Source organism: Rhopalosiphum padi, chromosome 2 (assembly GCF_020882245.1).
Source record: "Rhopalosiphum padi isolate XX-2018 chromosome 2, ASM2088224v1, whole genome shotgun sequence".
NCBI lineage: Eukaryota > Metazoa > Arthropoda > Insecta > Hemiptera > Aphididae > Rhopalosiphum > Rhopalosiphum padi.
In genome coordinates this window covers 81656920-81729008 of record NC_083598.1, presented here as the reverse complement: position 1 = coordinate 81729008, position 72089 = coordinate 81656920, and the positions used below count along the sequence as shown (strand labels likewise).

The 72089-nt window shown below is 33.3% G+C and overlaps 3 protein-coding genes and 1 non-coding gene across 4 annotated transcripts; 2 read left to right on the top strand and 2 right to left on the bottom strand.

The window, feature by feature from the left end:
* Positions 1-17650: 17650 nt before the first annotated feature.
* On the bottom strand, positions 17651-17769 carry LOC132923537 (5S ribosomal RNA). The gene has a single exon (XR_009661193.1). It is a non-coding gene; the product is annotated as a 5S ribosomal RNA (ribosomal RNA).
* A 16158-nt stretch (positions 17770-33927) lies between these two features.
* Positions 33928-40988, top strand: LOC132920163 (uncharacterized). Its single transcript, XM_060982327.1, has 3 exons — positions 33928-34575; positions 35422-35560; positions 40285-40988. Exons 1-3 carry the CDS (start codon positions 34311-34313, stop codon positions 40454-40456), a joined length of 576 nt encoding a protein of 191 aa, XP_060838310.1. The 5' UTR covers positions 33928-34310; the 3' UTR covers positions 40457-40988.
* A 1345-nt stretch (positions 40989-42333) lies between these two features.
* Positions 42334-49774, bottom strand: LOC132920162 (uncharacterized). Its single transcript, XM_060982325.1, has 3 exons — positions 49002-49774; positions 47761-48315; positions 42334-43834 (listed from the first exon to the last, which is right to left on the bottom strand). Exons 1-3 carry the CDS (start codon positions 49118-49120, stop codon positions 42943-42945), a joined length of 1566 nt encoding a protein of 521 aa, XP_060838308.1. The 5' UTR covers positions 49121-49774; the 3' UTR covers positions 42334-42942.
* A 5176-nt stretch (positions 49775-54950) lies between these two features.
* Positions 54951-60631, top strand: LOC132922299 (uncharacterized). Its single transcript, XM_060985746.1, has 3 exons — positions 54951-55209; positions 58844-59078; positions 60056-60631. The coding sequence occupies exons 1-3, from the start codon at positions 54999-55001 to the stop codon at positions 60198-60200; spliced, it is 591 nt and encodes a 196-aa protein (XP_060841729.1). The 5' UTR covers positions 54951-54998; the 3' UTR covers positions 60201-60631.
* Positions 60632-72089: the final 11458 nt, after the last annotated feature.

Sequence of the window (72089 nt, the reverse complement as noted above, 5' to 3'; positions counted from 1 at the left end):
GATTAAAGAATTCTTCGGTAGGTAACACGTATTTTTTAGGTTGTGAAAGTTTAATATAAATCCCAATATCATTATACAACTATTGATATAATATTTAATGTTTTATTTGCAGTTGTATTGGAAACTCTTTTCGGTGACCGTGAATTATGACGTTGTTGTCTGATGCCTCCCCTTTCAGACATGCAAAATAATTAGCAAAACAAAAAATCATAGAAATCATTATGTACTGTTGTTACCTGTTGTAGTATAAAATAATCATAACAATATTTTATCAAACACCACAAATGCATACGAAGTCCAAACGTCGACGACGTTGAAGTGCAGCCTGTGACTGATGATGGAGTGCTGAAGCGCCCCTGTAAAAAATAAATTCACCGGTCGTTGAGTTCGCCAAGGATTGTCACTGTTTAATTGGAAAACCACGCGTGGTCGACATATAATACCAAGGTTAGGTTAGTTACTTATTAATATTGTATTATCATGTGAGACACTCGAATTGTACGATACAATAATACGTATTATATGCATACGGCGAAGGATTTGTCGGATATGCGACGGGTTTGTTGCATTAGCCCAATAATACGAGTGTGATATTAATATTACATTTACCATCATATTATTATTATGAGGCGCATGTACACAATATCATTAAAATATATATAATGTGCGTACGACTGACGTGCGTGATAATAGAAGTCCTTGAACCTGTCTGCCGATAGGCGGACAAGTGATTCAGAAACGACAAAACTTCGCGACAGGTAGGTAGCCTAGAGAAGCCCTCCGTTTATTACAACGCATTGGTAACCCCTCCGGTGTTCAGGCCACGACCGACGACGACTATAGGTGCCCAATACATGTATATATACACACACATCATCGTATAGGACGTGTACGCGAGGAAACCAATTTAAACCAGGTGTTCAGTTTGTATACTTTTTTTTTTATCTCCTTCGCCGTGACCGGCCGAATAAAGCGCGTACTGCTACACGCACAAACACAGACAATAGTCCTCGAGTCTGAACGTCCATATAGTAATAATATAACACAATAATATACAATAATAATAAAAAAACGGCAACATCAACAGTCGTGTGACACGGTGTGACGACGACGACGACGACGAGACGACGATCATTAAACTGCATATTAATTAACCCGGTCTGGGGGGGCATTATATTACTAGGTATTATTATTATTTATTATTTCCAACGTATTCAGGTTCAATGCGTTTCCTATTTGTATTGATATGTGTGTGTGTGTGTGTGTGTGCGCGCGTATTAAGTATTTTACGGCTTACCTACCTATCTAGCGCCTATACCACCTACACATATTGTATTGGAGATCATTATTGTTTGCAGCTCTATCTCTCCCACCCCTCTCTCACGCTCACTTGCTCATACTTACAAACTCACGCCAGCAGTCGTATATCATAGTATAATAACGTAACGCGTTATACATTATGATTTCCTGCCTTTTGATTTAAATCCCAGGTGCCCAGCGTGTGTGTTCCGGTTATGACTGCGTTTTCCATCGTGGGATAATACCGCCTCCTCTTCACCCCCATTATCGATTGAAAACCAAATTGTTTTTCGTATTGTTTTTATTTCGGTTGGTATAGTATATTATAGTCAGCCCGCCGCACCGGGGGAGGCGTCAACGCGAGCGATCGGAAGGTATTCGGTTGACCGACGAAATTGACACGACACGTCGCAGAGGTAAAGGTACCTATTATTATTGTTGTTTGAATGGTACTTAACTATATATTATAGCATTGAACCTATTAATTATATTATTATTTATTATCATAACGAGCACAATACACGTACATAATAATATTAAACACAGGTACACTATATCGGTACGGAAATACGGTACTTTTATTTGATTTAATACTTTTTAGTATTTTTTTTTTGGTTCTCATATACACTGCACGCGACGTACGTGATTTCGATGTGTTGTTTGTGGCCCACTTCTCTTTAAAAATGATATGCGCGGTTTTCATCTGCAGACAATATTACTAATTAATAATTATTATTATTACATAATAAGGGCATTTATTGCAATCAGTGAATTTCTGTCTTAATGTAACACACGCGTAACATATGAATTTAGATGTATATTTTCATCGTGCTGATTGATCTAGAGAAGAAAAAATAATTCTTAAAAAAACTATTTGAATTTGTCGTTCTGTTTGCTTAAATCGACTATTCCTCGTGTTTGATTTTATCTGTATTCATATTTAAAAAATAGATATGAATTACAAAATTGTAGTAATACAAGTTATGAAGAAATTCGACTTTATGACAAATTGAAATTTCTTTTCAGAGTTCTTATCAACCTTCACTAAATCAATCGATACGTGGAAAATATAAAACACTTAAGTTCTCGTGTTACACGTGTGTTAAACATAGACTGAAAATCACCGCTTCCAATTCCCTAAATATATATTTTAATTTCGATAAAATATAGTATTGATTTTATGTTCCATAACCGCAAACGTTCAATTCAATTTCTACTGGTAATTACAGTCTTCTACATTCATATACAACATACATATTGATTGTGACCTATTTAATCGTACATCGATTGTATTATTTATAAGTGGATTACTGTAACTTATAACCATTACTAATTTTATTAGAGTTTCAAATCATGTGTTTTTAACAACAATAGCAATTGCTATCATTTTTAAATTTACTTAAAGTACGTATCAAAAATTAATTTACAAATAACGCATAATATTTTTGGGATTCGTAGATTTTGCAATTGCCCGTGTATATTTTTATGTTAGTATATTACAAAACTTTTAATCCTATAATTGAGTAATTAATAAATTATTAAACGCGAATGATTTAACAGTGCATAGTCGTTATATGCGTATAATACACAAAAAAGACCAAACCAATTATTAGTTGAAAAGTAATTTACATATCGCTGAAAACTAAATTTCGCATTACGTTTCTCATCGTTTTGACGGAGAAGTCGAAGGTCCCGACCGCAACATGTATTGCATATACATGCCGTTTACGCAGAAATTTCAATTAAGTACTGAAAATAATAGAATATTATAGGAGAAGAAAACTCATTATTCGTGGCATTAAGCCAACTTCGTAAATATAATGTAATATATTCCACACTCGAAAAGTAAGTGACTCCAGCAGCACGAACGTACAATTAAGTGCGTCTCGTTAAAACTCGTACAAGGAACGCACGTCGAATTCGTTTAACTCTTCGAAATTGCATTACGCTCGCGTTAGTCGAGCTGTTGCGGTACGCGCTCAATACTATACGTTTAATGATAATATGCACTTGATCTTATGGTGTTCGGTAGCAAATTTGTATTTTAACACAGTCATCATAATCTATATATTATGTGTTAGAACGAAAATTATCTATTCATAATATTATTATGTCGTACCCGTGCGGTATATCGTGAGAAGCTATTGGTCGTCGAATCCCGCGTTTAGAGTGTGTACAGAGTAAACATAAATCTCGTGCACCTCGAATGTCGATGAAAATGTATTAGACGAAATCTCATCGTCCATTAACGATCGAGACTTTTTATACAATAATATACAATGTGCGTAATAATTTATTATATTAGGAGACTATACAATATTATATAATAATATTATAGCCGTACACGTGTATATAGTAAGTACGCGTTTGATTTATGATCTTTTTTTAATGAGGTATACACGAAATATTAATTGTTCGTGTTGACAAACGCAGGTTTCAGTTTACCGAAAACGAAAATATGTGAAGAGGCAGTCATTACAAACAAATCCGGACGAACGTAAACAATTAAAATTAATCGTTTCTAGGAGTATTCCGGATCGGTCCAACGTATAGTATTGTATAGTTATTGCTGTTGTAGACATGAAAGATACGAAGTTTGTACAATAATAATAATTAGTGTGACATCGCATGATACCAATAGCCAAACGACGGCAAGTTAATGGAAATAATTATATAAACTAAATTAAGTGAACACAAGACGTTAAGTTTAACGTTAAAAAACGGAAAAAAAAATATTGAATCGATTCAGTTTAAATTTATCTTTTTAAATACGAGTACATCACATAAAGTGTAATAATATGTGACTATCTAGTATTTATATTATATATAGTTTGTTATTTTATTATAATGTATCAAACCATTCAATCATTATAAAACAAACCAACTATTTAATAAATATTGTTAATTTTAACTTGATTAGTTATTTTTTGATCAACCCAAAAGCCAGTAATTTCTACAGATAATTAAACTAGTACTTATGCTATAGTTAGAAAATTAGCTGATTAATTAAGGAAAAAAGTTAAACCATAAATTTTTAACTTAACTGAAACTTAAACTTTTTAAAAAGTGAACGCCCATTTTCCCAATAGTGATTTTCCCACCGAACAAGTATAATATACGACAGACTCGATATCATAATATGTGGATAAAAATTATTATTTTCCTACTTAACCCCACTTAAAAGAATACGATAAAAAAACATTACTGCCTGGATAGCGTACCCATTCAAGTTGCAGGTGTTTCCGTGTAGACCCGCGATGAAGACCGACGTCAGAGTGGTTTACAATCGCTGGTTTCCCGAGTACGGCGAGTAGAAATAACGTTAAAACCGCCACCAATATTTAAGAACGTAAAAGCACACATTATAAAACTAACATTATACTATATCGGTTCGTTAACGCTGACCACACACTAACAAGGCAAACATTATGTATATATGTACATACTGTTGCTTATCCGCAGATGTTGGGCCGATAAAACTGCAACACGCACGTGTGCAGGTGTGGTGTGCGTGTCGACGTGAGTCTTCGCAAAAAGACACTCAACCAAAGGGTGAGGTCAGATTACATCGCGCTAAATAAATAATATTATATAAAAAGTTCATAAATGGTTTTTATTTCAAACCATTAATTTATTATTTTACGTTCACTCCAAATAAATAATTACATGACACCGTCATATTATTATGGTAATAATACACTCGTTATTTGATGATTCACAACCCCGATTAAAAACCAGGGTCTTTTACAACGTCGGAACAATAAAACTTATATTCTGATCACGCCCAAGTTAGAATGGTTTACAAACGAATTAAATTGGATGAAAGAGGCAGATCGCCGCAAACGAATTACCCATTCAAATTCTAGGTGTATACCGGTAACAGCACTGGTTTTTAATCTCAGCTTTAAATGACTTCTCTGTGTTAAAACAATAAAATACAAATATATCACTATTATTGACATGCCCGAACTTAAAAAGTTATAAATCATTGATACCAACGTAAATCTAACTTAGAAATATTATATAAGATACATTTGTGTAATCCCACCTTAAATTGGGTACCTTAAACTACCGAAGCCGAACCAGGTTCCCATAAACACCCAGTCATGATCAAACAAGTAAAATTATTTCAAATTTTTAATCATTTAATATTTCTAGATTACCAAAAAAAAAAAAAGTATTTTAACTGTTTTATGGTATACTACTTATCATATTATTATCATTTAAGCCGTATTGTACTCGTAAGTACGTTGTACTTCAAAAGTGAACTTACTAAATTTGTAATTCAACCGATGAACACAGAAGACATTTGATGCGCAACGACCAAGTTTATATACAATATAAAATTTTAACCGCACTCGTGTATAGTTGTGCCAATAATTGATTCGAATCGTATATTGCCATATTGGTCTATAATGCACGTAATAATAAAACTAAAATATTATATTGTTCAAAATATACCACATGTAGTATAATAGGAGGATATGATATGTTTAAGGTTCTTGACAATTTATCCAATAGGTATAACCAGTATAAATTACAAACTGCAACGGTCGTATTTCAACGGTTATCGATTATTATTATAATATATATTATTGTATTAATTATAACAACGACGAAGACACTTATAAACGTTACTCGTCATTAAAATATATCATATTGTGACAATACGCGCGTTCGGACCCGGCGCAATAGGTTATGACAGTTTCGAGTGGCGCTCCGGTGGGGTGTGTCTGTATACGTATATACGAACGTCGAAAACAGAAGACTTCGGCGGAGACGGAGCACGAGAAACAGCGGCGGTTTCAACGGTACATATTATAACGTGGCGTTAACCCTTTTAATTTTCACGTTTTTTTTTCTCAACCCCTAGCCCCCGACACGCCGTCCGTCCTATGCATATTCCCGTCTCGCCTCTCCAGAGTTATTATTAATCAACGACTGCGACACCGACCCTTTCGACAACGCCGCGCTTGTATATACACCGACGTACTTCGAGCGATGGTAAGTGTGTGCGGCGAAGACGACGACAACTTTTGAAAAATCTGCGTGGAAATAATCGACGGTTCGTCCGCCCGCCCGCCGCCGCCGCCGCCGCCACGGCCAGCATCACGTCGTCGCGGGAGCACGGATTCGCATTTTAACAACGGCGGAGATAAAAATAATAATAATTGGCGCGGGTACGCCTATACGTCTCGTATCCGCCCGCCGATAGATTTAGTATATACTTTATAATGAATTCGTCGTCGACGTCGAAACCCGGTTCGGCACGTTTGCCGGCGAAACGCGAACGCGACTTTAATTATTATTAAACGACTGCCATACGGACGGGACGGGGCCTACGGAGGACTTGACTCGGTTTCCGCGGGCAATCGTGCCTGTGATTACGCGTGGGAAAACTACGTTTTTAAATACTCAGAAAAACAACTCGAAAGCGCAGCGATTATAATAATTATTATCACGGACAGAGTTCTCCCCGAACACGCTGTAGCTGCAGAAAATATAATGTGAGAACGGTTTGCTGTCTCGCGCGATTTATTAATTTACTATTGTTCGCGATGTAGATGTACACATAATAATATCTCAGTGGAGTTTTATACCGATATGGATTGCTTCCTCTCCCATAACTCCGTGTACATATTCGTTTCTGTTAATTATTTTTACCGTCGTATTTGCCTATCGCGATAGCTATGATTAGCATAGTTATAGCTCTTGTTCATCTCGACCAGATGATGCACACCTGCTATGTATTCTGATCTGGTCCGCGAGGAAGTAGTGATTTGTTGTAGTTTCCTCGAGAAAATTCCGTGTAAAAATCACCGACCGTATACCTGCAAATCTAACAAACTTCGCTGTTCCCGCCGAGCTACTGCGCTGCAGTGTATTTACATCGTGTGCGATCCCATTTCGCGGTTCGCTAAAACGTCGTATTATTTTGACAAGAAGTAGACGTGTTGTGGACGATTTCGACTGCAATGTGCCCGAACTAAACGGGACGTCCGGTAGCGTGTCTCATTATATAATGTCATATCAAAATAATATATTATTATTTATTGTTGTTGTTTTGGCCCGTTTGAAAACACGTGACCCGTTATTATTGTACGGGCTACCATGTGCCCACACGCCCCTAACGCGTAAAATATAATAACTCCGTTTCGGTTTCGTCGGAACGGCGATGAGTCGTCGTCGTAGGTATTTACAAAAAAGGGCATTCGAGATTTCCAGGAACGTGGCTACAACAACGCACGTTGCATATATGCCGTACGTAATATGAATCATAATATGATATATTATATTAGTGCAACGACGGCGTACATTACACGAAGTACGCACGTCGATCTTCTGCTGCGTAGTGCGACGACGCTTTCTCGGTATTATTGCGTCCTGCGGAGACGAAACACCGCACCGTATGATTATAACGATAATAGAAAATTATGATAATGATCGTCTGATTCATCGTCATGGGCAGAGTGTATACCCAACTGCGCGTCCGCGAGACACCAAAAAAAGAATATTATTCAGATATCCCCTCGGAGGCTTTCTTTTGTTAAAAAACACAATGCTTTTTTATAAATTAAAAAAATTCGTTTATCGAAAAATTGCCTCGAAAGAAGGAAATATATTTCAAAGAAGTGACGATTATTACATAGACAAATTAAAAATGATATTACACAATATTTTCTTGTAAAAATCAACAACAAATTTAAGATCCGTGAATGCGATTTAATCATGGAATTTCGATCGCGTAATCGAACATCGCGCCCGCGACCGCGGTGAAAGCGCCACTTTGACGAAATTCAACATTAAAGGGTATACCTGCATACTTTACTTGCAAGTTGTTGACATTGAAACGTAGTCTCTACCGGTACGAAAACACAAACTTTTTGTCTCCAAAGGCTTTTAGAGTTTTACGCACTATACGCGAGTCATATTATGTGGTAATGTTTTTCGTTTTACTTTAAAAGATTCTACAAACAAGAGACGTGTACAATATGAATTCACGAATCTCAACTCAAACCAAGATTTTAAAACCGGAACCGTGTCGGTATCATTCAGCTCATAAAAGTTCCCCAGGATATACCGGAATCGAGGTACACCAATATTTTCAAGTCTGCAGGTTAGGTTATTAGGTTCATATTTTTCTTTTAGTTGAAAAGGCTTTCCATTAAATATTCACCTCGGCGTCGGTAAAAATGTTATTGTTAGTAGATCATTTCGTCGTTTTAATACACAAATCAGTGTGATGATTTTTTTTTTTTCAGAGTCGATACAAATTCTAGTCGTATAAGTTAAACAATAACGATAGAAGAAATGAGTTTACGCTATTTGCTTTCGATCACTTATCTTTTGCTCGAAAACCAATTTTGTTTACGAGGCGCTCGCCATGTACTGTATTACGGTATTGGTTATTTCGTCGTACCTATATTATTGTTATTATTATTTTCATCGCCACCACTGTCAGTCGGCCCGAATTTTTACGGCTCGTCGTGTCGTAAAGTTTACATTAAAAGTCCAAAGACACGGTTAATCGATCAGAGGTTATACGATTATTGCCGCGCGACGCATACACACGTGCATAGCTCTGGGGGAACTCCGTGGTTTACGACCTTTATAATATACATGTGCCTAACCTCGTGGAATTCGTCAGACGATTTCGAGTTTGCCGTGTATGTACACAGTGATGTAATATATATAGCACGTAACTCTATATATTATATTGCCGTCAAGCAGTTCGTCTCCGCCACGAAAGCTTTTCGTCATCGAAAACACTAAACGCCGCAATAATAAATACGAGCGCCGGGCGGTTTCCGGTCCGCGCTATGCGACCGTCGTCGTAAAACGGCAGGAGTACGAAATTGCTTCCGGATCCACGCGATTTTCGGAAATGCCCCACGGGGAGTCCGATGGCATGCGTAAATAAAATGCTCTTAGCCGATGCGAATATATATATGTATACGATACTCATACGACGAGTTCGGATATTGCAGCGCAATACATGCCTAAACATATAATATTATATGGACGAGGTTTGTCATTGCAGTTTGCGGTGTCGTTTGTTCGTTCGTTTTTTTTTATTATTATTTTAAGAATCGATATTTTCAGACGCGTGATGCTTTATGGCCAATAGTATTGTGGCCGGAAAAGAAATAAATTCAAAAGTTAACAATAACCAAACTTTTATTATAGGTGTAGTTGGTGCAATAGTACCGCTCCATCACCCTTGTGGTTTTAAAATCTATAGATTTTATTTATTGTCTACTACGAAAATTTCAAAAATATTAGGCATCAAAAGAAAAAAAAATGTAATCATATTATTTATAGAGACGATTTTAAATTTAAATGGTATTTTGCGGGTTCACGTATTTTTTTTTAGTTTTACGCCCCGATGAGGAGCCATCCGTTTTCACAATACTCTGGGTGCACGAATCTCATATATTGTATATAGTATATGTATAATTGTATGGGTCACGACGTCCAATATAAAATATTATTACATAACAATATGGCCACTCGTGAAGATAACACTCGGCCGACAAAATAATAATACAATATAATATTATACGAGTATAATGAAAAAAAAAACCATTAGATTGCGTCGCAGTGACAACGAGGAAAAAAACGAAAAAGGGGACCGGGGTAGAAAACCGATCGAATCGATACCGGACGGGTAACGATATATGATAATGATCTAGGTCGTCGTCGACTACCGCGCACAGATATAAATAATATTGTTGTTAATCGAGACAGTCTCGTGGAAAATGCATGCAGTTGTTCAAAATATATTATATTAGGTGTATAATAATAATATAATACTGGCCGGATGGGTTTATCTTTTATTTTATCTCCTCAGTTACCGCGTAACGCAGTATACACCAACGGTCGCCAGAAAGTCCACATAATCATGGTGTTGTAGTATATATTGTATGCTGCTAATTTATAATGGCACATTTTTTCATCCCTTATTTTTCCGTTCAATATACATAGGTAGTTGTATACAATATTAAATAGATCTACGTCGAAATATTGTTAAACGCCCACTTGCAGATATACCTGATATATATATATGTACCGGGTGATCCATCTATTATAAGACTCTTATTGTTTAATAAAAAAAATTACTAACGTTTTTGAAAGAAAAATCACAGTAATAATGATGAAAAATATTATGTTTCTCAAATATGTTGGTAATTAACAACTTAAAATTATGTAAACAAATATTTTCAAAAAAAGGTTTCCCGAAATAATGAGTGTCTTTCGTTAAACGGATCACTCCGTATACGCGTATAAATTATATCATCTATCATTTATCGTTTGTATATATTTATATAGGTATACCAATCGTAGCTGACTATCTAAACGGCCCATCGTCGTTGCTGGGTAAAACGAATCTCGTGTACTGTGCACGCAGTGCAGTACAAAAACCGCCCCCGAAACCGGTCGGTAAACACCGTATATTATTATATAATACGGGACTAAAAATTATTATATTACCAGTCCGTTTAATAGGTATATGATGTGTATGCTTGTGTGTGTGTATGTGTGTAGCACAACTATTACACGACAACACACTTAACCTGTGTAACGGAGACGCAACGCAGACGGCAGTTTACGGTGACGCTATATACATAGGTACTGTATAATAATATTATTATAATAATGATATTGTGCACGTCTGTCACCATCTTCGTAATTCATTAGTAAAAGTGCACTTATTTTTTCGTCGAAGTTTTCATAAAATCGGTGTAAAAAAAATATATTACCATGTTATTATATAAAGCCAAACGTTAGTTATGACTTTAAAATTTGAACGTTTTCAAGGAAAATAATATATTAAGTATTTATAAGATGCTGAGTGAACACCAAGCATAATCTTTATATTTTTCTTAAATAAAGCAGTTATTATCAAGATTTGATTTTGGATTTTCATGCATATTAATTTTTAAAACTATTGACAAAATGTTCGTTAGAATTTTAAATTTGGTACAATCATTTTTTTTTTATTAATTATCCAGTAAATAATTTACAGTAAAAAAAGGGGGTTTTGATTTGGAAAATGTTCAATTGTATCGCCACTCTATACTCTATTAGTAAGTACAGAAAATCTCATAGATTAACCTGAAATGTGTGTATGTATATTATATTTACCAGTGTTAGGGTTATGGTTCAAATCTCTAAGTCACCTATTAAGGAAAACATATAATAGATTATAACATTCTAAAAATATTGCGTATATTATAGTAAAATGCCTTCTTAATGTGGGAAGCCGAATATTAAAAAAAAAAATTAATAATAATAATAAATACATAAAATTATGTGCTGAATATTTAAGATTATTGAATACTCAAAAATAAGAAATAAAATTATTACAATTATTGTAGCAAAAAGCTAAAGTGTATACTGTATTGTTTGACTTTATCTACTTCAACTATATATTATGTGCATCTAACCATGACGTAGCTATAATATTATATATATATATAAATATTATGCTAAAAAAAAATACGATGACGATTATTAAAACATTAATATATTATTCGGTAGAGTGCAATATTGGACTTAATATAATATCAAAATACAAAATAATAACAACTGTGACACGCCAACCGATCGTTAGCAGAGGTGTCGCGGGTAACACTTAATATATTATATTTTTCCCCACATTTTCCGATACGATCGAACCAACCGAACCGACGACGGAGGTTAATTCGTTTTTTTATTTTGTCCATCATTATTTCTCATACATGATACTTAATAATATATTATACGTAGGCATACGTGCGTGATGATCTACATATACGAGGAACGTCTACCGACTGCACGTGATGTCATTATTATTACACAGTAATAGTGTTTAATAATATTATAATATATGTGTACGCGTTTTGACACTGTTTCTCTGGAGGATTCAAGAACCGTGTCACGCGTTATTGGCGCGCGACCTGGACGGTGACCAATTTACCGCGGTCCGTTGTCAAATTGTGGTGTACCTACCAGTAATATACTGTAAAATATAATATACCAATTATTATTACTATATTATAATAATCGCACTTGGTAAAATTACGTGTAATTACAATCTCGTGTCGCTCCCTTATCGTAAAAATATACACGTTATAGGGTCCGTGGCCAGTTGGGGAGGGTAGTGTGCGATTAAACGACCGAGACGGCGCGTTTTCGAATCCATTGCATCCTATTCCAGTTATATTTATTTTCCAAACTATTATGACAGAATTTTATGTTTATTAAAAGATCTTATATTTTATGAAAATATTTATGTAAAAGTTATGCCAATAAAAATATAATATACGTATTATAAATTATAATGTAAGAGATATCTATCATGTGTATGTGTATCAAATTTAGTAGGATAATATTCGATCGTATTATAGTGGTTGGCAACCGGCGGCCCGCGAGCAGCATCCAGCCAACGACCCTATATTGTATGCCCGCTTTAAATGTTAGAATGACAAATTATTTTTTTATTCATTTCATTATTTTAAAGTCTTAGACATTATTTTTTTCCATAGTAAATAATTTAAAAATATAAAATTTTTATTTTTGTCCGGCCCGCGAACTCTTTTTAATTCGTGAATATGGCCCAAGAGTCCCAAATGGTTTCCGGCCATACAGACCACTATTATAAACCATAACACAATAAGACAAAAAAATTGTATATAAATAGATATGATAAAAGATGTTTGATTTTAGTAATTTTAGTGTTCTATCATAATAAAAGTATAGTATGTGGAATACAATAGAAATTGTATTAAATATAGTATGCTTACACTATTTTACAAATAAAAGTTAGGTACTCTACAAAAGTTTATATTAATTATATTATGTCACAGCCATATAGGTACTAGTTAGAAAGTTAGAATAAAGATTGTACATCAACTGCAGATTTGTCGCCAACTATATAATAGTATTGATTGTATACAAAAATACAATAAGTATCAATAAGAGATTAAAATGAGAAAATATATTAAATGTTTTTAAATAATAAGTAATTTCGATAATCTTAATTATTCGGTTATCCCAGCTATAATACAAAACGACGGGAGACTGTATATATAAGAACTTAGAAAGAAGCCCAGTGTAATAATGTAATAATATATATATTATATCTATAATTATAATATTATGTTTTCTGAAATCAAAAATATATGCAAACTATATAGCTGCTGCAGAATAAACCTTTGTTTATTATACCTAAACATTATGATATATTGCTATAGTTTTAATATGATTTTAAAAAAAAAACTATTTAAAACTAAAAAATATTTAAAAAAAATATACGAGTAAATTCTATGTAAATGTAACCCTTTCGACATTTTATCAACATTTCTCCTATATAGTATATAGTGATAGTATAATATAATATACAATCATTCATCTTGAATATTGGTCCTACCACGTTTTCAATTTTTGACATGATGAATATTATCTGTATAACTTGTAGACCACAAAGTTTGAAATCGAACGAAACAAAATAATATACTAACGTTTTTTTGATTTCCGTTGGTTTAAAATTTTAAACTAGCAATAATATAATATGTAACTATACAAAGTTACACAATTATTAAAAATACAAGTGGTCCTCATAAAAGTGCATACTATGTATGGACACGTCTAGCCACCGACTATAATATTGTATAGATGTGTGTACAATATATACCTAATATTGTGTGCGAGCTACAGCAGTACCTAAAAAAAACGTGCCTCGTCGTAAGAGCAGGCGTATACTTATTTATTTCGTTCTTCACGTTTGGCCCGACAGGCAACACACAAATACTGATTAGCGTGATTTTCGTGTAGGTACAAAATATAATATGTATTAAAGTGCCTATACCCATCTACGTGATTAAAAAATAATAACAATAAAAACGGTTAGAGCGGTTAGAACCTCTTAATCGAGTCGTAAAAACACATTTTTCAAACGAGGTCAGAATAAATATATACTTACATTATATACCAGGTAATTATTTTATCGAGGCATACCCATTATTTTAAAAATTATTAACGTTTTTTTTTTGCTTTTTTGAATGACAAAGTACAATTTTAATTTCATATTTCGTTAAAATTCGTAAATCGATAAATAATAGTTAAAAATATAATTATTTTTTTTTCAAATATCCCTCAATTTGTAAATATTTAAAAACGACTTTTCAAAAATCTGTCTGATCCGGAAATCATTGTCGTTGAAACGGAGAAAGTACGATTAGCATAACATTTCGAGACGTGTAATAATTTTTTAATCGTAACAGTAATATAACAGGTCTACACGTGTGTGTGTGTGTACAGTATAATATAACGTACGGATCGGCCGTGGCGTGTAAGACGCGTTCCGTTCAAATCAGACGAGGAAAAATAATTGGTTATTAAAATCAAATGCGTTATAATAATTATATTATTATTATTATTAACGGAATAACGACGTTTGCCCGCGGTAGCTGAGTGATATGCCTATGATGATAGTATATTAATAGTTAATTTACATTGTAATACGTCGACTGCAACAGCTAGGTACAGCAGGCTACTGACGTTTCGTAATTATAACGCCCGAAAGCGGCGAACAGGAGCAGAACAGAACAAATCGTTTTCGAAATATTATTATATCTCACTACAATCAGTGTAATCTATTATAATATAGGTAAGTACCTAAGCGTATAGGTGATTCTTTAGTCTATACGGGCGTAACATGTTTCCACCAAAAGTCAACCTTTCCCTTTTCCACCAAAAGCGTATTTTTCTCTTTTCCACCAAATGAAATCCACCTAACTTAACAACGTTTTCACCAAAAAAATTGTTATACTACTCTTATATTAAAACCTTTAATACAGTAATAAGTTTATTTAATATACTAATACTGGGTTTAAAAAAATTATATATTATATAGTATATGGTATATATACTTTAGCTGTTATGTATGTGTGTACTCATATATTATGTAATTGGATGCTATATTTTGTTTGTAATTGTAGAATATAATTTTCGTGAGTTTTTCGGATTGATGTTAAATGTATAAATACACATATTAACGATGTACCTATATTTGAAAAATGCTGATTAACCAAGATTATATATAACGGCACAATATTTGATGAACAAGTGAAAAAGTTGCACAATTTAAATTGTACATTACAACTGTGTGTTAAAATAAAATGTGTTATAGCTTTTAATATAAGCGTACCTAGTATACAATTGTTTTAGTGAAAACGTGATATATTATCTTATTTGGCGGAAACGGATATTGATGGAAAAAAGAAAGACACACTATTGGTAGAAACGGGCATCGCCTGTCTATACAATAATTGTTAAAATAATAGATTTATGCAACGTCAAAAATATATACTAAATTCCTAGGAGGAACTTACCTACATAAACTACTTATACCTTGGAATATTACGCTTATAATATACCAAATTAAAGAAATATAACATTTAAACATTTAAATGTACATTTAGACCAATGGTTTTCGTGCTGTATAATGTCATGTAACGTTTATAAGGTATACATAAGTCTATAAGCGATCATTGTTTTTTTTTTTAACAGCAACAGTTCGCTAACTAAAATATGTTGTCGATTTTAAAGTTTTTTAATAAAATTATTTTATTTTTATATTTCATTTTCATATTATGTTGTTACTTAATACTTATCTATAGTAATTATTGCTAATTAGGAATTTATACTTATCTACATATTATTATGATTTTTCTTGGGTTGAGGACTTCTAGTTATTTTCTCTAGTTTTAGTTTTTCTAGAAAGGTCGCAGAACTCGCAGAACAACGTGAGTGATGCATTTGTTTTATATAACACTGAATTAGGAAGTTATATTTAAAAAAAACGTTTGTATGTTATTTTATCATTATTGCATATACAAATTAGACAAATTAAGAGCATAATATTATAGAGTACACATCATAATTTAGAACGTTTTGGTATTTGATATAATTGTACAACATAATATAACGAGCTGTTTAAGTATAATTTGTTGGTGTAATGAACATTTTTACTGTTTGTATTAATGACTCACAAAAGTACGTCTAATAATAAGTGATCTATAGCTAAATGTTGCTCTAAATTTAACAATGTGAGATTTCCTATCTTGGTTTTTAATTCATTATTTAGTAGAATTGTTTTTTAATATTTATTTAAATTTACATCTGATATAAAAACATTAAAAACTATAATCATGTATTGCTGGCTGCTAATATTTTTAATTACAATATGTTTAATGTTGAAATACCTACATAACAATAATATTATTTATTCGGTCGCACAGTTCATTGTTACAGTGTTATTATTACAAAGAATACCTACGTCGAATAACTTATTATTCAGTTCCGAGTGTATATTGTTATAACGTAAATTTCTCGTAAAATATATTAACGTATATTATTATCATAAATTATCTAATAAATAATAAAGCAAAATAATATTACCGATCGCCGTGACTGCTGCGGCCGGCCCAGCGATGCTGTCGAATTCAGCCGAATCACTTGATTCACTTGCAAACGATGAGCCCCAAAAAGTAGACAGTGATGTCGTCGATTCGATATCAAAACAAAATGGATCGGTTCCCAATATTGGACTGATATCGGGTGCAGGTGATGCGTTGGAGACCCAACCATCGTCATCGGTACCGACGCAGCTAGTATCTACGGACTCGGCCAAACCGGACGCCGAAAAGGGAGACTTCACTCGTGTACCGAAGAAACCCTGGAGTTCGATGCCAAACATTCACATAACGTTTGATGAAACCGAAGCGACCGACATTGAGTGCATTCCTATGGAAGTTTTAGACTCGACCAAACCGGACGCCGCGAAAGATGACTTCACTCGCCTACAGAAAAAACCCTGGAGTTCTATGCCGAACATTCACATAACGTTTGGTGAAACCGGAGCAACCGAAGTTGAGAACATTCTTGTGAACGTTTTAGCCGAGATTATTGAAAATGAAACGAAACCGGCCTCCGATGAGCACGTTTATTCAGATCCAATAACCAACACCAGTCATGCAACCACCACTGAACGTAGACGCCGTTCGTGGTGGAAACGTACTAAAAAATGCGTACGTCGAATGTTTTGTTGTGGTGCGTAATATACTAATATAGCCTATAGTTTAAAATATAATACTGTGTGATTATTTTAACTTGTACGCAGTTATAAGTTAAGTATATTATATATTTGAACCTAGAAAAGTTCCTTATAGCTTTTAGGGTTAGGTTAGGTAAAAATATTTATATATTGTATAATTAAAAAATTTAAAAAAAAACTTGACAAAGATCTTAATATTTTTTAAGTTAAAATTGGAAATAAACATTGAATTTATTTAAAAAAAACAAAAATTGCCAACGGCACGTAGTGTTCCCAAGCGGTCACCCATCCAAGTACTAACTACGCCCGACGTTGCTTAACTTCAGTGATCGGACGAGAACTGGTGTATTCAACGTGGTATGGTCGTTGGCGAAGAGATGGTAGAAAATAATAGTAATTAAATATCGTAATCAAATGTTTAAATTTTTTGGTGGTGGTATAAGACAAAAACTGAATTCAGTTAATTTTCAATATTTTTAAAAAATACTAAAAAGCAAACACGACACTATACATAGATTTCATATTATATTTTTAATAAAAATATTTTACAATTATCAATTAGCAATGAACAAAATACTTAAGTATTTAATAATACTATAATAATTATTATAAACTAACTAATAGTACTTGTCTAGATAGAATCTCTTGTACTGTTGTACTACCTGATAAAAACAATTTAAAACATATACTTACTATATGTATACTTAGGTACCTATATAAAATTGATATAAATTAACTGAGATTAAATTTCTAATAATTACAATAAGTAAATACCTATATTATTTATGATAAAGTATTCGTAATAATAGATATTTAGTTTATTTTTACGCTTAAATAATGCGAAACAGTTAACAAATATATTTTAAAAGCAGCCCAGGATCACATTATTATATCTGTATAATAATAATAAGTACCTATACTCTATAGATTAGGTTTGGTTAATTATCTGCAAAAAAAAATTTGAAAAATGTTAATTTATTCTATGAGAGGGGGATGGTGAGACGTGTTGATCTGTTAATTTTTTATTTTTGAGGGGATGGAGTATCGTACGAATTTCGAAACTACCTAGGCTTGCGAATTGCGTGCTAAATATCTGCATACATTTTTTTTAGATTTTCCATTGGGGAGAGGTGGCCAAACGTACCTACTTGATATGCGTATATTGAATATATGCATATGGATGGTCAGTTTATATACTCAATTTTTAATTCGGTTAATTAATATTAATATTCAGTAGCACTATGTTGCTAATACGAAATTTATTTTCAAGACATTATCGATACCCAGACCATATAATATTATATAAATGGCGCGGTGGACCTATAAATCAATACATAATACTTCTACAAAACAAAATGTATTGTTAAGAAACACGTATTCAAAAACGAGATATTGTAGTCATTGGTGTTTTTTATTTTTGGTTTACACGTTCGAAAACATTTTGACTAAGGGGAAAACTAAATATTATATTATACACGATATCGTTGTAACAATAATAATATCGGTGAAATAAGCATTCGCTTTCACTGATTAGAGTAGGTATACTTTATTACTATTCTGTATTCACAATATAATAATTATTATCCGAGTACTATAATAGGGCAACTGGGAAACACGGACCACACGTTTATAAAATTACACAGTTTAGACACATAATGATTTTAAATTATTTATACTTAAAATGATCCATTAACGGCTCTATTTTCATTTTGAGTCATTTATAGGAGGGTTTCCGGGAATTGTGTTTAAAAACTATTATAATCGACTAGCTGGTTCGAATTTGAACCAAGTTTTGCTGTACGAAAATGTTTGTAAAGAAGATAGTTGAAATTTCATCATCTGTAGCTTAATTTCAATATAAGTTTACAACATATTGTTAAGTTCCAACACAGGAGTGTCCTTCACAAGTAAAGTCTGTAGATCATCTACTTGTGATAACCTATCCTTCAAATGAGAGGACTATATTAAGCGTCTGTCCAGTCATAAAATAATACGAATATTATCATAATATTTAACTATTAATAACTTATTCAAACATTATAATATTAAAAATCTATTTGGCCAATGCGCAATAAATATTATTTTGTATAATAAAATATATAATAGGCGCCTATGCCATAAACTGAACCTGCGAGTCGTAATCGTGAAAAAACATAATATGTCTGTTCCTGTATTATGTGCGAGATGACAGACAAACAAATGTTGGTGTGGTGGCCCCTTAAGCAGATAACTTATTTGAGATTTTTCATACCGTAATAGTTTTTGAGCTATTTAACTTCGTGCACACATGACACGTACTTGAAAATTCCAAAACACAGAATTTAAATTATTTCATATTGACGGAAAAATTGGGGATTGAGTATGATTGGTAAATAAATATATATAATATATTGGTCATATATCCCTGCATCTATCAATACTTATTCTTTCTTACATTATTCGATATTACATACAATTTTGATATAAAATACAATCAGCCAAATTCTTGAAACTCAATTTCACCTCCTTCCCGTTTCACTTCTTCCGCTTGGTAAATAAATCAGCACCCGAACTCACACGTGTGTTTTTTATGACGTATATATCAACGCGTAATGGCTGTTTCATAAACCTGAATGTAATAATATGCACGTTAACAAGTTTATGATGTATAAACCTAAGAATTATATTATGTGCGTTAACGTTTCTTTGAAATTATAACAATCGACTGTCCCGTCATACGTGAAACAGTGTTCGAGACGATGATAATATTGTGTGTACTCGTATATGGGTAGTAGACGATGACATCGCGAGCAGAAACGCGTCTTTTTGTTTTCGCGTAAAAGCGCACAATCGTAGTAAGTACGCGCGAGTATGCATAATATATACATACATTATATTCCAAACACCTCAGAGAACGCTACACTCGACCCCCAACCATTCGAAATGTTATTATCGACCATTCCAAACACGCGTGTAATTTCGAAAACAATAACATAATATAAATCGTACATTCATATATTAGTGTTTGGAAACGACAATGACGACAACTTTTCAAGAGACGTAAAAGCAAAGTTTAAAAGGGTACGCCGCCGCCGACGACGACGACGACGTATTGTACACTATAGTAATATTATTATATTCTTCTCGCTTCGTATACGCGTATACACGTCGGATTTACCGTTTTTCTGCTCACACATCCGCACGGACTTCGTTAAAGAAATGTACTGCGAAAGCACGTCGACATCATAATATTAGAGTTTCGTCGAGTGCACTCGTACAATAAATGTACGACCGCAAGCACTCCTCCAGTTCGTCAGTCTTGCGTTTTTGTTTTTCTGATTTGCGTTCGGCAACAAAACAGTCGTATTATTTATTATCAGAGTATAATATGTGAAGATTCAGAGATGGGGGGGTTGGAAACTTCCAAAAACACGTGTGAAAATTCAGTTATAAATTCTAAAGTATATAAGACATCCATTCTCTTTGGTCGCAGAAAATGGACTTCATAGTACATAGTTATTTAACGTAATATCCATTAAACTTGTTGTGATTTGTGATTGTGTTAATCAATTAGGACAAGTTGACTCGTGTTTCCGATGTATAGTCATAAGTAAATAATTAAACGAAGGTTTTGTTTAGATTAAATTTGGCGAGTTTCTCCATCTTTAAATTGAAAATTTAAATTGCGTCTTTGGGGGTATAGTATATCATGGCTACGTCGTACGATATAGCGATTATGAAATCATAAAACGATCTCGCGAGCGAGTTGAGGTAGTTGAGGTATTACTACGACGAATAAAAAATGTATGATATGATAAACAAAATATGGAAAACATATTTGTTGGAGCATTGATTTGGTTTTCAAATCGGTTCACGATCGGTATTATAATATATACTTATTGTGGGTATATAAAAATATAAATTGTAATTTGCTTCTTCGGATACGAGTCGATGATTTTCGTTTATTATATTATACGATATTATTATTATTTGTGGTAGTAGGTATAGGCAATAGGCACCTAATGATGCGGTAATACAATATTTTGATATGAACCGAACGCATTTCTATACGACGGTCGTATACGGTCGTCGGTCGGTCATGCGTGTGGGTTTGCTCGCGGCCGTGTCTACCGATTTACCTATACATACGACGAACGAGGCGGCGATCAAACTGTCAGAGAACATCGAATATAATAATAATATATTATAGGTAGGCACACGAGATTAAAAACAGATTAAGAACGGTAACAAAAAAAAAAGGAGTGAGCCCGTCGCCAAAGACAGGTTTAGGTGCGCGTGTAAAACGAAGAAGCGACTACAACTGGCTACTGCGCCATTTTATTGTACCTATATATATATATATATATGACGCACAGATAGGTAGGTACGCTTTATTGTTAATATTATTATTGTACCTTTAATAATATACCTAATATGATATATTATACGCGCGCGCCCGTTCACGACCTATACATATGAGGTGGTAGTGGTGGTGGTGGTGGTGGTTCTTCACCCCACACGTACGCCCTTGTTACTCCACTGGTCCGTTCAGGTAAGAGGTACGATGTTGTTGTATTATCGTTATTATTACTATTATTTATATAGTTACAAACACCAGTAGCTGTTGCTGTTGGTGCTGGTCGAGTTGTTTTACGACCGCCGCCGACGCGTCGCGAGGCAAGAGAGAAAATTAAATTTAAAAAAAATACCTAAACCATTATCGTCATTATTTGGATCGCTCCGAAACGTATACCGACGGAATAATAATAATGTATAAAGGTGCGCCGTGTATTTTATTATATTCTACTGATTTAGTACTGTCATAACACGTCGCTGTCGATTTTTATCGCGCAGTCGTACAGACCATCGTCTAGTGATAGTCCCAACACGGTAGTTTTGATGCGTCGTGAAAGGGATGGCGTAGACCGGTACAATAGTAGTCTTCAACATTATTATTTGACTCTCGTTCCATTTTAGCGATTATTTATTATTTATGAGCCATAACATGTTTAAAAAAAAAAAGTTGATTTGTTAAATAATACTTGCTTATATATAATAGGTACTTTGTGTAATAACAGACAAATTTTATTATTAATTAATTAGTATTTTTAATATTTTTATTATTACGTTTATTATAATATTTTGTCTTGTGCGATTGAATAATTTATATTTAAAATTTTTATTGCATAATATAATATGTGTTTGAATCTCTCAATTTTTTTTTTTTTATTATTATTTATACATTCTGTTCAAAAATGTATGAACAATAAGCTAGATAATGTAACGATAAGAAAAAAAATAAACAAATTCATGGTTCAGAGAGCAAAGAAACCTCCTATTGAAAGAATTTCGAGCTAGCTAGGCACATTATATACTTATGTATTTTTAGTTTATATAATATTGTAAAATAATTAATTGCATATAGCCACCCGTAAGTTCACGTGATTCAAATTTGGGTCGTGACTCATAGGTTGAAGATATCAATATCATAAACAGACTATTAAGATCTTCTGCCCAAATGAGTTCAGGATTAAAAAGTACGTCAATAACAAAATGGTTGTCGTCCGACCGTCGTTGCATAAGCATCTATATAATATATTCCTTAATAATTATTTGCAATAATACATGGCACAATTGGCACATGTCTTCAAATGCCTCCCTTAGCCCACGATAAAATATAAGCGATGGTAATATATATATATATGGTGTATTTTATACCTAATGATATTACTGATTACAATAATAATAATATGATATATGTTAGGGTTATTGTCGGATCGTTCGACGAGAACAATGGCACTACGCTGTAACAAATAATAATAATATTATGTAACACATGATATAGAAAAAAAGAAAATTAGGTTCTTATGATTATATATTATAATATAATAGTTATATTATCACAAAATAATTTAACACGTACTTATGCTATATGTACCAGCAGCAGCTATACTATGGGATAACGGCTGTTGTGTGAATGTAAATATTATAATAAAGAGTCATTATAAATTATAATACGATAACGCGTGTATTACATCATTATAATTATTACCTTAAAATATTTTATTTTTTCGGACTTGCAGGTACACTAACTCCGCCGAGACCACCGATATTGAATCTCGTATGACATAATGTTTATTTAAATAATACAAAATAGTAATTATTGACTATATTATATTATTACATAGTCTATATAGTTATTGATTTCATTATACCTACCCAAAGTTATTTTCAAAAATTGAATGTAAATATGTTATATTATGATGTTGGACGAGTCGTCTTCAAAAAGTCAATATTTGTACCTAATATGAATAAATATAATTTTTTTTCTTATAAACTTAAAGACTACAAAACATGTAAAAAAATAGATTATTCCTAAATTCTATTTGGATTGTTATGTAACAAATAAAATTAAAATGTATAATTATACCTAATTGTCTGTTTTAGCTATAAATGTTAAAAGTGATTTTATAATTAAATTTCATTTATATGTATATAAATAAAAGAGTCTATCAATAGTTTTCTATTTTTAGTTTAAGTACATGAAAAATTTTAATTTTTTAAGCTATTTAGTATACAATTATGGAAATAACAATTAATATTTACTAATTAGCAAAAAAGGTGATTTATTATGTTATATAATTTTAAAACTCATTGTTGAATAGATAATAATTTGTTTTAGTTTATAATTCTAAAGATTCACATCTTATAAAAATATTGTTATGGAGTCAATTCAATTTTTCTTTAATTCATTTTACTATAAGCAATTTAATTTCTACTACTTTTATTTTAATATTGGATTGATGTTTAAACATACACACAAACTCAGACCCATATAGAACTGTAATCAAACTTTCGCCTATCGTATCTATATTATCAAACAAAGGTCATTTATATACACCACGATATTATGTTTAGATTTTGGCGCAATGGCGCCATTGAATTATTAACTACTGTTGCTGTTCTTGCTGCTATCGTAGAATTCGAGAGAACTAAAAACGCTTTTATTTGAGCATTTAGGCGTAAAGTTAAATTAGTTTTCTCTCATTCCTCCCCAACCTACTCGTTTAAACCCTAAAAGTGTTAATTAAAAAAAAAACGAATAAAAAAACATTCATCGAGCATCTCTAAATGAATTTTTACGGAGTTCTGAAAAGTTATTCCTTACCATAGGATACCTCACCTCACCGCGCCGTTAAGTTTTGTCACGGTTTTAAGTGTATATATTTAATTATATATTTAATGAATTCACGATTTATAAACGTGAGTCTCAGTTAATTACTTTTTTTGGAAAAACACATACATTTATCGTATTTATACGAATTTTAACCCGGCTTGATCAATAAACAATTATTGTTGACATTTTCAGAAATAGCTTAAAACTTTATTTTGTATTAATTGAATGTATAATAACCGTAATAATAGAAAAAACTATACTGAAACTTTTTTCCAAATCATTTTATTAACAACTACTAATTTTATTAGCTAAAATATCTGGTCTTGTATTAATGCAATTCAAATTATTTGAATACTACTTAATAATTATTATTTTAATAATTATCGATAAACATCTCTAAAGAATAAAATATAAAATAAATGTTAATTAATTATATATATATAAATATTAACCAATGATTATTACAAAAATAATTCATATGATATTTGTATGTTACGACTTGTGTTGTAAGAATGTTATTAGTATAAATATTAAATACTAAGTAGGTGTGAAATTATGAAATGTAACTTCATTTTTAAGGGTATTTAATATTATATAATCAAATATTTAAGTTGCACCTCAGTTATTCAAATGAAAACAATAATACAATATTTTTTTTCATCCCTGGATGTTAAAATTCTGTGATCCGGCCCTGTAGTTAAGTGTTTAAATAATATTATAAAATTATAAATTATAATAAAGACGACGTGACGTTCACATATGACTAGACAAAAAGACTTTCAAAAATATCTGGATTTAGACGGACGTGCTGGACTAACATTTTTATGGAACTGAGTGCCCAATTATGAAATTACTAACTATAAAGTAAACGAAATAATATGATATATTATGTTTTTACCTATCTACACGGCAAAGGACCTATAACTTATCTTTTTTAATTTGTTTTGATAATTATTTTTATTATTTATACATCTTGGTAATTATTATTTTTTATTATTTATTGTTTATATAAATACAAGGAAAATGACAAAAAAACCCCAAATTCAGATAAAGAAAATCAAAAATCCGAATAAAAACTGGCCGACTGTTATCCATCCAGGGATAACCACTAAAGATAAAACGTAACGTTTTGTTGTTTGGTTAAGCGGTGGTCAACATTTTTTCTATTGACTAAAATCGTTTTTAAAAAAATTAGCTAGACTCTAAAAAGTAAAGCAGTTTTTTTTAAATCGTTTCATTATGTGCTAATATTTGGTTAATAATAATATATAATCATAGTTGTTTTGAAATCGTTCAATTTCATTAATTGTTTTTGAAAGTTTAACCACAGATGATTAAATATGCAATGCCCAACTTTAGGAATTTTTAATGATTACCGAAAGGTGTATAGTTCGGAAGTTAATATTATGGGTAATGTATTATTAGTTATTAGTTATTATGTACCTGTATCATATTCCGGACGAAAAGATCATTAAAATTAAAATTACGGATCGTTACACTTTCACAATTTATTTGACTAAAATTGTATTGTTTATTTTTTTTTTTACATAACTTTCCTTTGAACTCGAACGAAGAATAAAACGCGCCTCATAACAATCATAACGATTAGTTAAATATATACATTTATTTTATTATGCATAAACGATGCGAGTCAGCGAAATTCAATAACGCAAAATAGAACGATTATAATAATTAGTAACTCCAAGAGTTAGTGTATATTGTACAATAATAAATAATATATATATGTTATATTTGTAAAATATTCAAAGTGAAGAACGTGCACTGCAATTTTATGTTTTCACCCATTGGTGCAGAGAAGTTTAGTATATTTATTATTTTATCCTCAACACTATTCCTTAACGTTATAATAACAATAGTCATCGCAATAACTGCAATTGCAGTGACTACATTTACATGACTACTAACTTTATAATAATATAACGAGTTATTATTATCTGTTACGGTAACGCACATTAAATTGCAATCGCAATATAAAATATGTTTATACATTTTGTCGTTAAACATAAACATAATGTTACAATCCACTTTATATTTCTTCAATTATAATTTATTTATTTTTTAATCGTCAGAAAATTATAACGCTTTAACCGGTTTTCGTTGTATTTTAACCGTCGATCGTATAAACGCTTTTTAATTTTTGAACCAAACGTGTTAGCATACGAATCAGTGTGGTTTGGAAATAAATATAATGCATAGTTAAAGAAATATCTCCGCATGTGGCCCATATTCAGATGCATATTGATTTAACGGCTTGTGATCGAACACAACGTAGATCGTATTTTGTGGGTGAAAAGTATAGATGTACCGACACGGTAAACACTATTCAAATGATATACAATATCCAAGTGTTTTTAAATTTTGTGCAGAGTATAACCAAATTATATTATAATATGCTTGATTTAAATAAATTAATATTATCATAGGTAGTATAACTGAGAAAATGGTAGTGCATCAACCTGTGGAATATACCTGGTATATGCTGTGTGATAAGTTATCATAGATATTACTAATAACTATAGTAAGACGATTGCGAGTGAACGTGATTTTCTTGCGCCTTTTATACCGTTATTGTTAAATTGTTAATCACGCCCAAGAAAATCCGTCGAGATCATGCGCTGTAACCGCGACTTTCCTCCGACCGGAAATCCTGCAGGCTCACGCCGAACGTCTCACGAATTATAATTGCCGGTTTAACACGATGCGCGCGAATCGATAAAATATATATTTATTTATTTATATGTACACATAATACTCATTCGAAACCGTTCGTAGCCACAAACGTTTGTACGAAATCGTACGCCGAACACGTACGACCGGTAAATGTTGTTTCTGCGGTCCACAAACGGAGTACATATATATTAATCCTCCGCCGTTGACGTGATGTATATATAGTTTTTGATCACGAACGTTGCCCTCGGCGTTTTGTTGTTTGGAGTTTTCAGGTAATCCCTGAACGAATAAGCGACGACTAGTTTTGTTCGGATATCCGATGTATTTTCCTTCGTCCGGATTCGGGTCGACCCGCGCGTCTTCCTGGTCGACACATAACTAAATAACATATTCATTACATCAAAGGTAAACACCGCGACCGCGACTTAAGTAACTGCGGGGAAAATAATACATGTTTTTTATTTTATAAGATTAAAAACCAATAATGTACGTATTATTAAATGCAATCTAACAACGTCAGTAGTAGAATAATATTAGCACATATATTCAAACACACACCCATAACAATAACGAAAAGCCACTAAAAGGTCAAGATCGACCTCCAGCATATACATGTTATGAAAACTAAAACAAATATTTCCCCCCCTAAAAATCCACGTCATATACTAAAGTCTTTTATATGTAATAATATATTACCACGATTGTTTTTCGTACAATATGTAGCATGCGTGGTTAACTGTGACGCTTCAGCGACTTCTTCTACTAATTCTTTACTATTGAGTTTTGCAATATGTGGTAGGTATATCTACATGGGTGTGATCAATGCATTTGACGACACCGGGGCAATTTAATTTCTTATAGTCATTACATTTCCAAATGGTCTTTTATTTTCGACGATTAATAAAATGTAATAAATGTTCACCTTTTTGGCTTTAACATACTATATTAAGGCCACGACATATAATATTAATTTTTGAAATAATATGTTTACACACACACACGTGGGATCCAAAACGACACAAGCCAACCGATTTACCAACACTATATATTATGATTAATATCATGAAACTGCAGTTTAAGTATTAGGGTATTATTATTATCGTGCTCAAATAAAGCTCCCGCTATTTATGTACCGCGATTAAATTGCAGCTCGTGACCCGACAGAATGACTTCGCTATTATTACGCGCGACACACCTACAGACGTACGTCGTCCTGCCACAAGACGCGCGACTGCTGTCCGACCCGCCGTTTATCGTCGAATTCGCGTCGGACGCTATCGACTACACGAATTCAGCCGTCCCCACACCAGTGAGAGATCTCGCAGTACCTGCTGGCCGAGCTCGACCACGCGAGTCGGGTAAGCGGCAGCGCGCTGTCCAACGGAATCTGGTCAGATAAACGTAATCACCGGATCGCCGTTCACCGACGACTGACCGACCGCTTGTCGCACGGTTTGTGTTCCGACATCGTGGTCGACATTACATTACATTACGGCTCGTACAGCTCATCATAATACCATCGTGCGCATCGAGTGGCGTTCCCGCCCCTCGTCACCTTCCCCGCGTACCCTTTTAGAAAAACTCCGTCATCGTCGACGTCATTCGTTTTCGAGAGCTGAATCAACACTGGATCGGAATTGGCGGAAAAAAACATATCGCGAGATCCCACGGGTTATACGGGTAGATATTATTATTTCGTGTGCGGAAAACAAATAGTATTTTATTGTGTTGACAGTCGTGTCACAGCGCATTGCGTACGAAAAAACAAAAAGAGCTTCGGTCCGCCACTCGAAAAGCATTAAAACGCACCCTCCCCAAATTCGGTTCCGCTCGCCGTGGTTGTCGCGTCGAATATCGTGCGGCCCGGCGACGTCGCATTAAATATCTCGGCGTGCGCGAGACGTCGAGTTTTGGCGGAAGAGCACTACAAACAGTACAAAGACAATATACTCGTATATATTTATTTTTGTATATATATACGTGGTTGTTCGAGTATACAACATTATATTAGGTATATAATACTACCAATATAATATAATATTATATACATAGCCGATGAAAATCAGAAAAAATGAACGCGAGATTTTCGATGACGTATGTACTTGGGGGGTTTAATGACGAGCTGTAAGTCAATAACCGAAGTTCGTTTTGACATTTAGCCCAACAAATGACGATTGTGGTATTAGCTTTCTATTGTAAGTATACGAGTTTTCGTTTACTTACTCATACTTTTTATAGATTTCAAATGTTTCAATACCCGTCGAGTTCGTCTTTTATTCAAACTCCGTCGGTTTTTATATTATACGTTTTCATAGCGATTTCATATGAATATTATTTCTTTTAAAATTCCCAAATTCATACAAGTTATAATGTTATACACATAACACTAGGCTAGCAGTTGTTTGTATTATGTAGTGCATTACTTGTACGTGTTGAACTACCCGAGTAGAATTAGTCGAATTATAACGGATATTGTTTCCACTAAAATCGTTTGCAAAAAAAAAATAACTACTTTAAAAAGTAAGTCATTTTTTTTTTTTTTTTTTTTTTAATAATTTCATTGAACGCTAATATTTAAGTAGTATTATGATTTAAAAAACGTCTAGTTTAAATTATTTATTATATAATGCAATACCCACTACCCAGTATTAGGAGCTTATAATGATTACGGAAAGATGTATATTTTGGGAGTTATTATAATATGTGTTATGTATTATTAGTTATTACGTAGGTACCTGTATTACATTCCGGCTGAAAAGATCATTAAAATTAAAATTACGGATCGTTACACTTTCACAATTTATTTTACTAAACAGTTATTGTTTTTTTTTTTTTTTACATAACTTTCGTTTGAATTCGGGCGAAGAATAAAATGCGAGTCATAACAATCGTAACGATTAATTAAATATATAAATTTATAGTATGCGTATTCTACGTGAATCGAACAAATTTATCAACGCGAAATATAACGATTGTTATTTGTAACTTCGCCAATATAGTATATATACAATATACATACTATTTATAAATATATTATATGTATGTAATGTATGTACAATATTACAGTGGTCGCCACTTATTGTAATCACGGTTAATGTTATCAATCGTTTATTGTTATCTAAAACTATAATTTACTACACTTTTCTGTACCAGTAAGCGAGAATATAAAATCTCAGTGCACCTTAAGTCAGGTTTTGATGTGAAACATCTAATGGCGCGACACGGTAGCGAGACTGACTGTGGCTTGTCGGCTCAATTCGCCGAAGCTCGGCAAAAAATTAATAATAATAATAATTAAAAAAAAAATAATAATTAAATAATAATAATAAATAATAATAATTTTCAACATTATTACAAAAAGAAAATTGTTGATGTTTCACATCTGCCAGGAGTCCCGCGACGGCTTAGTTTTTTTTTTTTTTTATAGAAATAGTATAGGTCTCTGTTAACAGATATCTAATTCTAATTGTGTCCATAATTTTAAAAGTTATGTTCAAGACTATTGATGTCATTAATTTTTTTCCTTCTTTTGTTTAATTGTGTTATAATAATATAATTTCTTCTTATTGTTATTTTTTCTTTATTTTTGGTAAATTAATTCGTTTTTGTAATTTATAATTTGTATTTTTTTCAGTGATGAAGTATGGACACAATTAATATAAATAATATAATATACAAGAGTTTGTATACTGTTTCGGTTGAACGTATGCATAGGTAACAATATCATATTAATATATTGCATAATATAATTTAGTATACAACACATATTTTGAGTAGGTGAATTTATTTTTTTGTAGTTGTTAATCAGATAATTTAGAAACATGGAACCTAGATCAACTTTATCAGTGATACTTGACGAAGTACGACAATACAATGAATATTATGCTGACTGGGAACGTCAGACCCGCCCATAAATGAAATATGCAATAACCCATAGCTGTTAGCAAATCGGTACATGAATGTTAACAATCAACAAACGTTTTTTTAAAAGTAATAAGAAAAACAATGAAAAGGCATAAAATCAATTTTAGGCGTCTAAACGGAGAGTAAAAGTAGAAATTAACTTGTGGAAACTTGTTTTTTAGAGTTGTCTTCTGATGAACAACGCCCCATGGACATATTATTATTTAATAGGTAAACACATTGTATATTATCGCTCTCGATAACGACATTCACGGTTCGAATTGAAAAACAAAGTACAAACACTTAATTTATATCGTATAAAAACCTGTGTCTGTCGTTTTTTCTGCAGCCATCGAAATAATAACAACAATATTAACGTTTGTTGACCGTGTCAGCAGTAATAAGTGATAGTGACGCGTGAATAGTGAATACGCATATTCATACTGGCGAGCGATTACGTGTGTGTATTAACGATTTATTGACTATGGTCCAAGGTTGGGACGACTAATAAACGTCGATTTGAGTGTTTTTCTTTTTATTTCAAGGTTACGTTTTGTCATCAAAATTAGAATAAATATGACATTTAAATGATTATCTTACCTAATTACAATTTCAATTATTTTTCCATACACTCGTATGTCTACAAAAATTAGCCACAGTCACACCGATTTCACGATTACAAATTATTTTACTACCGTCAGTCATTATAATAATTAGCGAACAACTAAAACTAGCGGTTCTAATGTTTACGAGATATATTGCGCTATTGATAATCATATGTTAAATAACTCGAGTAAACAAAAGAAACCAACTGTTACGTTATATAATTAAACATATTAGCCTGTATGTGTGTGTGTGTTCGGTCTTGGTTGAAGTGATGATGTATAGGATGTATACGCCTATCGGCGAGCGGTCGAGTGCAATCGAACGTCTCGAGAACCTGTTGACCGGAAAAATGTGTGTTCGGATGACGGTGAATCAATGCGAAAATCTGAAAATAAAAAGGGGTTAGTCAGTATATATAGTACCTATTTATAATAATTTAATTGAATGGTATGCCGAGTAGCGAATGTTAAATTAACGGACAATCGCACTCGACATTCGTCGTTGAACGAGGCGGATTTGAGCAACGGCCAACGAGAGCCATCGTGAACAATGCCACCGGAACGTTCCGAAGAAAAATCATGTCCGTAATCTGTATAATATCTATTATTGCCGTATACTTCATATGCTTATGCGTATTGTAATGAATATTCGATACAATTAAATGAGCACAGGAAAAATTAAAAGTCACTCGCGACCCTTTGCAGCACATTGTTGCTTTTTGTCGGGCCACAATTGAATTGGTTCTCGTATTTCGTACAAACACTTGAAAGTCTAAACTATAATATAATAATAATAATAATATACGTATACTTTAACGTTACATTATTCTTATTATACAGCACCGCGCATTGCCGTTTTCAAATACGAACCGCCGAAACAACGGAAGAATCAATTTCGCCATTTATTGAGTGCACATTTGTAGTGAGGTACGCATTAGTATAATACATGCGGTGCACCCTCAAATCAGTCGTTTTTGTTTTGTTTTTTTCCACAGAGCGCACCCTCCAAATTAGCTCCTAAAATACGTCGGTCGTCCGAAATATATAAAACAATATACAGTATTATAAAAATATTTTATTTCATCCATATAATATAAAGGCAAGGCCCTTAATAAAGAAAGCACAATACGCAAAACAGTTTTTGGAACAAACTTCAATATTAGCATATAAATACGAGAAAAAATTATATCAAGTACAAAAGATTACACATAAAGTGTATAAAAAATGCAGGTTATCATTGGTTAAGTGATTGGTGTGGTGACACGAGAAATATGAAATGTCGTAAACAACTGGAAAACGCGTTAAGGTTTGATTAATCTGCAATAACACACCTACAACAGCGTCCATTGAGATGCCCGACTATCTGCAGGATGCTTACGTTCGGCCAAAGAAGATGGGTCCAGCAAAGTAGCGATAGGAGTATAATCACGATAGGTGTACGAGGGATACTATGGAGAGGATTTTTTTCAGGTGAACGCGTAAAACTCGAGTTGTTAAAAACATATAACAGCAGTATTCACCAGTTGCGCCTAAAACGGCATTTCAGACATTTCAGTAACGCTCGCTTTTATCGTTAACCGGAATAACGACTTTACGTGTTACTATACAAATTTGAGCGCCATCGTTCCCAATGCATACACTTAATACACGAGGTATACCATTATACTACTATTATTATATACCATACGGCGACGGTTTCACTTTCTACAAAAACGTTTGCCCTCGAACGATCGTCGTTCAATACTATATCATAATAATAATAATAATAATAATATTATATGGCCAATAATTGTTATTATATCCGATTGCGGTGTTGCCAAGTCGTATACGCACTACAGCTATAACAGCTATTACGGTGGGAGCTCAACGCGGGCTATTCGTCGGATGCGGTAAGTGCTAACGCTGTGATTTCTGTCTTTGTATTTATTTTTATTTTTTTTTTTTTGTCTCAAACTCGACTTTCACTCGTTCCACCTATACGGCCGGTACTTCCTCGGTGTGGGGGCGGTCGCGGGAGGGGAGTCGCAAACTAGGCACGCGATAACAACGTAATAATAATAAAAATAATAATATTATGTAGGCCAAACGGCCGGCTGGATGGGCGCGAGGTGGTGGCCAAGCGGCAGTGGAGGGGATCCGAAGGACGCCGGTCGTGCCGCCGCCGCCGCCGACAACGTTCCCGAGCGCAATATCCGAGGCACGCCGGCTCGCCACAGTCTCGTCTGCGTCTAAATAACAATATCATATTATTATCGTTATTACACGGCAGTCCGATTTCGGTTTCTTTTCGCTTTCGATTTCACTCTCCGATTCCCAGAGGTCCGTCGTCGTCGTCGTCGTCGTCTTGTAATATTCTTATTATTATACAACTGCTCAGCTGTTGTTCTCCTGCGCGCCGACCGTACGCCGTTCTTGCACTCCGCCGTTCGCGCGATCCGTCACCAACGTTCGCCATGCGCTCGGGCCCAGCCACCCACCAGAAAACACCGACACTGATACCGTTGCCGTACGCAAATAACGCGCGTTTCGCACACCTCTAGACCGACGAACGCCCGCCATGGACTCGGGATTGGCCCGGTTCGCCGTGCTCATAGTGTTGTTCTTCCTGTTGACCGGCGACCTGGCCGGCATGGTCAAGCACATGTTCGAGGAATACAGCGGAAAACAGCACAATCTTCATCAGCATCAACAGCAGCACCGGAACCGACAACAGTCGCCGGAAAAGCCGGCGAGAGAAGGAAACGCGCGGCCCGCGAAAACGGCGACGACGGCCGGCCTCGGCGGCGCAGGTCCGGACGAAGATCCAGACATGGAAGCGTTCGGTGAGCAATCGGTCGAAATGAAAAATACGAATTATAAAACGATGATAATAACACCGACACGTCAGTAATTCAAGGTCGGCGCTTCGTTGTGTACGGCTCGGCGGCCTCGTTCGACTTTTATACACTTCATAATGTTAATACCAAATTATAGGCCTTGGAGGAAACCCACCCGAGGGTTACCGCGGTTCTAAGCTTCCTCTACTTCTTTTTCTGTACATAATATTATTGAACTGCATTATAATCTCTACGGTGCGACGAATCTTTTCCGCCGCTGCCCCCTGTTTATCCGTCGTCCGTACACTCCACTCACCCCCCACCACTACCAACCACCTCCGGTCGCACGTTTCGTGATTCCCGGTACATCTAAAAAATAGAATAATTTTCATTTTCAAATGATATCGTGTTTTAAATTTTACAACAGCAGGCTGCAAAAGAACTGCCGAGAATATTTTATTTTCTGATCAAATCTTCCCGCGCGATTACGCCATAGTTTTATCAACATTAAATAATACATAATATAATATTATGCCATTAAAATACTACTCTTACACATTTATTGATATTATATATTACACACTACAAACACACACACACACACACACAGTCGCGATATTATAATATTGAGTAGGTATTACGGCGTGCGTTTGTATCGTAGTAATAAAAAAAAATACCGGTTGGTTTTACTTTCATTCGCGTGCACCGGTTGTTACGACGTTTGTGTGTGTGTGAGTGTGTGTGCGCGCGCGTGCGCGTGCGTGCACATGTGTTTTGTAACGTGAAACTGCCCGCACTGTGATAATTGGACCTAATTATTAATGTTGTCTGTTTTATATGTTTTATTCACAGCCAAATCGTATTCGGCCCGAATGAAATTGGTCAACACCATCAAAGAATCGTGTTTGCCGAAACTCATTTGCGAGCTGACGGCGTCCACGAACCGAGACTCGCTCACCGAATCCGAGAGATACCTGTTGTCCCTCATTAGGTATTATTATAATATTTACCTCATATGTATTGTACCCGCTACGCGATACCACGATGAACTGTCGTGCTTAGTTATAATAATACGCATAGACATGAACGATGTAGTAGTGATCCTGATGAGATTTTCATTATTTTATAAACGGTTAAAAGACATTTGTTTGCCAGAGTTCATAACTGTATAGGTACGCGCGACCGACAATGACAATATTATGTTATCAAAATTGTTTGTTTGGCCACTTTCGATTTCACTATAACTCAAGTCAGCAATGGTATATGCGCTGCACTGCAACACAATAAAAACGGAGACGTCGACATCATGCATGTTTTTATATGTCTTCGGGCAAGACAACGAATTTTTTTTAGTTCGTCCAACTGCCAACCGCAGTCGGCGATATGCGTAACACGGGTGATATATTTTACATTGCGTCACATTTTTCAATTAAGTCCAACAACACATATATCATTGGACAAATTATCCAAGCTTTTAGTTTCTGAGCAGAGTGATGTATTATTGTATGTATTATTATTATGCATATTGATTGTTTAATGTGTGTGTTTGCGCAGTGAATGTATAAAATTTCCAGTGTGTAATTTTTTTTTTTTACGATATTTAGTAGATAAAATACTTCGATTTCGATATTTAACTTTCAGAGTGATTTTAAGTAGTAAAATATTTCTAGTTTGTACTTTAAAGAGATCAAAATTAAAAATTATTATTTTTTTTTTTAAATAATCGGAAAAAACAAACAACAAATTTAAGAAAAGCGGAAATTCTTACCAAATACCAGTTAATGAATTTTTTTTTTTGTGTAACTAAAAAAAGAATAACCTTAGATATTTGACATTTTCACTAAATGTTTATTATAGCGTATCCTATACATAATATAATTTTTTTTTTAGTTACTTATTGGCATTTGAAAGGTACAAACTATATAAGTTTTTTATAGTATTATAAAATTTATAAAATCTTAAATTCTTATATAACTGAGATTTGGTAAAATGTACTTCTTAAGTAGTTACTGAATATTACTGCAAATAAGTATACGATAACAATTATTTTTATTGGTATTTAAAGTTCTAATGTCGATAAAATTGCATAATATTTTAATGGTGAATAACGATGATGTTTATTATTTTGTTATAATTCAAAAACATCATTTGTTATGATTTAAACTGTTACGTATATCATTATTAATTTAACTATAATATGCAATGATATTTTCAACATATTATGAAAAATATTATCTATTTATAGTATAAACCTATTTACACCGTTTTACGATAAAGTGTTAAAATTAATAATAATAATATATTAATATGGTTTAAATATATTATATTATTTAATGATTAAATACTAATAATATAATAAATTCATAGTTTTCAGAAAAAAAATATAATAACCTAGTACTTATCGTAATATTTATAATACAATAAACAACTTTAATAGCTTTATAAAAGAAACACACCATGACACAAACTTAGTGATATTTGCTGACAGATCATCTCCGCTCAGAATGGTTTTTCATATTATACAATACTATATTATTTAATTCAAATTTAATAAACACTCATCTCGGTGACCCATTTAACACCCTTATGTACAGCAGAGTGTAACCACTTGCCTAGCTTTAGTTTTAATTGCAGTGTTTTGGTCATGTACTTGACACCAAAACTTTAAAGTTAAATAGGTTTTTAACAAATTGTCCAACAATTCCGTGTAGAAGTTGAAGTGTTTTCGTAAAGTTTTGAGTGCATTTTAGAACCCGAGCACTACATAATATATCATCCACGGATGGTTTGAATTTTTGTTCGCGCGATTTTCGTACGATGCGCGTACGTATATGATCTTTTCTCGTCGTGGACGAAACCAGTAAGAAAAAAACGCGGTCCGGATGAGACGTCTCTGGTGCACTCTGCGGAAAACGGATTTCGTCGAGGGAAAGCTTGTACCAGAAATAGTTAGGGAAAAACACTGTCAGACAATCGAAAAAAATCATAAATCGCTACGGGTACGGAGCTGAGAAACTGCACATGTATATACGTGTGCGTTATTTACGACTTGGGGAGGAATAAAATGGTGAAAAAAATTAAGTGATAAATCTCTCGTGGAAAAGCACACTACGTTCGGCGTATACGTATGATATATATAGATATCAAAATATAATAACAACTACAACAACAACAATAATTGTTCGTATTCGTATGAAAATGATTTGGTGCGTATTTTCTCGTATATGTAAATTTGAAGCACATAATGTGATAATGTGATATATTGTATACGGTGGCACCTCTTCCAACGACGTTAAAAAGTATTTATTTTTTTATTATGTTAATATTTTTGTGTACGGAGCGTGACGAGCGTACGCGTTTAAACGTATCGTAGACGCACATTAAAACACTTCGAAAATAAATGTATACGCGTCGACGATGATTTCGTGTCAGATGGCTGTCGATCGAATAATCATCACCGCGGAAGACGACATATAATATAGCACCGCGTTGTATATATACCTACACAAGACTGCAACATATAGTATTCGCTGGGCTACGGGGGTGGCATCTGTTGTCATAAAAGTACAATAATATATGACGTAACGCACAAATCAAAAATTTAATATTATTTTATTGATACGCCAACGCGGGAGACGTTTCTCGACTTTCCTGGCTGTATAAATGAATACACGTAGCGATTCACCAAACATGTTCACACCCATTTTTCTTTTAACAACTAATTTTATTCAAATTGTGATATTTGTAATTTTTAAAAATACACCTACCTGATAGTGTTGTTAGGTACCTACAATATTCTGCCGCTGCAGTAGTCGACCTCGCTGCTAGTCCGTTCGCGCGCTACTCAACGACCTGTGACGAAATCGCAAACCTATTCGCTTGATACGATCGTTCGCCTCAAAGCGCAATCGGCTTCGATGCATAAATCACAGACCCTCGGTCACCGAAGATACATATTGCACATTTATAGTATATAAATGGTCACGTGAAAAAGTGGTTTGTAATGACCGCGACAACAATAACAGTTATAATAGTACTTAGTATGATAAATTATAAAATCATCTATAATTATTCTTCTCGGATAATTTAAAAAATTTACTTTGGAGCCAATTTTTTACGCCGAAAAAATATCATCACTGTACGATAGACATATTCACGCGTAAATAATTTTTTTGTTTTGTTCTCCGGTGTCGAAATGATTTACACGCGGTTCCCCTCTCTTAATCTCCGAGACCTCCGGTTTGGACTAAAAAATAATTTTTTTTTTTCTAACAGGGGTTTTGGCGCCACAAAAAAACAAAATACTAATAATAACTCGTGTCACCGATCGCGCGCACCGATCTCCAGCGGGCCAATAATAATAATAATACGGGGAAAATCGTCGTTGCCGGCGGGAATCGCGTTCGCCCGCTTCCTCCTTTTGTGAATATTCAAAAGATGATTATTATTATTATTTTTCATCCGCGGCGTGGCAGACGACCCCTATAACATGGCGGACCGGGCTTGAAGAATCCTTTGGGGATTTGATGGCGAAGAAAGGAGCGCCGCGTACGTACACAGAAACAGTGCGAAAAAGAGATGGAGAGAGATTGGAATCGTAATTTTTCGCTCGGCAAAATTAAACGTCACGTTTTTATATATATATTACATATTATTATTATATTTTTCCCTCGCCGGAACAAATAAAATCAAGTTTTTAAATTCGCATTTCGTATTATTATTATCTTCTTTCACGAATGCCGACGATTTCAAGTGATTTGACTTTTTTATCGTTTTTTTTTTTTTAAATATATATATATTTTATTATATTTATTACGCAGCTATGCGCGATAAAGATTTTCATCATCGATAATATTAATATAAAAAATACAAAATTGCGATTCTAGTTTTGCCTGCGCTTGCTTGTTTTGTCGTTATTATTGCACACAGTGTACGGTTTGTGTAATAATTGAACAACGACGCGTTTGCCTCGAGATTCTAGTCGGACTAACTATATGCGTAGTCCATGATTTGAATGTAACATCATTAACTTGACCTATATACTTAAGATGCCAACAGCAAAATACCAGCTTTGACGGATAGGTATTTTGATGTTGTAGCCAATCACAACTGTAATAGTTAATAAGATAAGGTCGAATTGTACTGTTTTTGTCAAAATTTACTCAGATTAGAAAAAGATAGCGATCGATTGCGCTCTCCGATAAATACATAATGTACAAGTTATTTATTATCGAATAGTAGCCGATAGTCAAAAAAATAATTTATATTTTTAATATCCAAAGATTATTATTTTAACTATAATAATTACATACAGCTAATTTAAATATGTTAATACACAACTTTAATAATTTAAAAAAAATTAAAAACAAACTTAATATCTTATAGTTATATAATTTTAAAATAACAATGAAAAAAATGTTTACTTACATTAATCCTAGTTACGTCGTGTGATAACATCAATGATTAGGTCAAGAGCAATAATTAGAACATAACCTGTTTTTAACCGAGAAAAAATCGAATGTTACCTTTTTATTTGTACTTGAGTGTAACATAATGATGTTTAAGGCAGTTCGACAATCTGAGTCAATGTAATAAAATTGAAAATATTTATTGATCTCGTATTTAATCAACATAAAAATATTTTATTATGTGTCAATTTTTATTCAGCCTATAAACCGCAATGACTTATTATTTTATTATTATGTTTTGTTATAGAGAAACGACCATTTCCACAACGGCCGAAGTCACGTCCAAGTATCATTTCGCCGCACACATGGGCCAACTCATCAACGGCATCGACAACACGGGATGTCACAACTTCTATCCCGGATGTCCGTTTCCCGGGCTGCAGGTGATGCAAATGATGAAGAAAGTGAAGATCTTGTAAAATAAAATGTGACGCCGACGCAGCGACCATATAGTCTAGTCCTTAAACCGATGCGTATTATTAATATCATGTTATAACATCATATAACTTAAACCGTTACACGTTGTAATAAGACGTAGGAAGCTGGTGATATTCGCGCACACCCGTCTATTACTTTTAACTTATTTTAACGTTCGCGTCGCCTGCTGGACGAAAAAAACAAACGAGTTATCGCCCTCGCAATTTCGGCTTGCGTCACACGCACATAAGTCACGTGCAGGCCATCGTCATAGTCGTCCGGAGTACAATATCGGTCACCGCCGACTGAGAAAATAACAATATGGTTTTTTTCTTAGCATAATAATATTATTGTACATCAATTACAATCAATTGTTATATAATATTATTAAAACATTACAATAATTATTATTATGTGTATCATATAAGGTTTTTTATAAGTTACCTCAATCAAGCCTATAAGTATGATAATAATATTGTAAACTGCAGGCAGTATATCAGTTACCTATAATATATGTATATTTATATTTATGTATATTTATGAATTTAACTTAACCCTTTCAGACCCAGTGATGCCATATGGAATCATAATATTTAGTATTTTTTCTTATTTTTATGATGAGCCCAATGATTCCATATGGAATCAATTCTTATAAGAAATTTTGTGTTCTATCCATTGGTATCACTGTTTTAACGATAAAGTGATCATTGATAATATTATTATCAGTTGTTGTCAAATTTTTTCAACCGTTACGACGGGAACTACTTTTAGATTTATTTCCTCAATTTTCGGTAAGTAATTTATATTTTATTATGCTTGCAATTACATTTTCTTATGTAAAATACGCAGATTATTCTAAAAATGTCTTTAGTTTAATTGTGTTATTGTTATTTTGGCTGTTACGAGAATGTTATTTGATGATTCCAATTGGCATCATTGGTTCTATACGAGTATATATTTTATTGTGCAAATATTACTTTCATTTTTTTCAGTAAATTTATACTATGGCTCTAAATGATGCTGAAATAGAAAAAACGTCATTGCAAACAGTTGAATATAATAAAGCATGATTCTTTACTAATATTCAAGATGAATATTGCATTAGGTCTACTGAAGGCTGGAAAAGACAAAATAAACACAAGAAAATCTTCTTTGACACCACCGAGTAAGAACAGATACAAGAGATCAAATGCACCAGTTCCAGATGTGAGATTTGATGGTTATCAACATTGGCCTGAACTATCTGATGACAAAAAAAGATGTAAATTTTGTGTTCAACCATACTCCAGAACAAAATGTTCAAAATGCAATGTGGCTTTATGCTTTAATTCTAGTCGGAATTGTTTCAAAAGTTACCATGAGAAATAAGTTTCTATTACTATTGATTGATATTGTTATTTTTATTATTATTTATAATTTATATACAACAAGTTACTATTTTAATTGATATTGTTATTTTTATTATTATTTATATACAACAAGTTACTATTTTAATGTGATAAATTGTTAAAAATGTGATGTTTTAATATTTTGTAAGAAATAAAGTTATTTTTTGAAAAGTTTAAAATGAGTACCCCTATGTTCCCAATGATGCCACATGGCATCAGGTCTGGAAAACTTTGAGCTTTTCATGAAAATCAAAAAAAAAAAATTTTTTTTTCTTATTTGAGCTCTATATAGTAATATTAGAAAAACAAACCATACAATTTTAAGTATTTCTAGTAGTGGGCCTGAAAGGGTTAATATTATATTTAAATAAATACAAAAATTACAAAAAAAAAAAAAATGTTCATGAATATACCTACAAAGGTATTAATATTGTAATTATTGTATACGTATCAATAATTAATATAAGTTAAGGATTTTATGTACACCAATGTCGTCATGATAATGTAAATAATAATAATAATAAAAAAATGTACAAAGAAAAATTAGCAACACATTGTCGAATATCATACGCTCTAAGTGGTAACATACATAACTGGAAGGGTTTGTAACGTAATTACAAAACGATCAACAGTTTACATATAATACAAATATACCTACTTAAATAAATTATTATTATGGACGATACGTGTGTGGGTGGGTAAAACAGATAGCCGTTTCCGGTAAAAGAAGATAGGTAAGTTAATTTACTGTCGCAATAAAATATTATTTAAATTACGAATTAAACCCATGCAATGTAAATTATTCAAGTGAGTGCCTATACGTATTTTACGAAAAAGACGGAAGTCACGTCTTTTATTATGTAGGCATGTCATAAACGAACCTGAAATTAACTGACGTGTTTTACGTATTGTTGTGTTTTATCAAGTGTATAATTTTCCTAAAAATGTGTACAGTGTTTAAATACATATATATTTTTTTTTTATAAATATTAAATAGTGGTTAAACTCTGGTTGGCAAAGAGGGGATGCGTTTAAATCGTTTAATTACTTCAACGGTGTACCATGTATTATACCGCTATTGACCTATCGTTATCACCGCATCACTCCGAAGTCTTGGGAAACTGAAACTTAGGCCGTCTTTCGTAGGGCAATCGGTTACCGAGCACGCTGAAGTCGTCGGCCGGCCGCCGCTGTGGAAGTCGGATGGTTGACGGTCGACCGCCGTTTGCGGTGCCGTCGTCGACGAACTTGATCGCACCCTCAGCGTAATACACGCCCTTGTAGTTTCCGTACTTGTCCACGTCGGCCCGGAGACCGCCCGTGCCGGTTCTGTCAGGGAAAATCATTTTTATTCGTTTTGCCTGCCGATTTCCGCTTCCCGCGCCGTCGTGGTCAGACGGGAACGCGAACTGCGAGATCGAATTCGTAGCGCCGTGATCGATCGACGACGGAAACTTCATCGGCGTCGGCCTTGGTCTGTCCAGTGGTAAGTCGTTAACCGCAGGCACCTCGTAGTACTGTTCTGGCGACCCGCTCAGTATTCTCGGGTTCTGTTGAACATCAACTCGAGACTTGTAGCCATTGCCAAAGTGCTGTTGCGGCCTCGGGTATTGCGGAGCGTAGTTCGGTTCCGGTCCTAAGAACGGAGGCCGTTGTGAGTACGGAGGCCTTTGCGAGTACAGAGGCTGTACTGGGTATGGAGGACGTTGTGGGTACGGAGGCTGTTCTGGGTACGGGGGCCGTTGCGGGTACGGAGGCTGTTGATGAGTGGCGTACTGGGGAGCGTACTGTGGTAGTTGTTGGTTGAAGAACCGGAAGAAACCGCCGTTGTGGTTGTTCAGGTAGTTGATCAGCTGGTCGGGGTCCCTAGGACAAGTCGGATACGCGGTCGTGCAATACCTGGGATCGCCTCGGGCGTTGTACCCCAACAACGCGGCTCGGCCGAACATGAGCAACGGCGAGTCATCCACAAAATTCAACACAGTCAGCAATCTGAAAGTGACGTGACAAAAGAAATTATAATTTTATTACATTATTGACACTATTTATTGTAGTGTACTTTTAACAGTACCACATAGGTATAATTCGTTTCATAGTAAATCAATAATAGTATAATAACTGTAGAACATGTAATAGCTTACTATTATATAGAGTTCATAAAGCAACAATTTTTTTAATATAAAATACTGATTTATTTTGGTATACTCTAAACTTAAAATTAAATGGTAAGTACATTTTTGCCAAATTAGTGTAAAATTGGTTTAATGATATTTATTTTGTAAATTAGTTGTTAGCAATATACTTAAATAGATCACATTCAATCGGATTTTTTTGTGATAATCCATAAAACCATATTAGTAAAAACTTTGGTACAATTTAAAATTAGTTCATATTTTGAAAACCATCAGTTTATCTAATATAATTTCAAAATCATATATTATACTCTATATTTAAGTAACAAACGATTATTACCGTGAACATAACTATTACCCTTAAATATATAAAAACTTAATCTATTTAAAATGCTAGTCAATTTTTACTTATCATTTTAATTAATTTGTTTATAGGATTAAGATAAAAATACTAAAATAAAACCTATCTGAAAATATGCAAAATATATTCAATCGTGCATAAAATTTTTATTCGTACCAAATTATAGAATGTTCTTTTAGACACAATTTGAAAACCCCACATTTAAATTACATTGAGTATCCATTAGATATATTTGTTAAATACTTTGCAGAAAAAAATTAAATGTTAGACAATTAAATTGCAATAAAAGTTATGACTTTTCATTATTCAAATAACTACTAAAAAATGACTTAGTCAATAAACAGTTATTGGTTTAAAGACATTAATTGTAGTTATTTTATCGGAAAATAATGCTATGTAAATTTAATAAATTTTACACATATTATATATATATATATTATGCGGTGCAGTGGAGTAAATTGAATAATTCTCATTAGTAAAAAAGAAAAAGGAATATGAACCATAGGAATATGCCACCAATAGATTCTGCAACAACATCATATTAAACGGGCTTAACTAGTATAATGCCGTTAATAATGTAGAAAACGAATAAAACCGAACCTCGTAACGTGATGTGTACGGTATCGGCGATTTTGATTACCAGTAGGACGACGTGTGATGAATCGATACACATAGGTAAGTGTTTGGAAAGTAAATAACTGCGAGAGTTGACCACCTGTGTGTGTATGTGTGGGGTGCGAAGTATTTTTAATAGTCATATTATACGTACGTTGGTCGTTGGGTAAAAGTCCGCGAGAAAGAGACAAAAACTATTGATGATTGAGGGGGGGGGTCATCGATTCGCCATTTAACGCATATTATGCAAATCCGATCAAGTTCGACGACTCTCGCCTATAATATAATATTACAATAATATGCACTATAACGAGCGCATAATATCGACATCGCTCGATTTCGCGGACGTCCCACGCAGTTCTTTTCACCCGGGCGGATTCGTATATTATAATAATATTGTTGGCGCGTAGGTATAAACGGCGACGACGACGACCTCGGGAGAGTAAAACATTCGTTACAATAAAATATAATATCACCGCTGCTGCTGTTGTTGTTGTTGTTGTTGTTATTATTATAACATCTTATGCGCGTAGACCCACTTTTAGTATTTACAAAACATTGTAGCGCGTAACGCAATAATTATAAAATATATTATTATTTTGTCACGCACAACCGTTGTAGTGCTCGACAATAGAGTGCGTAACGATACTATATAATATAATATTATGAGTTATTCCTCGTGTGTATTGTAATAATATTAGGTCCTACAACCTAGAACCGAATACTGTAGCAGTGGCGCTCAACGATTATAATCCGATCAGCATTCAGGTTCTTACATAGATATATAGGTACTTAAAATATAGATGAAGAATAAATATATATATATGTAGTTTTCTATACACGTGAACAGGGTAAATATCGAAATGCCATCACAAGTCTATACATTTTTGTCTAAATTGATATTATTTATGTAGGTACGAGTAAAAAATTTGTTAATTTTATCAATGTTATTTAAAAAAATAAACTACCTACGATTCAAAATATTTCTCTACAAGTAAACTTAACCACAGAGAATGATCTTAATAGGACAATACGCCCGTGAATTTATTGCCACCGTCTTAACAAACATAAAACACATTACATTTTTGAGTTCAGTAACACCAATTTATTAAAAATTATTTATGCTTATAAAATGTATTTTATATATATTTATATATTTTAGTTTTTAAACAAGACATTCAGACATGCGTATGTATAATATTAAAAATTAGAAATTCTCATATCTCGTTTAAAAATTAAAATTTCTAAAAATAAATCGGACGTCTAAGCATAAATAATGTTCTAAGCTTTAAATTTGATAACACATATATGTACTCTAATATTTATGCTAAAAACACAAGTACACAAGATTGGTTCTTTTGAATCTAAATTTGATTTATTTATTTCGGTATTTCATATCTGTAAGTTGGTGACAACACATGTATAACTAGTGTATAGTCATCTGAACTAAATAGATGAAAATTTACTCACTATGTCTAATTCGCAGTTTAATTTAATTGTTACTCGATAAAGAATAACCGTGACTGATTTAAATAAATACAGTGAAACTTCAGAGTAAGTCTTATAATAGCGTACGATTTTTTTCTGGAATACTTGTTACTAGTTTAAGGTACTTTCAACTATTAACTTTCTACAAACTAAGTCTTCTGAACAGTGGATAACATTTCAGTGTCTGGTATCTAAAGGTTTTACTTTATATTATGTATTTATGAATGCAGATTACGTAGGTATATTATTGTATAAATACATTTCTAAATAATCCAACAGTTTGGAATTTGGCACGTATTTCCGTTTGGTACAAAAAAGCTCGCGGATAGCTTAAAAGTTTTATGACGCCCAAAAGCCCGAATGGCACCTCGACCGTTTACTCAACTCTTATAATAAGAAATGTTCTATTATTATTATTATTATTAAACAGCAGCTTAAGATGTGATTATGACGACTGCTGTAGCCGGAGTTGTTAGCTACTCGACCATGTATCGATTACCGTGCGCACATCACCGGAAGCGACTTTACGGTGGATATATAATATTAAGTATACTAATAACACGGTAACGTTTGAACTTTATACATATACGTTGTACGGTTATCAAAGCAATAATATATCGTTTATCGACCATCATATAATATAATATCAATGCACAGACAGGGTCACAGTAATCTGTTGTGGTATGCTCAAGTCGACTACACGACAGTAGTTAATATATTTTCCGGAAATTATCTGCGCGGTGAAAGGGTTCCCGAGGGGAATCATATCGCAGAGGCGGCGGAGACGTCGTTAATCTGTCGGCGAAAAAAATGTTTATGACGCACACGTCGTTTGGTGGCGGTATACGTTTTTTCGGTTACTCGGCAGTAAATCACGTTGCAATAAATAAGCGTTCGGCGGGCGGGTGGGTTAAAGAAAAAACAAGTTAATTTCGATTTAATCCCCGCAAAGCGAAATGTTTACGTTGTGCGTGCCCCTCGTCTCATCGCCGCCGGAGTGTTTGTGTACCCGCAGAAAGGCGTAAAAAAGCACGTCTCTGCGCGTCAAAGACACTTTTTCATTTCTTATCTGGACGGGCCACCAATCGGCCGCATAGATTTATCGACAAAAAAAGCGAACAAGGCGACGACTGATATACGACTATAACGCTATAATATATTATATTTATATTATACGCAATTGTACACGAACCCACATCATATATTACATGATATAATAATGACACTGCAGCAAATGCGAGTAGCTATAAATAATAACTTAAAGTATACCTATAATCTATATATATATATACAAGCATGTGTTTGTGTAGTATTCCACTTACGTGATCAAAGCGTCTTTGGTGAGGAATGGTATGGAGGACTGCTGTTGTTGTTGCTGCTGGTAGTAACCATATTGCTGGTTATAACCAGGCCTGGTGCCGGACGATACTTCGCACAGAAGTCTGGGAACACACCTCAGGTCGTCGTGTTGTGATATGGAACTCAGCGCCTGCACGATGGAGTTCTGCTGTAGGTAATCAACAGCCGCCGCTCCTGGACCGGGACGGAGTCCGTAGGGTCGGAATGGCGGAGGATACGATCCACCACTTCCTGGATACGGTGGAGGATACGGTCCACCATTTCCTGGATACGGCGAAGGGTACGGTCCACCGTTTTCTGAGTATGGTGGAGGGTATGGTCCACCATTTTCTGAGTACGGCGGAGGGTATGGCCTGCTTATTTGGGGTCGCTCCAGAAAGGGTGGTCGGCCGGTTTCGAAATAATTGGCGGCGGGCGGACGGTTGGGCCGACCAGAAACCGACTGAGATCCATCACCGAACAATCCCGCATATCTGGCGTCGGTATTCAAAACGGTTCCAATCATTTGCGTCAAGGACCTGCCACGGAAAATGTAAAATAATTATCGTATAAGAGGTATAACGTATAAACATATGCTATAGTCATAAATACATATAATTGTACTTGTTTGTTCGAGAAAAAGAAATATTCGTGATACCTATTAATATACGATCAAGTCTTAAATTGATTTTCATATTATTCTACATGTTCTGTACGGTAGGAGTTGTAGAACACATACAATATTATTAGAAGTGCTTATTGTTTTAAACATTTAACCGGTCATGCATACATGAAAATTCTGTTCATTTTTTTTTTATCAAGATTTCTATGGCACAGCTACCTCTCTAAATTAAATTAAAAAAACAGACAATCGCATAACCACCGTTAGTGGTTATAATAAGGTATACAGTTTTAATCATTGCTGACGCGATATCGATATCATGTTTATACTGGTGGCCCATCGTATTAACAAATATTCTATACATTGGAACATTTAAAACTTGTATAACCTAAATGAACGTTAAACTTAGATTCGTGAAACGAATTGAATGCCATAAATTATGACACAAAAAAAAATTATATCTCATTAAGCATAAGAAATTCCAAATAATGGATTTTTTTATAGTAAATCAAATCGATAATTATTTTCAATGTGATATTGATAGTTTATTTTATTTCGATATTAATAGTGACGTATAGAATAAAAATAATTGTTGGTACTCACGTCAAGAACTCGTCCACTCCTCTGGTGGTGTTTGTAACGTTCGACAAAGCCACCGCAAATCCACTGCAACAACATAGCAGAACGACACACCTCAAGACCGCCATCACTGATGGTCGCATGTCTGCCCTTTTTTTCTTATTTTCTGATTTTCGTTGTTTTCGCAGAGTTATAAAAATAGCAAGTTCGCGTATACCTATCGAATCGTCCAGTGGTCGGACGGCGAAGAGTGCCAAAACCGGTGTGATCGACGGAGACTACGGCGATCGATCCGGTGCCGCGAAAAAAATTGTAAAAAAGCGCACGCCTACGCTCCTGCGTCGCCCACTCGACCACCGCCTGCACGCGAACGCGATGCCAGTAACCCGAGATCGGCACAGTGGCGGTGGCGGATTTCGCGTTGTGAACTTTCACAACAATTAAAATGACATCATACGGGCCGACGAGAAAACAACCGTGTTTAATAATAATATTAATAATTGTATGACAAACACGAACACGCCGCGGACTGTATAATAATTAAAACATGTATATTATTATATTATCGTACACCCGCGATTTTTTTTATTACGATTCATAACGCGCTACAATTTCGAACAAATTACTCCGCGACGATCGCCGTCAAACTGCGCGCGAAACACCGCACGATTGTGCCTTTAACGATAAACTATAATGACAATTTATTGCAGTCGAGTGCTGGCCGATCGCTTACAAATCGTATGCGATAGTCGAATAACACATTTAAACGCAACAACACGCGTGCCCGCGGGGAAAACGTATAGGTACGAGTGTACGATATATTATGCATATTCGCGGCGGCGTTTCCAATCGATTATCGTCAATCGTGTTTTACATTTCTTTTGTTCCCCGAATACCAGCTCATAGCTCCGTCTCGTTATGTTTACGTTTTTCCCGGAGAACGAGTGGCGTACGCAATTGTAATTGCACTATATACATGTATACGAAATGCAAACGTGTCGGAGACAACAATTAAATTATTAAATTAGAACGCGACACGGTGTATATGGAAAAATATTTTTTTTTTAAACGTATTTTTATACAGGACGTTTCAGATCATTCCTTTCAAACTTTGAAAATTATGAACTGATGTTGGCGAGCGTAATTCAAAATTCCATACCATCGAGGTGTATTTACTATTGAAAAAATAATTTGTGTTTAAATCACAGTTGCAATTTTAATTTGCTAAACAAAAAATGAGTATTATTTCGATTTCACTTATCGACAAGAGATCATTCACAAAGTTTTAGAAAACACTCTGTAGATCGGTGTCGCGCTACACTGGCGTGCACACTCGCGACAAGTATAATGGTTTTCGTGGTGACCCAAAAATTGAAAAAATTAATTTCACTATCCACTTGCGCACACTTGTCGCATGCCCGTCATATAGGTCGTACCGATGAACGGAAAAACGTGTGTCGGTATACAATATAACAATAATCGGTGGCGTAAAATGTTATATTACTACGTATCTATACACACTTATTATGCACACACATTTTTGTTTTATTAAAGTTATTGAACAATAATATAGTATTATATAAAAAATCTATACGGCAATTATGTCTCTTTCAGTTATATATAGTTTTAGGCAGTCGCATTATTGAAAAGTGGGGTGATTAGGGTTCTGGGTGTGTATTTGTAAAACACCTTTTATCACCTGTCAAAAATAAAATAAAAGCACTGAGATATTAAGCTGCTATTTATATTTTTAATTATCTACAGATATGACAATAATAAAAAGACAATTTTTATTTGGCACAATGTAATCGTTATTATGCAACGTAATCAAGACCCACAGGGTACGAATTACAAGTTCTGATTGTTAAATCTTATTAATGTATACGAAGGTGTACCCACGAAGTATAAATTAAGGTACCACGGTAAACATGACATACCTACAAAAACTATATCGACAGTATAAGACCAGCTGGTACCTATAATAATCAAAAAAATTGCCTGCAAACATTTTGTCATTAAAAAATTGAAATGACGTATCTGATATATATATATAGTTGTCTGATGTTTAAGCCATAAATTACGAGTATATACTCGATTATCATCACTCGCGACAGACGCGTTTGCATAACAAATCGGCATTTCCCACACGCATGTAATGTATACAGTCATACAGGGTGATTCATCAAATATGCTCTGTACCTATTTATTATTTTTTTAAGGATTTTGATGTACCTTTAGCAATAAGTTTTCGAGTTAGTAAACTATGTACAAAAAATAAGAAGTGATGACAATGATAGTAATTTAACAATTATGATAGTAACTATAAAATGAATAATCATTCAATATTTTATAATTAGTAGACGTTTTTTGATAATAATATAAATACCAAATAGATTCAATGTTAGGTCGATTTTATATTTTTTAAAAAAACATTTTTAAGGACCATTTTCATTATAGTGTAAATTGTAATTATACTCAAAAGATACTCGTTCAAATTTTGATTTAGACATTTCCATATTGTACCTATACTTTTACAAACTATTCATATTGAATAATTCAAAATAAAAGAGTGGGTCCTCATTTGAAAATCATAATTATGTAACACTACAAAACACTCTTTGAAAAGTTAAAAAATTTTCAAGTATTTAAAAATATATAGTCTTAATTAAGAATTTTTAAAAATCTTAACGATCTGAATTTGAATAACTCCATTATTAAAGAGAAAAAGGTGGACAGGCATGTTTGATGAACCCTGTATATAAATCATCATCTGGCGGCGAGTGGGTTGTGCTCGCGTTAAAAACTCCAAAGAACGTAAGTATAATATTATTATATGCAAGTGATGTGCTACCCACGGCGGCATCGCGTCCGTGCGAACGTCACACGCCGGACTGTTGTCGAGAGGTGTTGCGAAAACGCACTTGCGGTAACCCAATTATATGCAGCATTGATGAGTACCTGTAATTAATGCGTGCACGGAGCTTCTTTTGATAACCCCATAAATTGTGTTTGCGTGTGATACAAACCCGAAACATCAGACCAAACCAGGTCAAAAGTTCAATAATCCCTGTCCAACCAACACGACATTTCTGCAGAAGACAAGAATCAATAACAGACTCGGAATTGAATGATCAACATTCAGAATCCGAAATTAAGGATTCCTCCACATAATACTTGCAGAGTACAACTCACCATGAAACACATGAACATCATAATTACCAGACAGAACGATATTTCAATTGTTTATGAAATAAATAAAAATTAATAATTTTAGTTATTTTGTGGTAATTAAAAAATATTCATGAGGTCTTAATATATATTTATATATAAATATTCTTATGTTTTATTATACGTCTATACGCAACGGATTTTTTTATAAAATTTAGCTTAATATTATACGCTATTGGCTATTTGTAGTTTATTCCCTAATGTTAATAGTAAAATAATTTATTATATTATTTAATAGCAATATAAATATTTAATAATATTTTTATATTTAGTAATATAGGCTGATGTGTCCGCTCAATCGTTTTTCGTATGGAATGATTTATTAATGTAAATTGTGCAAATATAACACTTACATTACAGTGAATTACTACTTCTCAATGACGAAGTACACTCGGCTTCTCACTATAGAACAGAGTAATTACTTTCGTCTTTCTCATTATTTTATCTACACGTCATGCTGTAAATGCATTTAATAAAAACAAAAAAACGTAAAAATAAAGTTTTCAACGTCATACCACGAGTGCATATGGTATTACTCGTATTTGTATATGACTATCTATATTGTCGATCATATAACATAAATATTAACGGACGATTATTAATTAGTGCCAGCGGGCTTTCGATGACGACACCTCGCCGTGGTATATATATAAGCGAACATTTCGTGATCCGCCAGAAGAACAATGTGTGTCGAATGACTATTCTCCTGCAGCATAGGAAACAGCGAGCGATCCGAAACCTGAAAACCATTGACCTATAATATCTAAACACTCTTAGTTTCATCAGGTGTAGATACGTGAAAAAAATTTAGTCCACAAATTGTATAGTTATAAAATATCAATTCATTCGGTAACGTCTTCTTTCTATTACTCGTATACAATATATATTATTTATATATCAATAATTAAAACGGTTTAAGTGAAAACCATAATTACAAATATCTACTAGGATGTATTACGTTAGTTGTGAGGTTTATTATGTATACAATAACTTACTTTTTACAGACGAAAATCGCTTCATTTTTAACCTGTAGATGTGTATGCTGAATACATTAAACCTATACATGTACGAGTATAAATTTAAATGAATGAGTCATTTTTTTTAATTGGGTTAGAAACTTTTTTTCGAAAGATAATAGTCCACAATAATAGGTACTTACAGATAAAATGGGGACAATGGTGATTTGAAAATTAAAATTATCAATTAAATTTGTCTGAGAACAATAAATACGTGGCTAAATATTGCGTCTATTTGATGTTTTGTGTAGATTATCCTAGATACACGAGGGTTAAGAATACAAAACACACCAATTGTAGCACGTTTAATGCGGTATTGCGGAATCTCACCGAGTCGGCAAGAATACCTCATATATACCTTAATTTTCCGCTAAAAACATATAATCAACCCGCCATTGAAATTGCGAGTGTCGTTTCGAAATCGGCACACGCAACATTATATATAGGCATCTGGCATAACGCTAGCGATCTATATAAAGCGTTTACCATAAAGACTCGCGACTGCTGTATGGAATGCGGCCGCGATCCGACGTTGCACAGATTTATACAGATTTATACAGATTTATTTATTTATTTAAAAATGAATTTATTCAAATTCTATTTTTAGAATTTTTAAGAACACTTAAGAACTTTTTTAGATTATTTATATTTTCATGCCAATAATTATGAAGTGTCCTATGAGGGATACACACTTCTTTTATTCAAAATGACAACTAACCAGTCTAACCGTATTTACAGTAAGGTGTAAATTATTAAACAGATGATTTATTTGGAAATTTTAATGCATATATCCAAATCAAAATTCAAACTACTACTGATCTTTGAGTTATTAAAATTAATAATATACTAAGGGTTATATTCCTTAAAACAGATGACTATATAAAATAGATATAATATTCGATTAACTATTTAATTTTATCCAAATAAAACGTAAAAAATTACGTCAATCAAATTTTATTGAACTATTCAACCTAATCTAACTATTATACTAACCAATTTGTATGCAACCCAGCATTAGCACACTAAGTTAAAAAAAACTTAAAATCACCAATACGTATTTCAATTTGGATAAATCAATATATTCCAAAAAAAAAAATGATCTGATTAACTTTTTTACATGAAAAAGGATGATTCTCATTTAAAAAATGTTCATATCACCACATGGCCGGCACTACATAATAAATGGCATAAAAAAGTATTTTAAAATAAGACTCTTAAATATTTAAGATATATAAATGTCCGTAAAATATTTATTGGAAAAAATGTTAACGAGAATATACTTAGTTAATCACTTTTTAGAGCAATAATCAGTCAGAAATTGTTCTGCTCACTGAACGCGAATACCAATGCAAAATCCCACCACAAACCAAACCCCCCGACAAATACCACAGCTACTACGACTTACAATTTAGGTACGATTACGACTTGCGGCGGTCTTACGTGGGCTCGTAAAATTGTGTTTGTACAGGCTGTCACGTACACCGCAATATCGCAGTAGGCACACCCGGCGGTAGGGACTTCCACTTCCGGCGCCGCTCCTGTCCGGTTTTTTTCAAGGTTCGCATTGTTGCGTAATCCGATCAGCCGCCGCCGTAAGACACCGATGACCACTACCGCGGTACAGGTATATAACACAACACAGTAATAATAATGGGCACTTTCGTTTTTCGTCCGAAAAGACGCCGCCGCCGCCTATCGCGTTCACTTTCACCAACTCGGTCTCCCACGAGTTATTCGTTGTTTTTATACAGGCTTTAGTGCGCCGTGAATCTCCGCCATGAAACAGCTCGTGCCGTCCGCCGCCGTCGCCGGTCTGCTGGCCGTCCAAACCTTACTCATGCTTGGTGTCTTGGACTTCAAGGGGACCGCGGTCCAGGCCCAGGAGAGTCCGTTCGAGTTGCCCGTTCAACTCATCGGTTTCCCCGTCATCATCGTCGCCGTCAAGATGTCCAATTTCGTCAAGAAGCTCGCGTACGCCCTGAGCCCGAGTGAGTACGAACCACCGAAACGCAGCTCTTCCCCGGGCTACGGTTATCGAAGACTGTTACAATACATTTTATCTTAAACCATCATAAATTACCGTTACGTCCGTTACGATATAACATAATATGATTTTACCGCGAAAATTTTGCGAAAATTTTGACGACTTCCCGCCCGCCAATTTTCTAATTGCTGCCCGCACACTTTCACGAGTAACCGAGGCAGCAGTCCAAACTGGTATTTCGCGCGCGCAGTTATATAACGTATAATACTGTTATGATTATATTATTGCGTGTGACGATATTATTACATTAGATATATTATAGGTAGACTACTGTAGTTGTAGTCGTAACGCGGAAAGAAGACTACTTGTACCGCGCACAACACGTAACATCGCTGATCATAATATGCAAGTCGATAGTGCAGAAAGATGATTATAATGTTATATAGCTATATTATATTATATAATACGCGTGAGTCAAACGGACCGTTATTTCAATGTATTTCAGCGCAGCGACGTCCGTACGACTATAATGAGTCGTCATCGTAGTTCCCGACTTTACTATCCACTCATCGTCCAGGACTTTACCTCGAAGTCTTACGAATCCTCGTAATGGTTATAGATATTGATATTCGTTGATGCGTAGATGCCTGTATAACATTTTAGACTTTTGCAGGACACTTGATTAACAAATAAATTATAATTTAAATACATGTTTATATCTCACATAACCACAAAACACTGAAAGCATTTTTACATTTTATAGAAATTTCTAGTAGGACTTCAACCCTCGTCAGCTCCTTCCTCTACTCTAACTACGCTACTTCTCAGGCGTTCAATATTTCAGAACTCTAACAACATAATGTCATATTACTCTCACTGTGATGACAAGCCACGTGCTATTTTATATTATAATACTCAACCCGACGGCCATTGGGTTAGTTTCGCATCGTGTCTGCGTATTATTTTTGGCCGGTTCGATCGATCTATCGTGAACCGTACAGCCAAGACGACGATGACCTAATCCAATGCCTGTATTACAAATCGTTAATGGTCGTGTACTTATATGTATGATCGTTTTTGTACACGCTGCGCAGGTATACGCTAATTATATACGGTTAATGGATACAGTCTAAAACGACGTCGGTCAAAATATAATAATCTGGATATAGGTAGGAACATTGCAGGTTATACACCTATATTTACACGTATTATGAATTGCATTTTAATGAATTTTAACACCAACACGAGTATAATTATGAAAATACTGCGATTTTTGTCGAATTTTAGCGAATCCCAGGTATAAAATGTATTACGAATGTATAATATCGTACGAATCCATTTGTTTTGAGAACGATAATCAATGTTATGTAATATTATGCTAGCAATAATACAAAAACTATTCGATAATCCAACCAAATACGATTTGTCGGTTATGCGACCGAAAGGGAAATTAGCTCTAACGGAAAAAAATTTTTTCGCATAAAACACAATAAAATAGTATATTAGTTTGAATAATTGAATTTTTATTGCCACTCATCCATTTGCACCCGAAGGCTTTTAGAAACATCGAAAATTGTCATCAATATGTGGACAATAATTTTCGTCCACAACTTTTTATGATGAGGTTTTATGTTAAATTACTTTTTTTTTAATTCCAGTATGATTAATCGTAATCTTTGAAACCTTTTCAAACCTTAAGTATTAAAGTCAAATATTTTATGAATTTTAATATTGAAAGTAGATTTTGAGAACTCAATAATCTTATTTTGATCTTACAAACAACTGTCTACTTTTATGTATCTGAAAAAACAAAATTTATAATTATTGTAATCAAATAAACAAAAATATATGTTTTAATTCAAATTTTTATGAGCGAATTTTAAAATTGTTTTTAAAAGTTATCTATACGATCTAAATAAGACAAGACTATAAGAAACCCGATTTTTTTTTTTATCTTAGGTAGTACATCTCAGTATTATTATATTATCATGAGATTGGGTAATATCAGCATCAAAAACTATCCATTTAAAATCTTTTTAAGTGTAATTTAAATTTAAAACTCTCTACTACTAGGTGCTAATTGACCGAATATCATTAAACTATATATGTTATGTTTTGACTCATTCACGCGTGTATCTAGCGTTTAATTAGACGTTGTTATGCTGAGTCTACTCACATTGTGTGTATGTGTGTGTGTGTGTGTATAAAAAGAGTCGCATCACTAATGGATCGAGTACTTGAATCGCTGTAATGATAAAAACAAATAATAATGCACTGCATGTCGTAGCAAAGTTACGAAAACGGTTTGGTATCGTGTACATTTATTACTAGAACACGGTCGTTTTGACGTAACGCACGCTTATTTCCACGGCGTACACGCGACAATGACATTGCGTAAAATACTAAAATCGTATACAAGTATGTGGTAAAAAAAAAAATCGTTTAAAAGAAGAAAAAAACGATATGGTGGCTCATCACGGTCCAACAATAGGTGTATCGTATTATAATTCATGATACTGCTGCAGTGAGTTCCGTTCAATGTCATCATATAAGTGCAAGTCAATTTTACACTGAGAATATCATGTATATTATTTGGTTTTGATTTTCCTGTTTTATATTACAATAAACGTGAATACTATTATCCCAAAGTGATTAAATTAAGTGGAACTCGTTGTAATACTATTAAAACCGATACGTGGCAAAATATACTCATCACGAGAGCATACTGCTATGGTGTTTCCTCCCCCCCATTTTCCTTTTAATAATGAGATTATTAAAAGTCAGATTTTTGTAACTCTTAAATTTGCTTAATCACCATATTTTCAATTACAAAATTTTTGTTTGTGTTATTCAAGAAACTTTCTATGGAGTAAAATAAAATTCTCTTTTTTCAATTGAGTATATACATTATGAAACAAAAAAACATCACAGAAAATCGTAAGTTTTTAAGATACCCATATGTGTAATTTGAGATCAACAAAATTAATATTATTTTATTACACATATTTAATAAAAGAGTAAATTGTTCTATAATAAATGTATAAAAAATTGTATTGCTTTAAAATACAATCCACAGTTGTAGATAGATATAATTAAAATTTCCGAAAATAAGAATATAAATAAGTAAATACATCATAACATGCCATGTATAACATTATACCAATTAAAAGATAAAATAGATTAATAGAATAAATTCATACGGTTGATCACACTGTTAATAATTAAATTTAATATATTTAAGAAACTTTTCGGAAACTGTTAATTATTTTAAATACAAAACTGACCCTATCTGATGGAAACAGTTTGATGTTTATACATTATTGTAATTGGTTGCTTAGTGGTGGAACAAGTTATTTTACTTGTTTAAGCCTCACGTGTTTATAAGCGCGTCCAACCACCACCGATTGAAAAGTAATCTATATTGCCAATGATAATACAACGAAAACATACATTGAAAATATTTAAATTCTATTAACTATACCAGGATTAATTGTAACTATCGAAGTACAATATTTTCCATTATTCGATAATCCCTTACTAAATGGTCTAAATTTTATTCAATATTCTCCCTTCATATATTTTACTAATCACAACACTCTTTACCATGGTCATAAATATTTTGTTACACGCGATCGCAGGCACCTACAGGAGAAAAGCCAAGCGGGACTTGCAAGCTGCGACGTCCGCTTCTGGTTCTTTGTCGTCCTTGGACGTGCTCAAAGCCCAGGAAATGATACTTAAAGAAATGGGTCCGGACGCATGTGTTTACGAGAAAGTATGCTCCGCGTACGCCGAGGCAGCCGCGCTTGCCAAAAAAGACCGCCACAACGGAAAGGCCGGCGTGGACAGAATGGACTGGGAAAAAATTATCAGGTATGTGATGCACGTCATAAATGCTCTTCTTCCCAAAGTAACGAAAAACACATCAAACACTTCGATTAATAAAACGATTAAATGATCATAAAATAAATAAATATTTTTTTGATGAACTTGGCTAAATAGCAGGGGTCGGGAACCTTTTCTTTTTATATATTAACACGGGGTGTGCAGTAATAATATTCTTTAAGAGGTCAGCTTTCAATTATCGGGGTTGCAGGGCCATCAATCCGAACTATTTTTTATATTATTTAAATATAAATATAAAAATATGGGTTTTTCTTTAATTTTTTTTTAATAAAAACAATAAGATTTTATATTTTAAAATGTTGGTTTAATAGTTGGTTTTCAACAATTTTCAAACATATTATCGTATTATATATTAAAAAATATTAATAAATGTATTTTATTTTAAATTAAATATCCATCTTATTACAATATGATTTTAGAGCATTCAATTCGAAAACCTAAATATTGTTATTTTATAATATTTATTTCTTAATTTAAAAATTAAGATCAAGTAGTCAAAGATTTAAAATTTAAAATTAAAGCTTTTCGCATTAAAACAATATCGAATATATAGTTGTTATTTATTTATTTTAATATAATATCGAGTTGTAAGTAGATATAAATGCATCTAATATATAGTACTATGGTAGTTTAAAATAGGGCTGGAGGTGGAGCTTCAACAAGTTTATTGACCGATTTAGATTCTGAATACTCTGAAAACAATTTCTGACTGTTATATGATTTATCTAACTAGTCGTAAGACCCCTCAACAACGTGCTTCTCTCCTCGCCAGGGTTGCATACAATGGTATACAATATAATGAGCTATAAGTACATACTACTACAATTACTACTATTACAAAAAAAAAATATATATACAATAATGAGATTTTTTTCTTTTTTCATGCCATGATGGATTTTTCAAATTGAAATTACAGAAATTGATAATAATCTTACCTTTTATAGCGGATACATGGAAACCGGAGCGGCTAAAAAGAAATACTATATGCTGAGCGTGTTTTTGGGTGATGTGCTAGGTTCACCCGAGTTCTGTTCAAGGATCGTACGAAAAATCAAACGGTGCGATGTAAAACCGATCTATCACCATTGACACTGTTCATAATATAATAATATTGTGTTATATTTTTCAAAAATTATATTTATTGAACATAATAATATTATGTACTTAAATAATAATAATGTTAAAAATATTTTAAAACTACGTGCACGCGTGTTGCCGTGTTGGTATGCTGTAGTCGTATTATTATTATTATTATTATTATTATTATTATAATCATCATAATTGTGTAATTTCATAGACCCTCTCGTTTTAAATGTTATCTTATTTTTTTACAACCAAATCTGAAACATAATATTATATATTATATACTTAAACTATTGTAATAGCACAATTGTCCTAATGTGTAAATAATCAAAATGTTTTGTAGATTTATGTAGATAGAATTAATAAAATATACGTTATAATGAAATGTGACCAGACATAATCATTATTGTCGTTTACAAATATATTAATTGTATTTATATGTATTTTTTGAATTTAGCTCCAAAAGTTCGAAACAAAAGAAGCCGTTTTAATTAATAACGCATTGTAACGATGAACAAAACACAAAAGACTGACAACAATTGCGACACGTATTGAAATACATAATTTATACGATTATGTGTAAATGTGTCTTCGTATTCGAAATGGGTACCTAACTAATAAAGATATTATCTCGACGCGATGATGACGTACGATACATGAAAACTTGAAAAATAATCGACTTGAAGAATTAATTTTTTATTGTCGCTTCGAATGAACAATTTTAATAATTTATATAAAATAAAAGCGGTTGTCGTGGAATGTGGATTTAAATTACGAAAACGCTAATGTTTGCTGAGCCGTCTACAGTTTACCTGTTATTTATTTACTTACTAGTTAAGTACCAGTAGACTTTTATAATACGGTCGGTTTCCCGTCTAGGTACTAAACGGATGAGCGTCACCAACCAAACATTTTTCAGAATATCGTGATGTTTTTACTCCGCGATTGTCCGTATACGATACCGACATTACTTTTTCCGTACGGAAATTTAATTGCCATTATTATAAGATACAGTCAGCTCATGACTTATTATTCGGTCCTAACGCGAACAAATAAAATGATTTATTAGATGATCATTATCGATTCGTATATTAATATATTGCATGTTCGGTCGCAGTCGAGTAATTATGTTATTATAGGTACGACTATAACCATTGCTTGAATTGGGGAGGTTTGGTTCTTTTTATATTTTGAGAACACCAATACTAATTATTTTCATTATAACTGCAGGAGCACGGTATGTTATTTATTTCATCATCATATATTATTTTTGTAATTTTTATTTTCCAAAGTTGTATTTTAATATTACAAGTTATTAAAATCGAATTTGATGAATTATACAACTCATTATTAATAGTATTAACTATTAATAATAATAGTGATAAATAATGTATAATAATTTATTGTGCTGTATACTATACGTGGAAGAGGATTTAAAAAAATATATAACTATAAATGACTATATATTGTTAAAAAATGTTTCTTTTGACTACTTATAAGTAGTTGTTATTCTATTGGCAATCAATTGGCATAACTACTCGTCGTATACTGTTGTAGGGTTATTGTAAGGTTTTAAGGTTGGAACTCTGTACTTCACGAGTAAGGTTGAGTTCAATAATTTCAATGAACGGTTAATTTTTCAAGAGTCCCGCTCTTTTATTTTTCCAATTCCGAACACTGAAATACAATATTAAGATATTATAGTACGTATACTTACGTATATGTGTTGCAGTGTAAAGTGAACTACCGCCGACGATGTCATCGCGATTTATCACATGCCGCTGTCGTACCCGACAATAATGATCACCGAGATCTACATACAACACTGACGACGCACGTGCGCCGTGTCGCTCACAAGTGCATGATTTATGCCGCGGTTTACTGAAACAAACTCAATAAAAAAATTAAAAAAACATAATATATCATATCGTTAATTATCATTAGTATTATACACTGTATCGGAAATATTATTATATCATAAATCAAAATATATAACTAATATTACGTCGACGTCCGCCCAGCACTGACGACAGTGCCGGCGGCCGCGAGATTTATAGAAACAATACAATATTATGTTAAATTGGTAAGATCAAAGACATCGGACGTCGAAATAAATAAGTTATGTATATTAAATACTTACAAAGTCCAAAAAAAAACTATAATAATAATAATGATAACCCCTAAAAACGTCGTTTGTCGTACGAGTATAAAAATATAATATAAAAATACATACGTCATAGGCGTTATAGCGTACATATATAGCCTGTATTTAGGTATACCATTATGCAGACGCCGTACAATGACCTGGCACGTTGGAACAGTTCCGATCGGACCTCTCGACTACACGTCATGACCGGCGCCAGTTTAATATTCGAGATCACTCGACAACCGCGATGCATCCTTACGATTCATAAATTATTATCAACTGGCACAACTATTCACTATATTTTGATGACTATATAGTAAACGTATTGTGTACGATATGAGTAAAGAATAACAATTGACAGATTTCCAATCACTACGAGCGCTTGGACGGTTTCAAAATAGTTCCTCTAAACAATAGTATTATTATAATATATAAATTACATTATCAAAGGTGCTTATCAAATCCACTAATTAAAAAGTTTATTTTTTAATAGTCTAGTCAAGTTATAATGATTATCCATTCATAGTCATCACGACTTAGTTTTTTCTTGTGGTCGGGTTTAAAACAATCAAGTGTCAAATTGATTAAAAACTCGTTTACACGCCATAGATATAACACAGCTTAAGATTAAAAAAACATTAATTACCAATTTTTTTATTTTTATTTGTTTACTCATACTATACCTATACCAATTGTTCTAAATATAAATAAACAAATAAAATATTCTTTAATAGTTTATAATTCTAATTAATAATTTATTTGACACACACGTATAGTTACATATACCACTATAGTGATGGCAGTGTACCTACTATACTATTATAAAAAGGAATAATAGGATGTATTTTTAACACAAAATGGCAAGTTATTATAATATATTACAGACTGTCCAAAAAGTTCCTTATCAGTTATCACCATAAGTATTTTTGCGTGATCGGGACATGTCAATTTATATTAAAAAAATGTATTTTTTGACGATAATTAATAATAATTTAAATTTAATGGTATAGGTACATTTATTATGGATAACATCAGAAAAAAAACCATTTATAGGATATTATATATTATATTATTATGATGTTATATATGTTAGCCACGGAGATAATTAGAATGATATGGAATTTTTGGACATAATATTTTATATTTAAAATAGCTGTAAGTTGCTCAATCACTATCCTATGTGTACACCCGAGGGGATGGGTAATAATACGAACAAGTATATTATATAAAGTATGAACTTTACTAACATATTATGACTTATTATATTTTAGCAACACAATAGAGTTGAAGACAATAAGTTCATATTACGATATTGGCTCAATCTAATATCTTTGCGTGATAAAAGGGTATGTACTTAATTTGCTGTGTTTGTCATTTCAAGTAGATGATTAATGTTCCTGCGTACGCGGAAAAATCGAATAAATCTGCAGAATATTATCCTAAACCGACCTATCTTCAGGACACGGAGGAAAGCGCGAAGTGAACGTATAGGTATATTGTGAAAATTTTGGACGACTTCCTTTAAAGCGTCATTTATTGTAAACGGCGGACATGAACTCAAAGCCGTGATCGTGATGCAGAAGTTTTAAAGAAACAGCAATTATACGTAAATGGGTCATATACGTAAGCGACTGACAATTGGACAAAATATAAAATAAAACAAAACACAGTTTCGCCCAATTACAATAATTATAAAGTATATAACAACCATCACGCAGGTCGGAATTTTTATATTATAAATCGGTTTTTGGTTCTAACGAGTGACGCTGCTGCAGCAAAACGATTTCCCAAGTACTATTTTCTTATCGTAAATCGTCGTAAGTGCACATTACTATAAAATCGTCAAATAGCGTACTTCGCCGCCACGGGGTTCGTCACGTGGTTCTTTTAATTATATATTAAATTTATAATCCACATGACCTTATCGTGCCGCCAGCGAGGGACTCGGCAAATCCCATTACGGAATCGTCGCCGCGGTGAAGATAATGTTATGCGCGGAACGGCAAAAGGAAAGTTATATTCGCGCGAATGATTAATCGCGGTGCCTGTGGTTGTGTGCATAGGTAAACCGGGAAACCGGAAACGGTGCAAGTGTATACGCACACTGATGTAAGACGTGCAGCAGGGACGACAACGACAACGACGACGACGATGATAAACGGGGAGGGGAAATTAATTAAGTCTTTGTCTGTCCAAAAAATACACCGCACACAATCCGCCGCCGCCAGAGACCGCCTCCGCCACCGCCACCGCACATTTCCGCCGCCCGATGGATAATTTTCTCTCCGCCGTCGACCGATGATTAATGCGTTTACCCGCTCGTTTGACAATGAGCACACACACACTCGCGGGCGCACACGTACATATAATAATAATAATAATAATATAACCTCTTGACAGTTAATTTCGGTTGACGAACGCGCTACAGCAGTGATGTGCGTGCGTATAGGTCTCCCGACGATATTTCGAATAGCAATTAGCTTTCGCGCGTCACCAACCCCCCGGGGGGCGCAGGTTCTGCTGCAGTCGCATCGTTAACGTTCTCCTTTTTTTTTTAACTCCTCTAGCTCTTCCCCTTCAAATATTAACGTGTATATGCATACGTGCGACACTTGCACGATATATGCAATATGTATACACTCACGCACGTATAAACGTTTGTGCGACTTTAGTTTTGACGATGTAAGGGTAAGCGAGCAGTGTCTTCGAAATTCGAAAAACTATAACGTTTGGACGGACAAAATAAATTATATGGTGGCGGCTGCAGGAAAAGGACACGGAGTCAGTTATAAACCGTGACATCCTCATCACATGCTGGAAACATACGGCATGGCCCGGATCCTGGTTTTCACACTTTTAACTGAGATTTAGGACTTGCATTAGAAAAATATATAAGACACTTGGTTACAAAACTATATTGATATAGATCATTTAAAATTGTATAAGTTTAACAATCGAGAAATTTCTTGGACGTAAAGTAACGATATACTACATTAATAAATGTAATAATAATAACTTTATATTAAGATAATGGAGCAAATAAGATAAGATAAAACAAACGGTTGGTAATTCTTTCAAAAACTATACAGAGGTCGTTTGTTCCATCAACTGCTCATAACTATATAATTTGTATCTTTCAGATACGCAGCAGAAATAAATCGTCCTGACATCACCCGCTACAAATTAGATATAAATCTAAAACTGTTTTTCTACTTCTACCAAAATATGGACAATATTCAACTGGAGATTATTAATATTGAATAGATTAGTATGAACAATATCAACAAGTGTGTATCTTATCAAAGCACCAGTTATATTTTATGCATTGTCTATATTTTAACTTAATGGTAGTGTAATAATAGTATATCCTTTGCTACTTTACAATAAAAAAATGAATCATACCCTATAGTCTTTATTGGAACTATACAGAATGAATGGAAAAAAAAATAATCACTGATTATCGCAGGACCTTTTCCGACAAATACAAACAATAAATAAACACGGGAATGTTTTCAATACGTAAAGAATATTATGCACTATATTTCTTAATCTTTTTGTCTCTATATCATAGATAACTAAAGCTGAAAGAACGGGTCTTTTATAGGTAATAGTGAGTGAGAAACTATATAGTAAACCCGCACTAAAACGACTTGGAACTAAGAACCAAACCAACAAGAGCCCGCTGACGATTATTGTGTCAGGACAATTCAACCAAGACGTGCAGTTTATGTAGATTTAGACGTGCTAAAGCGTATACACCCGCTCGTATTGCAGTATAAAACTATCATTGAAACAAATTGATTTTTAAACCGACGATTACATAATGTCTTGTGCGCGTTTATATACGAAATCAAATAATATACGATGATTTCTGAACATATAATACGCGCGCTAAAACGTTTTCAATTTATATTATTATTATTTATTATGTTAAATACGTTACTCGTTTATAATTTACAATTAAAATATTATTTCGTATATACTTGTACGAGACATTTTGATATTGTACGACGGTGGTTGTGTAACATTACGCGCGCATTACTCATCATTATACATATTTACTATCGTGTGCACATATATATAATATTATAATATATATATATATATATGTATTGTAGCGCAAACCCTTTATAACGTATATATAGTGACGAATTTAAAACTCGTTTAGACTACTTAACACGGTCGCTTGACGTTATCCACTTCACACGAAATGCCCCGATTACTATCGAGTCTTAAACACGACAAACCGCGTATGCGGTATACATATTATTATATATTTTAATTTTATACTCTGAGGGAACCGACCATAATTGTTTTACTATTCCGACGCCCGCGTAACTGTGTATTGTTGAATGCGTGTTTTGCGAATGTTTTCAGTCGGTACGCGTTCATTGCACATAATATATTATCTACATCATAATTATTATTGTTACGTGCCAACTGACCTTTGTCAAATATATTATATCAACGTATATAATCGTAAGTTGAAAAAAAACACAAGTAACAAGGTTAGGCTAAAAACGTACTGAATACCTATTACTTTTTAAAAGTTCCGTTTTCCGTAACGCAAATCTATGAGTACTACTTAGCTGTTTTTAGCTCTGTTTGCTATTTATTTGTGCGATCTGTCGAAATGTTTTTCGTCTTCACATCGCGCTGTACGCATGCATCGTGGACAATCGCGTTTATATTTTTGCGCGTCCTAAACCGACGACGACCTGTGCGAGACGCAACCTCGGTGCAAAATTATATCAACAATATCTAGGGGTGGTTTTTTGGATTGCGGGGGTGGGCTGCGCGTCTCAAGCCCGGTGGTTTAGTGGGTGGTTGCAGTTCGGCAGTGAATAAAGAGGTTGATGCGCGCACAACAATGACGATGCGATACAATATTATATAAAATACAATATATAATGGGCTTTTGACGAACGCGACAGTTAGAAGAACCGAAAAACCGAAAAATTCATTTTTCATATCGACTGGCGGCGGAGATAATAATAATATTATTATTGTATAATGCTCTCGGCGACGATCCCGAGACGACGGCGGTGTATTATAATAATTTATAACGTGTACACGAGTGGCGCGAAATCCGTTTGTCGAAATTTATTTTTAAAGCCGTTTTCGTTATGCTTTATAATATTGAACCTTGTGTAGTCGTGTGTATACTTATTATTATACACAGCGAACGCCGAGGCGCGACTGTCGCGCTATACACAAGACGCGCTCCGCCGATGATTTACGACTTACGTACTTATGCACATTATCGCTGTACACGCGAGCACGCCGAAAGACTCGGTATATACGTTTTCCGCTTCATTTGTACATGTCGCGGTGTATTATTATATAGACGTAACGCCGCCGTACGAAGTTTGCTACGGGGGTAGGTTTATTATTATTATTATTATTATTATTATTATTATTATAAAAACAATAATATAATACACGTTTTTGTATAAATATAATATCAGTGTTAGATAGCAGACACGATAATTATTTTGTGAATCACAATAGTTTCAAAGCGTACTGGTCTTTTAATCGAATTTTCTTTTTTGACGTTTTCTTTTCGGACGATTGAACAGCGTTCAACTTCACTCGCTATCACATTATTTTACGATGTAGAAATAATAATGTTTCGTAGAACTGCGAACCGCTATAATCAAGGTGGAGGGAGGTTGATTATTACTAAAATACAATACACATTATTATTTATAATTTTATACTTGAGCATATCAGGCAGTAGTACCTACTTGTGTTAATCGTAATTATGTTTATAAGAGAAATCTTAGTTGAATTTTCTTTTTTACCTTTTCTTTTCAGATGATTTATTCACACTAACATATTGGTGGTTCGTTAGTTTAAAAAGTTCTCAAGTGTTGTGCAGAAACGACCAGTTTTTATGTTCCCGTTAAGTATACGTATACTGTCGGTTTAGAATATAATGATATCAGCGAGACTAATTAAATATTTGGTTTTTAAAACGCAATTTATATGTCGCGCGCTTATAATATGTTGGAAATAATATATTAATAATTGAGGGGCGTATAATTGCTACACTTCTCATTCTTAATTGATGTTTTTGAATCGGTGAAAAAATTAATAGTAACGCGCAAAAACATGAGATCCGGCGTAAAGAAAAAAATTAAATTTTAATCGTTCAAAGATATGTCGAACATAATAATATCATATACAATCGACTAAACATATTTATATAGAGACGTTCCGTGACGATTGTCATACACCTGTATATATATTATGTGTACAGGATATAATAAATTATCAATGAATGCGTTCCCCTCGTTTTTTTCTTTAATTACAAATATTTTAATTAAATATTTGATTTTTGAAATTTTTTTAAGTATAAGTATAGGTACTTCAATGCAATATCCATATGGCAATACGCAATTCTATATACTTATAGAATTATAAGATATTTGTGAAGCCATCATGCGCAGTGAATTTTTTAAAATGTAATTTACTCATTTTTTAAATATTTATTATTTTTTCAAACGATTTTTTATACTATTTATACTATTATACTATTTTCTCTCTTCCGCTTAAGCGTCATTTAGCAATTTTTGTTCAGATCCAATTTTGTTTTGTTAGCTTTAGTAGCAGAGAGAATTGACTTATTATCAAAATTTAAGTTATGAACAGTATCTATATTCTTACGTTAAATATTTTACAATACTTAAATGTTCATGATTGCCGTAGGTATATAAATTTACAGTTTAAAAATGTATATATTTAGCTTTAAAATGTAATTACAAAAAATCACTAGACCGAAGATAATATTTTAATTTTAGGTTTTATAATAGATCAATTAATGCTAATATTAAGGCTTACAACACACGGTTGGTTCAGTGGAACGCAAATTTGCCAAGTTACTCGTGGGTCAGAGAAAAATTATAAGTAGTGCGGTAACGTCTTCTTAAGTTTAAGCCGGTAAAGGTTTTGTTAAATTTGAAAATAATATTATAGCCATCATATACAAAAAACTATAACCAATCATCACATATTATACGTAAAATAGATAATAATTTCTCATGATGTATGCATAATTTATTAGCAAGTATTTCAAATTTGTGATGAAAAAATATTTTTAGAAAGCTCAAATATTTTAACTGCACGGTTTTGGATTTTTGAATTTTTTTTAAATTCAAATATCACCACAGAATATTCCAGCAGTTGATAAGACAGTATTTAAATATAATATATATTGATTTCCTTCTGCGGAGATATTTATTTATCTGCAACTTTTGAGACATACTGTATATAAGTTCTTTTATAATATATTATAAATGTATATTTTAGGTGCCGTCGGTTATAATAATATAATTACAACGTTCAAGGGCGAGGAGTTGCATATATATTATTGGTAAGTACCTCCAAATTTGAAATAATTGCCAAAACGTTTTCGTGGTACCCATATAATAAAAGAATATTATAAACTATAAAGGTGTATCTTGTTGTGTCAATACATCATAATTATAATAATATGATACGTGTACAGACGTATATTAAGTCAAGCGTGCAGCAGACGATTATGATAAACGGTAGGTAGAGGTAGGCAACATACCTATAATACCTTTATGTAGTTTTGGTAAATTGTTGTGTCAGACAACCATCATCGGCACTCGAGACGATTATCGCTTCCGGTGTATCTATAATGTATATACATAATATTATACATGAAGACCGATTATTATTAAATTTGCATAATTTGGTTACAAAATAGCCGAAAAACAATTTACAAACCGTTTACGGACTCTATACCTATGTCCTATACACATGCATATTGTACATGCGGCTTATCGGTTCGTAAAACACGATTCGTGAATGATTATTTATATATTTTGGCGTGCATCTAATACTTGTAAATTTATAATTGCATCAAAATAATTAATCATTATTGCTATTATAAAATTATTTTTGAAAAACGGTTTGAAATTAAAAAATAATTTAACCGTCTGGTCTGTACTTTTGCGATGTTGGGCTCACATAATATCCTTTCCCTTCACGACCATCACCACCACATCCTCTTTATCGGTATTAACATGCTTTTTTATCTATAGGCCAAAGTCTATATTTCCATACTGATCTATTTTTCCATACTGACAAACAGGTGGTTGTTTAGGATTAATTGAAAAATGTATTCAAAAATACGGAATTCGAAGCTATAAATCCTATTTTCGACGTATATAATAAAAATTAAATTATCAATAACAAACGATCAGAACTGAAAAGTGAATATTGTTATTTAAGTACTAGATTTTCTTTTCAAAACAAAAATATACTTTTATTATTATTACTTTGCCCAAGAATGGAGGAAATATTTCCCTCTGAAGTTTTATATACAATCCAAATCTCCCCTACCTCCCCTCCCCCCAACAAACTGAGGATTGAACCACATATTATGTATATTTATATTTATGTGTTGGTCAAAATTGATTAATTTCACTAAAGACGAATTCAATATCCTTTATTTTTCTAAAATGTACTGACAAAAAGTATGAAAAAGAGATATGGATTTATAATCTTATCATCCAATTCTCCAGCAGTCCAGCGTCACTTACTCCTCCTACTGCAGTTAACTTCGGAGAGTTTAGTTTTTGCGGACGTACAAATAATAAAGCTATTTTTGATGATATTAAACACTGTTTGTTTGTTCTCGTGGTAACGAATCCAAAAACCCTTTTATTATATATGTATCATCTGATAACGTAAAAATAAAAGAATAAAATTGTTGTTTAAGTTTAATTCTGGATAATTATGCATAGTCTCCACTTATAATTAATTCTGGAAAATGTTATCAGATAAAAATACTAAAATTATGACATTACCTATAGCTTGCTTAAAATGTTAGGAAAGTAGTTGAGAATTTGATAAAATACGCCGTATAATACGCTGTAATATACATTACAATATATTATGCGTCTTATCTAACTCAAGGCTCTCTAAAAATTATAATATTGTATGATTAGACGACTAAAAAATACGTAGTCAACATTTGTGAATCCAAATAAAGAAACTCTGATGAGTGCTTATAAGAAGTTCGGGTTTGGCATAGATAAAGGTCATTCGCTTTTATAAATATCAGTTGACTTTCAAATGCGTTATCACAATACGTCAGTGTTATATTGGAAATGAACGTTTCCTGTGCATGCAAATGGACTATTATTTATTATAAATATATTTATATGTATATATATTAGTTAACCTATCATTACAATGCTGTGTGAGTATATCATTACAATACAATATTTTATGATAATCAAAGACATGAATTAAAATATATTATATAAATGTAAAACCTCTAAGATCTAATACAATAATTATTTGTCAACTCTCAAATCCCTATATTTTGGTTGGTGACTTCAACATCCCACAACATACTATGGTACTCCTTACATACTGCAGTCTGAAGACGATTAAAGTAGAGAGATTAATATAAAATTCAAATAAATTAGCCTTAAACAATAACGGTAGTTATATCACACATAACACAGCCAACGGAAACCTATCGGCTATCATCAATTTATCCTATCTATCAATAGCAAGCACAATCGTCCCGATCCGCGTATTCAATGGAAGAACCTCTATGCTTTAAATGGCAGCAAACACTAGCCATTGCAAATTCAATACTCTAAAACATATCCTGTAAGCAATTAGAACTAAAATCTGAATCACCAAGCTGGGAACTATTCTTCAGATTAATGGATCAATACATCACAGAAACCCAATTGGACATC

Bases quoted from the DNA above. Each gene is read 5' to 3' on its own strand.
- LOC132920162 (XM_060982325.1), bottom strand. From the start codon at position 49,120: ATGCGACCATCAGTGATGGCGGTCTTGAGGTGTGTCGTTCTGCTATGT. The intron at 48,316-49,001 runs GTGAGTACCAAC...TTTCCGTGGCAG, and splicing joins GGAGTGGACGAGTTCTTGAC to GTCCTTGACGCAAATGATTG. The intron at 43,835-47,760 runs GTAAGTGGAATA...CGTCACTTTCAG, and splicing joins ACCAAAGACGCTTTGATCAC to ATTGCTGACTGTGTTGAATT.
- LOC132922299 (XM_060985746.1), top strand. From the start codon at position 54,999: ATGAAACAGCTCGTGCCGTCCGCCGCCGTCGCCGGTCTGCTGGCCGTC. The intron at 55,210-58,843 runs GTGAGTACGAAC...ACGCGATCGCAG, and splicing joins CGCGTACGCCCTGAGCCCGA to GCACCTACAGGAGAAAAGCC. The intron at 59,079-60,055 runs GTATGTGATGCA...TACCTTTTATAG, and splicing joins GACTGGGAAAAAATTATCAG to CGGATACATGGAAACCGGAG.
- LOC132920163 (XM_060982327.1), top strand. From the start codon at position 34,311: ATGGACTCGGGATTGGCCCGGTTCGCCGTGCTCATAGTGTTGTTCTTC. The intron at 34,576-35,421 runs GTGAGCAATCGG...TTTTATTCACAG, and splicing joins TCCAGACATGGAAGCGTTCG to CCAAATCGTATTCGGCCCGA. The intron at 35,561-40,284 runs GTATTATTATAA...GTTTTGTTATAG, and splicing joins TACCTGTTGTCCCTCATTAG to AGAAACGACCATTTCCACAA.